Raw genomic sequence first — 72,089 nt, forward strand, 5'->3', positions numbered from 1 at the left:
GAAACGGGCCTCACCTATCATATAGAACTGCCTTATTAGACCCATACAAATAGGGGTGTCAATGGGTTGGGCTCGGGCATTTCAAAATAAGAATTTTGATTAGGCCCGGCTGGACAGCTTGGCTCGAAATAGTTCAAAATCTGGGCCGAAACCAACCCCAAGCCTGGCCCGTTGACAACCTTATATGCAACAACAGGCCCAACCTCGTCTTAAAGAGAGAGAGAGAGAGAGAGAGAGAGAGAGAGAGAGAGAGAGAGACTAAAAGAACTGAGAGAATCCAAGTTGCTTACAACAAAAGGGCCCATAGACCAATCTAGCAGAGGGAAATATGTTCGAGGAGGACACGAGTCATGCCACCATAGCTTGCTTAACGCCTAGATCTGAATACTAAATTCTTGTACAAAATAGGGCCACTCCAAAGCAATCCACCTCATTGATGTAACCTTGACAACCTTCAGCTAGTAGCACGCAGAACATAAACCAAACTCAATAGTATACGAGCCAAAACACAAACAACCACACAGTTGCCCCAGACCATGTCAGACAAATGGGTACCTCCACCTCAGACCTGTGTTAACCAAATCAGACACAAGCACAACCAAGAGGGCCGAAGCCTGGCATGGATCAGACCCCCACATCAACAAACCTTGCCCTTCTGGTAATCGTTGAAAAAAAAACCCACAGGAATGTTGAGAAACAATGCACGCTTTCGACCCCCAAAACTACCCCACATGCCCTTGATATAACAAATTCAGATTACCAGAAGGTCGGGCCACTCAAAGGTCATGAGCAATAAGACCAATGTCGTCTTAACCAGAGCAAAAATAATATGGTTGACACCCCCATTCTTAGCCAGACAACTTTGGAATTGAACCAAATTACCTCAACGTTAATATTATTGAAGGCCCTAATACCATTAGACTAAAAAGCAAATGGACAACAACTACTGTAACAGAGCTGTGGCACCTGCAAAAAAAATGGAAGGAGATTTCCACCTTTGAACATGATCGACACCCATTCAGCCCACTCAACAACCGGGAGATAACACAACCCATCCACCAAATCCCTAGCATAGGAATTTCATAAATTACTGATTAACCAAGACTTGTAGGAGATAAAAACCTCATCCTAGCATAGGCTTAAATCTGAATTCAATTGAAATCATTTGTCTTGTGCAAGTTTTAACATATTTGGGCAGTTTAAAGGCCAGGGAATGGGGGAAATGGGTTTGGGGTTGGAACATTAAGCTTGAAGTTTAAGGAGGTTTCTGGTTGGGATTTTGGGTTAAGGGTTTTAGGACTTGCAGCTTTGGGATTTTGAAAATTTTGGGTTTTTTTTTTTTTTTTGGTTATACGAAATTAGGGGATTTTGGTGGAAATTAGAACTAGGGTTTTAGAGATTTAGGGTTAGGCCTTTTAAAGATTTAAGGTTTTGAGAACTAGGGTTTGGATAACTAGGATTTTGAGAACTAGGTTTGGATGGATTAGGGGTCGTGGAAAGAAGAAGAAATAAGAAAAAGAAAGAAGGGTGGGTTGTAGAGATGGAGAAGAAGAAATACCTTGAAGAGAAGAAAAAAAGGTGATATTGTTGAGAAGAAAGAAGCGAAAAAAATAACTAGGGAATCACTCCCTATGGTTTCACATGACTAATCCAATTATAGGATGATTTTTATTTTTATTTTTGCCAATTTCAAAGTAAAAGGAGAGAAATCTCTTTCATTCATAATATGCATATTGACTAGGGTGGGGACGTTCAACCCTTTATAGTCTCAGAAAAGAAATATTGTTCATACATATATATAAAGTTTTCTATTTTTTACTTTAGCTTCTTTTTTCACTATGTTTTTTAAAAAAGTCTAAACCGTATTAAACCTGAACTTTTCATTCTCTAAAATTTTGGTGTATCATTGGCTGAATTTTCTACTGTATTTTTAACAATCAAGACCGGATTAAATATGAACAATTCTCGTTTTTTTTTTTTTTTTTTTTTTTTGTGTTCTATGCCATTTTGCTAAAATATGGTTGATCCAAATCGTTGCCACCCCCAGCTCCCACTAACCTTGATACAGATTGATTTCTATTTTGAGGGATTGAGAGAACAATTGCTGCCCCAATAACTGCTTCAATGTCTTTTCAATAGATATAACAAAGATAGAGCAAATGTCTAATTTTGGTTGGCAAGAATCAAATAAATTAGAAAATGTTGTGAGATTTATATTGAACACATTCAGTAGCCATGAACCCCACACCAAATTGTTGTGGCACAATTGGCACATCCTTGGATTTTGCATGTCCTAATATCATGTCGATTCTGACATTTAAGATGTTCAGAGTTACAGATATCGCAATTCCTACTGATTCCCTGTAGACTTAATTGCAAACTAATATATTGACTTTTAGCCAAATTTTTTGTTGTTGGCGGTGATGCCCTTATCCAGGAAGCATAGGATTCTTTTCTTTCTTTTTTTTTTTTTTTGAGTTTATACAGATTTCTGAGGGAACTTTCTTCATTATTTTTATAAAATACTATCCAGATGATTCAATTTTTTATTGAGGCATGTTATTTATGGAGAGCTTTGGATCTTTTTGCCGTCATTTCCTGTTACAATTTTTGTTTGTAATTCACAAAGCTTTTGATTTTTGTAGGAAAAGATATCCAAGAAGTTTGATAAATTTTTGTTGGATGCTCCTTGTTTTGGATTGGGTGTCCTCTCCAAGGTATTCCTTAAACAAGTTTATATTTCTTGAAAAGATAATTAAATTGGGATTGTTTTGGAATTTGGAAAAAATTAAAATAGCCAATTTTGGTTTGAATCATCAAACAGCTGCAATCACTGAAAGTATTGACTTATAATATTATTTCTTTTTGGGTCAGTAATTGGTCACGTGCTTGCTTCTAAGATGCTATGATTGGTAAGGTAGGTGTTTTACGAACATGATTATTTTCTGCAGTGCCTAAGTCTTAATGACTAAATCTTCCTTTCCTATTCAATTTGTTGTTTAAGAGAGCGGACTTACGTTGGAGCCAGAGATTAGAGGATTTGGAACAGTTGACAAATTTACAAGATGAGCTCCTTGATGCAGCTTCATTGTAAGAGTTCAAACCCTTTCTTCTCCTTCGTTTTCTCTTAGAGGCCTTGTGCTATGTAACATGTTTGGTTCTTTTTGAAAATAAAAATAAAAATTGTGATGCTAGGCAAATGTTCTTTATGCTCTTGCTTTTGTTTTTATTTTACATGGCCATTTAGTTTTAATGCATTTCTATGTATCTGGATTACAAAAGGAAATACGTTATGGTTTTCTCTAAAAAGCTATGTTTACACAACAGCTGTTTTTGTTTTTTCGAAGAACCACAAAGTACAATATTAGATCGCCAAAGACATTGTAACAAGCTAATGTATATCCCCATAATACTGCATTGTTTTAAGATTTCTGCAAAAGAATGGTGCCTTCTAGATTTTTACCTTGACGTTATTGCATTTATAGATTAGTGAAGCCTGGAGGGACACTAGTGTACAGTACTTGTTCTATTGATCCTGAAGAGAATGAGGAGAGAGTGGCTGCCTTTCTCCTCAAGCATCCGGTATGGACTCTTTTCTTTTTTGCATGGCTCACTGTTTTCCTCTTTTAAGAATTTGACGGTCGATATCTTGATAGTTCATAATACGTAACATTTCAGTAATGGTTTTCTTGGATTGGTTGGCCTGTCTTCTCCTTCTTGGGTTCTAGCCTCTTTTCTGGAATCATCATTATTCAAAGTCAACAACTTTTCTTTTATTAAGAGTATACACTCGTCTACACATGCCAACCTTGCTTGTGTGAGTACATCTGAGACATGCACAAGCAGGTCCTTGCCATTGGGATGGTGAGGTTTGTCCATTAATCAGACAGCTGTAACATATGTTGAATATTGGCTGCTTGAAATTTCTTCATTTCTTGAGCCACCCAATTATTATTATTTTTTAATTATATATGTGGTGACTTGATAGCTTGAGTGGTGTGGTTTTGAGGCCTGGTTATGTAAACCATGGAGCCAACCTTATGCACGAATCAGATGTCCTTTCAAGTGCCCATTTGGCATGTGAGTTTCCAAGTAGAGGTGGTTGTTGGGTTAGAGAAGCTCTGTAATATAGCTATTCTGTGTATATTCCCCAACTTGTCCAAATTTCTGTTCTCTCAATTTTTGAGATAGAGAAAATTAAGACTGTGCTACTCGTGGCCCCCCCTTTTTTTTTGCTGTTATTTCTCCATGAAATTTAAAAAAGGAAAAAAAAGAAAAAAAGAAAAAGAAAGAAAGAAAAAAAAATTGGCATATTGGCATGTTGCAGTCATGTGCTTTTGTTATGATTGGGGTGGGTGCTTTCTACCCAAATCTAATCAGCTTCATTTCATGTCCTACATTTCATGTCCTACCTGGAAGGAAATGGATGGTGATTTGGGGATCCAAAAAAAAACCCTCCGCATATATGCAATTCCAGTTAGGGAACACTTCAGTTAGCTTCTACCTAATGGGGCTTTTAACCAAGCACACTTTTAGTTTTTATAACTCTTCATACTTTCACACCTTAACGTTTTTACTATGAAATTGATTGCAGGAGTTCACTATAGATCTTGCGGATAGGTACGTCCCACCTGATTTTGTTACGGACAAAGGATTCTTCTTTTCCAACCCAGTCAAACATCATCTTGATGGATCATTTGTGGCCCGCCTGGTCCAATCTGTAGACCACAAGATGAACCCTGGGTAAGCAAACCAAGAATAGTGTAATTTCTATTTTCTTGAAAATTGCTTCAATTCTTGAGGGTAAATTTTTTTAGAGCAATTAAAAATCAAAGCATGTTGAGCCACCACTCTAATCATATTCATCGAAATCACTTTTTTGGAGTGCAGATAGCAAGCAAAACGTGAACCTCTCCTCTTTAATCAAGACAAGGTAGGGCTATGATGGGATAAATTATCCAACAAGGAACGTATCTCTTGTAACGAATGTTGTCAAAATCGTTATCATATTGCAAATCGTAATTGGGGTTGAATCGTATCGAGTCACAAATCGTAAATCGCAAGTTTTTTAAAAAAAAATAAAATTAAAAAAATATATAAATAAATCAGAAAAAAATTAAAGACTTAAACACTATCACGACATGGTATTACTTTAAAAAGTTAGATGATTCTTATCTTTCTTCTTTCTTTCTTTTTTTTCTTTTTTTGTTTATGGTCTTTCAAGAAGTTATCCTAGTAAAAAAAAAATATAAGGATCCTTTAATAATTTATGTTCTTATTACCTTTCTTGAAGGTAGAATTGGATTAGAAAAGCGGCATTTGATTCTGTAGACCAACGGAAAAAAGATATTTTGATTTCTAACCATTATTCCACAATACATATACATCAAGATGATCATAACCATCCATACAAACATACTAGATAAGTCGTAAATCAATTTGGTTTTTCGATTAGTTAAGAAGTAAGAAATCATACCAAAAAAAACTACCATTTAACATTGAAGAAAAAAATATATAATTTAATCTCTTATAAAGAACAAAATAACATAATTTACCTTTTCTAAATGATATATATATATATATATATATTAAAAGGGCTTTTTTTTTTTTTTTTTCTAAACAATTCTTATGAATCGTAATTCAGGATTTGATTTATAAATCATAGGGATTCAAATCATAAAATCGTTAGATTCGTATAAAAAGGGATTCAAAGGTGGGATTTAAATAATTTTACTAAAGATTAAACTCAAATCCTAAATCATAGGATTTTGACAATGTGGCTTATAACAATTTTCCTAGAGAATATCATGTCATCATTGCAAGTTAGGGAAGTGCAAATGGCTTCCCTTTTCTTCATCAAATAAATGCACTTTGCATTTATTAAATTTGTGCATTGTGATTTGTGGGGTCCACTTAAATTTTATTTTATTTTTGATGATCCAAACCGTTGATGACGTTGGACCCATAATGGATGCGCCATTGCCCAAAAGCCTCCCAAGTTCAATGTATACATAATGCCACCAAAAGATGGAGGTTTCTGGTGCATTGCCCATTCATAATAGGAGGCTAATATCAAAGAATAGGGATCACCCCACATTGGAATGTCTACATTTTCTGATGATCAGAATGCTACATAATTCATCGTTTGTAGTGGGGACAGGTGGCAACAGATTTCAAGCCGAAGTTGTACTATGACACTAAAAAAGGTGGAGATGATCCTCTCACACCAGACATCTCAAATAAAGGTATTCCTGATAGAATTAAAACAAAACAGCAAGCTTATTTTCAACCAATGCAATTGATATTGAATGAACCACACATGAAAATTCAATACTTTCTACAGTCGAGGAGATGCACTTGATCTGGACCATTGAATTACTTGGCCGCATTCTGTATGGACCATAAACAAAACCCAATATGATTAACTAATGTTAATAGTTGGATCGATGGACCTGTCGTGGACAATGTCAATAATCCAATTGGAAGCAACATCCAAGGGGTTAGCTTATCAATTTAACAATCCAAAGTCACACACAAGATTCCTTTCTGTGGTCCTTTTGAAGGCACAAATCAGATGTTAGGATTGTTGGATGAGTCTAATTTGAGCAATGACCTATTTAAAATGATGGTTATAATATTTTACACAAGACATGGTTACAAACACATGCTATATACAATAATCAAGCTTATGTGATCCAGCGTGTCCATACAACCCAAATACATAATAAGTTTAAGCCTAGTCCTCTTATAAAGAACAAAATAACATAATTTACCTTTTCTAAATGACATATATATATATATATATATATATATATATATATATATATATATATATATATATATATATATATTAAAAGGTTTTTTTTTTTTTCCTAAACAGTTCTTAACACCCTCACTTCTTAACACCCTCACGCATTTAAAAACATAAAATGAAAGAAAAAAGCTGAAAATAGAAGAAAACAAGTATAATTTGAATCGTAATTTAGGATTTGAATTATAAATCATAGGGATTCAAATCATAAAATTGTAAGATTCATATAAAAAAGGGATTCAAAGGTGGGATTCAAATAATTTTACTCAAGATTAAACTTAAATCCTAAATCATAGGATTTTGATAACACTGCTTGTAACAATTTTCTTAGAGAATATCATTTCATCATTACAAGTTAGGGTAGTGCAAATGGCTTCCCTTTTCTTCATCAAATAAATGTATTGTGCATTGTGATTTGTGGGGTCCACTTTAATTTTATTTTATTTTTGATGATCCAAACCGTTAATGACATGAGACCCATAATGGATGCGCCATTGCCCAGAAGCCTCCCATGTTGAATGTATACATAATGCCACCAAAAGCTAGGAGGTTTCTGGTGCGTTGCCCATTCATAATATGAGGCTAATAGCAAAGAATAGGGATAACCAAACAGTGGGTCCACATTGGAATGTCTACATTTTCTGATGATCGGAACCCTACATAATTCATCGTTTGTAGTGGGGACAGGTGGCAACAGATTTTTAGCTGAACTTGTACTATGACACTAAAAAAGGTAGAGATGATACTCTCACACTGGGCATCTCAAATAAAGGTGTTCCTGACAGAATTAAAACAAAACAGCAAGCTTATTTTCAACCAATGCAATTGGTAGTTAATGAACCATACATGAAAATTCAATACTTTCTACAGTTTAGGAGATGCACTTGATCTAGATCATCCAATTACTTGGCCACATTTTGTATGGACTATAACCAAAACCCAATTTGATTAACTAATGTTAATAGTTGGATTGATGGACCTATTGTGGACAATGTCAATTATCCAATTGGAAGCAACATCCAAGGGATTAGCATATCAATTGAACAATTCGAAGTCATGTACAAGATTCCTTTCAATGGTGCATTTGAAGGCACAAATCAAATGGTTAGGATGGTTGGATGAGTCTAATTTGAGCAATGACTTATCTAGGATGGTGTTTATAATATTTTACTCAAGACATGGTTACAAACACATGCTATATACAATAATCAAGCTTGATAGGCGATCCAGCATGCCTGCACAACTCAAATATATAATAAGTTTAAGCCTAGTCCTCTTTGCTGATGGGGAGCTAAGCTTCTACTTAGCAGCTAAGGGTAAGCGTGGATTAAAAATTCTAGCCCATGTTTTGCTTAATACATTTCACCGATTGTGCTTGGTACAATCTTTTTCTTTCCTGAAGGAGGTAATAATTTGAAGAGCTAATGGGGATTTATGATAGAAGCTGTGGAAGTTTGATTTGGCTGCCAACTCGACACAAGCCTCCTTATCTAGCCTTAGGACTGGTAATGTGAACACAAAACATATGGTACAACAAGAAAAAAGAGGAGCCCATAGCGTGATAGATGGATGTTAGATACCTTTTAATGGTCCTATCAAGTAACTTTCCTTAGGTCCTACCTAAATAGCATTCATACTACCATGACTGAGTTAAGGAGACTTGGGCTCATTGATGGAAATGACATCTTAGCTACTTGAAGACTTAGTGGTGGAGGGGAAGATAATGGGGTTTATGAGGTGGTGGATGGATCAATATGTTAATAATTTAAAATTCTTCCATAACCATCAGGCCAAAATAGTGACTTGAAAAGTTCATATAAAAGTGAGGCCCATAAAGTGGCTAATGAATGTAAGTACCTTTTCATGGCTAAAGAAAGTAGATGTCATGTTATAAAGCCTTCACGTCATGTGAGAATAGATATACCACTATGATAGCATCCACTTGGAACATGCACGTTAGTAATCTTGGTGAGATTGAGCCGCTGATCAGGCAATCTGACCGCGCAAATGCATTGCCTTAAAGAATCAGGCCCATCATCTAATAATAAGATGGGCTCACCTGCCTAAAAGTGTGGAGACTGACAATCAATTCTATCAGTCTTTCATTTTCTTGTCAATATCTGGTTAGACTGAACTTGTTGCTTGTGAGGCAAGTCATCTACAGGATGGTGACTACTTTGTTGACCTGACTTGTAATACAAGGCATCTGGAAAAATGGTGACTATGATCAGTGGCTCCCGTAATTTACATGACTTGTAAGGCAAAGCATCTGGAAAAATGGTGGCTACTTTGATTAGTGGCTCTTGTAATCTACATTTGTGACTCTTAAAGCTAACTGGGGCCATAATGTTATATATGTAACATCCACTTTGTCCATAGGTTATGTGCTGGATTTGGGTTCCCCGAAGGAAAAACCAACCAGATCCATAACTCAAGTGGACCACATCATAGGAAACAAGGGGAATTGGGTATCAATTATAAGTTTGTATGTGGAGACACTTTGATGTGTATCTTTCATCAAAGGTGTTAGTCAATTGTAAATCAGCTAGACCAATTACCTCATTAGAGTCTTCAGCTCATTAAATGAGTTGGTGAAAACTAGGGTTTAGAAACTAACCTAATCCAAAACCCAGGCATAACACATGGCTTGAACTCAAGAAGTTTCCAAAGCATTTTTACATCCAATTTTTTACATACAGTTCTGTGTTGTGTGTGTTAATTAACTATAATTTATGAACTCAGTAAGAAATGGAGAAATGAGGACAGTCAATAGTTAAAAAAGGGAAAAAAAAAAAAGAAAAAAGAAGTGCAAAGACACTTTTGCATGAATAAATGGTGTCACGTGCTTGACGTGCTTATGGTCATGGCTTGCTTGACCTTGTGAGATTGTTGGGTTAGGATTTCCAAGAGTAGTTGGAAATTAAAGCATGTTGGCCCCACATCTAATCACCATTGTCAAATTCATGCATGTATGTGTTGCATGTGGAAATGTTCATTTTAAGAAAAATGGACCCATTGTATTTATAAGATAGAACTCAATCCAAAGCATTTTTACAACCAGTTTCTTACATACATTTCTGTGTTGTATGTGTTAGTTAACTATAATTTATTAACTCAGCAAGAAATGGAGAAATGAGGACAGTCAATAGTTAAAAAAGTAAAAAAATAAAAAAATAAAAATGCACAGACACTTTTGCATGAATAAATGGTGTCACATGCTTGACATGCTTATGGTCATGGCTTGCTTGACCGGGTGAGATTGTTGGGTTAGGAATTCCAAGAGCAGTTGAAAATTAAAGCATGTTAGCCCCACATCTAATGGCCATTGTCAAATTCATGCATGTATGTGTTGCTTGTGGAATTGTTCATTTTAAGAAAAATGGACCAATGGTATTTATAAGATAGAACTCAAGAAGTTTCCAAAGCATTTTTACATCCAATTTTTTTACATACAGTTCTGTGTTGTGTGTGTTAGTTAACTATAATTTATGAACTCAGTAAGAAATGGAGAAATGAGGACAGTCAATTGTTAAAAAAGTAAATTTAAAAAAAAGAAAGTTGCACAGACACTTTTGCATGAACAAATGGTGTCAGGTGCTTGACGTGCTTATGGTCATGGCTTGCTTGACCTGGTGAGATTGTTGGGTTAAGAATTCCAAGGGCAGTTGGAAATTAAAGCATATTGGCCCCACATCTAATGGCCATTGTCAAATTCATGCATATATGTGTTGCGTGTGGAAGCATTAATTTTAAGAAAAATGGACCGATGGTATTTATAAGATAGAGATAGGAAATGGGACACTTGATGCCACCTTCCTTGAATGATCACGGCCAATGATACCCGTTCATGTAGTCAGTCGATTATCCTTGTGTAGATGCCTTGCCTAGGTAGGGTCGGCCGTGACGTTTGTGAGAAATCTACCCTGTCCATCCATTTTTCCAGACTGTTATAACATGAGCCAAAAAATGAAATAAATACAAAACTCAGGGCCATACAACAAGAAAATTAAAGTGGGTAGGAAAATGCTTACTGTTGAAACCTCCCTAGTTCAATCATGTTTGTATGTCATCCATACTGTTAATAAAGTCAATCTTATTGGGAGGAACTGAAAACACAAAAGTTGGGCGGGTTCAACCCGATCGACCCGTGACTGACCCGACATTGGGTTGGGCTCGGGCAGGATATATCAGGTCCGAACCCAAGCTTGGGCTATAAAAACACTAACTCGATAAAACTTGGGTTGGGCTCGGGTTGAGGTCTCAGGTTGCCCGACCCAACCCAAACCCAATCAACATATAAGTTACTTCTAAATTATAATTGAGTGTGGATCGTTTGTGTCGAAGGCACACTAGTGATGTTGGGTCTCATTTGTCCACATCATTTCCAGTGACTTAAGCTAACAAGATATGCCGGATTTCTCTCACCCAAGTAGATTGCGTGCTTTGCTACATGACTTTTAAATGAGAAGTTAGCTTGTTTCTTTTTTTTAAAAAAAATGAAGTTCTTTACGATGAATAATCACATATATAATTAATAAAATCATAGATACAAAAAATAAGTCCTATATTGAAATATAATAAACTAATGTAATAACGAAAATATTAGCACGTATACGCCCGACCAACCCGATCAACCTGACCGAGCTCGCTTCGGTTGGGCTTGGGTTGAGAATTCCCAACCTAAGATTGGGTTGGGTTTGGTTGGGTTAGGGTTGAGGTATAGGAACCTTGGGTTGGGTTAGGGTTGAGCACCAACCCAACCCAACCCAACCCGCCCGACTCTCAGCCCTACACAAAAGTATTAGCCTCATCTAAAACTTCTATAGCTCCACGAAGATTTCAACCGTTGATGTTCAATCCTCATCGTTTCTGTCATGCAGCTTATTTAAATTCTCTCAAAGAAATTTTACAAAATATTACTTTATTAACATAGCATTTACATCCTGATACCTTTATAAATTAAATTTTCATTAAGGTGCGTCATTAATGAAGTTATTATCAAGGGTACCTTATGTTAGTTTTCTCCCACTTCCCTTATGATTTTTTCTAAAATGACTAAAATATCCACATCAATTTTCTCTTAACGCAGTTTGCATAGCTAGGAGGATTTCCAGATTGAGTGTGGTCATAACCGTGGGCCCATGTTGATGTATTTATTGTATATCCATTTTCCAGCTTCTTCTAAGCCATGAACCCAAAAATTAAGAGGATCCAAATCTCAGGTGGACCATACCATAAGAAACGATGTTAATTGAATGCCCACCATTACAAACTCCTTAAGGCCCACCATAATGCTCATCATAATCCAAATCTCAAGTGGACCAATGGAATTAGCATGACCCGGCGATCAAATTCTTCTTAGTCCAAGAGGATCAAAGCACTGAGAAATGCTTTGATGAGCTTCGTCTATCGCCTTGCCTTGAGTTGGCAGACTTTAGACGCAAGACCGCTCAGGCTTCTCCTACTGGGAGGCCCTTTGCTCTGGTTCTTTACATTGGGCTGCGCACTCACTCCGTCTTAAGCTCACAACCCAGCCGGCAGCACAACCCCTAATCTGCGCGCACCTCTGTAATGAATCACTCTGACAGGTCTTGTCGATGGAACCAGGGGAACAGTAGTTGAACATCCACCACAAAAAATTTTTTGTGGGCTACAAATTTTTTTTTTTTGATCAAGCTGATATTTGTTTTTCCCTTCATCTAGGTCGTTGTGTCCTCATCAATAGGTTTGATGGCAAATAAACTCATGGTGGGTATTACAGTGGGCCCTAGGAAAATTTTAATGGTGGGAATTCAATCAGTACTGTGGTCCACTTGAGATTTGGACGTGCTCTCTCTCTCTCTCTCTCTCTCTCTCTCTCTCTCTCTCTCTCTCTCTCTCTCTCTCTCTCTCTCTTAATGGTGGGAATTCAATCAGTACTGTGGTCCACTTGAGATTTGGACGTGCTCTCTCTCTCTCTCTCTCTCTCTCTTTTTCTTTTTCTTTTTTCCTTTTTTGTTTATGCCCTCAAAAGGAGTAGAAATATGGATGGACTGCTTGGATATACAATACATGCATCAACGTGGGCTCCACAGTCAGGACCACACCGCGTTGGGTGAGACCCGGGCACATAATCCAGAAATGTTTTAACCTACCACAAAGTATGGTGGGCAGTCAATCACCATTGTTTCCTATGGAATGGTCCACCTAAGTGTATAAAAAATATACATTATGGTGGGCTTATAGAACATAGACCACTAACCAGTACCATCAATGCAATCCAAATCTACCTTGATGTTTATAGGACATCCAAACAGTTTATAAGGTCATTCCCCACTGTGATGAAGTGAAAACACTGAAAACTTTGCCTAATAAGAAACTTTTTTGCCTTACGAGTGTTTCAAACAGTGGTCACCGAATCCTCACTGCAGCTCACTTGAGTTTTGGATCCACCTCATTTTTAGCCTTATGTCCTAAAATGATCTCTTAAAACGGATGCACAGTGTAAATTTCTCATAAAGATCACGGTGGCCCCACTTAGCATCCCAGCGAAGGAACTTCCTGCTAGGCATGGGCAGGAAATCTGCATCCCGCTGACGTTTCCCGAGATCCAGAGTTGTATTAACGGTTCAAATGAGATCAAAGTTACATGGGCCTCACAATGATGTATTTATTATATCCACACCGTTTACCTATTTGGCGAAATCATTTTAATGAATGAGCCCAAAAATAAGTCATATCCAAAGTTCAAGTGGATCACACCACAAATAGCAATGGAATAATGATATTCACCTATAAAACATTCATAGGCACACCCCTAACGTATATTTTTAATCCAATATCCTTATAAGGTCACACATACCTGAATAAAAAGGAAAAACAAATATCATATTGATCCAAAACTTCTGCGATGCAGTGTAGTCCACTTAATCCTTGGATCTCTCATATTTTGCCTCTCAAGCCTTACTGGACGAACGGTTAACGCATACCTCAGGTGACCCACGTAACTTGGTGACGTCAGCATACCAGCCAGGTCGGTGGTGTGTGTTAACACCAGCCAATCCGCTGTGTATGTAAATACCCACGACGCTTTCTCTTCCTCTGATGACTAGCTACTCTTATGAGCGGCACTCGTCTGAAATTCATACGTACGAGTTTAACAGCCTGTAAAATCTCTGCACTTTATGACTATAAATAAAGCTGACGCTTTGTATTCCGACACATCCCAATCTCTATTAGCCAATGGCTCTCCCCTTTTCTTCTAAAAACCCATCATTTCTCATTGTCTTCTTTTTATCATCTCTTCTCTTTCTCAATACCCAACAATGCAACCATCACCACTTCTCTGCTTTGCTCGACTTAAAGAATGGCTTTTACTTCCCTCCTCTCCCCTCTTGGAATTCAAACAACTCCGATTGCTGCTCTTGGGAAGGCATCACGTGTGATGGACCCACTGGTCACGTGATCAGCCTCGACCTCAGTGGCCTTCGGATCAGGGGTCGGATTGATTTTGAAAGCCTCTTTCGTCTTCGGAGCCTGCGAAGGCTCAACCTCGCTTACAATGATTTTGATGGCTCTCCAATCCCATCTGGGTTTGAACAGCTCACCAGTTTGACCCATCTCAACCTCTCTCAGTTATCCTTTTATGGCCAAATCCCACTGGAAATCTCCCGCTTGATCACTTTGGTTTCTCTCGATCTTTCTTTCAATCTATATTACAATGGTTCATCCTTCAAATTCCTGAAACTCGAAAACCCAAGCATTGGAGCAGTCGTCCAAAACCTGTCCAATCTGAGGGAACTCTATCTGGACTGGGTACACATCTTACTGCAGGGCCAGACCTTAGATTTGCCACTCCCTAATCTCCGCAAGTTGAGCTTAATAGATTGTCTTCTTTCAGGCTCCATCTTTTCTTCCCTTTCACAGCTCCATTTCTTATCTGAACTTGACCTCACTCGAAACAACTTCTCCTCTGCAGTCCCCAATTTCATCGGGAACTTATCCTCCTTAACATCCCTGCTCCTTGCAGACTGTGGATTGCATGGAAGATTCCCTGAGAGTGTTTTCCAGCTGCCAAATCTACAAATCATCGACATATCATTCAATCCACTTGTAGCTATCAATTTGCCAGAGTTCCCTCAAAACAACACTCTACAGCAATTGATCCTACGGTACACTGGATTTTCAGGAAAGTTACCAGATTCTCTCAGTAATCTCAAATTCTTGACTCATTTACGCGTCACCTATTGCAACTTGTCAGGATCATTACCATCCTCACTTTGGAACCTTACCAAACTGCAATATCTGTCTCTTTCATCCAATAAATTGAGCAGCCCAATTCCTTCTTCATATGGAAACGGGCTTCTGAATCTCAAAGTGATCAACTTAGGGAATAATTTGCTTAATGGGACCATTCCATCATCATTGCTTTCACTCCCATCATTACAAAGGTTGGATCTCTCAGGTAACCAACTTAGTGGTCAACTTGGTGAGTTTCACAACGCCTCTTCTTCACAGCTGGAGATCCTCTATTTGGGTAACAATAAATTGCAATGGATGATACCCAGATTTATCTTTCAACTTACCAACCTTCAAGAACTTTACGTTCCTTCCAATAATTTCAGTGGTGTTGTAGAGCTAGGCTTATTTCAAAACCTCAAAAAACTTTCCTCTCTGGATCTTTCAGATAACAACTTGTCAGTCCAATATGGCAGTGATAATTCCACATTTGTTTCCATCCCCCAGTTTCAATCTTTGTTGTTACGTTCTTGCAACATCAGCACATTTCCAAATTTCTTGAGAAATCAAGAGTGGTTGAGGGAATTGGACCTTTCCAACAATAAAATTAGTGGTGAAATACCTAAATGGATATGGGAGGTTGGCAATGAGCCTTTAATCTCTTTAAATCTTTCTCACAATGTTCTACAGGGATTCCAGGGAATAGAACCATCTTCCCATCTTTTGTTGAGTCCCTTGCAATTCCTTGACCTTAGCTCCAACAAGCTAGAAGGCTTACTTCCTATCCCACTCCCTTCCATCTTTTTCTTTTCAGTTTCAAACAATAGCCTTGGTGGTGAAATCCCTTGATCATTTTGCAATCTAAAATCCCTAATAGTCCTTGATTTGTCTTACAATCACTTCGTCGGTCGAATTCCACCATGTTTGGGTGAGATTGGTGATGCCCTGTCTGTGTTGAATCTTCAAGGAAATGCTTTCAATGGCACCTTACTTCAGACATTTAAAGAGGGATGTAACATACAAACGCTTGATCTCAGTGGGAATCAAATAGAGGGCCAAGTGCCAAGTTCTTTGGCTAATTGCAAAATGTTGGAGTTATTAAACCTCGGAAACAATCAAATACATGACACCTTCCCTTTATGGTTGGGAGCTTTGTCCCAGTTGCGTGTTCTTGTCTTGAGATCCAACCAATTTCATGGCACCATTGGGCATCCTCTAACAAATCACCATTTCCTTCTGTTACAAATTTTCGACCTCTCTTTCAATAGCTTTGAGGGTAATTTGCCATCAAATATGTTCAAGAGCTGGAAGGCAATGATGGAAGAGGACAAATCCCAATCTTTGGTCCTTGGCAAAATGATAAACAGAAGTTCCATATACTATCAAAACAAAGTGTCCGTAGTCAGCAAAGGGCTAATGATGGAAGTGGTAAAGATCCTTACTGCCTTCACTGTAGTGGATCTCTCGGAGAACAAATTTCATGGGGATATCCCGGAATCAATTGGGGATCTAAAGTCACTCCTTGTGCTCACTATGTCCAACAATGATTTAACCGGCGGAATTCCAACATCACTTCAGAATCTAAGGGATTTAGAGTCATTAGATCTCTCGCAAAATAAATTGTCTGGAGAGATCCCTTGGCAGCTAACAGATCTAACATTCCTTGCAGTGTTGAATCTCTCACAAAATTTCCTCGTGGGAAAAATACCACAAAGCCGGCAATTTCTTACATTTAACAGCGAATCATTCAAAGAGAACTCAGGATTGTGTGGACCTCCACTATCAAAGAAATGCGAAGATGCAGAGAGTGCACCACCGTCCCCTCTGTCAACATTACAATCTGAAAGGAAATATGATTGGGAATTAATGTGGATAGGATTTGGAGTTGGACACGGAGTAGGCGTAGGGATGCTTTTCTGGACCCTAGCACTTTGGAGGAAGGGAAGGAGAGAATTCTATATATTTATTAATAGAATGCTTTCCTTAATTTTTCCTTCCATGGTGTTTCCTAAATGGCAATGATGGTGAGATGATTGGAGCTAGGGTAAATATGTTTGTACAGTTCGTGTCTACAAAAAAAAAAAAAAAAAGAAGCTTTAGTTGTTTTCTCCTTTTTGTAATTTTGTGTATTTTGCTTTTTGTGTGTGTGTGTGTGTGTGTGTGTATTTTGGTTGGTCAATATGATATGTGTGGCAGTTGCTTCCTGTATTTGCACCTACCTGAATGGCTGTACATAACTATTTTCAAATCAATAAAATTACAGGTGGTGTGCTCCCACCTTTATGCAAACAAATAAAAATAAAAATAATGTCTAAGTTATCTCTTTGTTTTTCAAATTTTGGCCCACCTCAGCAACAAGAAAACTTAATCTATGAGCTGAATGATCTAACTAATGTTGCCTACCTAGCCATTGGTCTTTTTTTTTTTCCAATGGTCTAGACAAATGTGGGCTAAGCAAACTGACGTTCAACAAAGAATAGTACAAATGTGGGCTAAGCAAACATTTAGACGAAGAAGAGTGGTGTTTCATGTATATTTTATATTTTATATTTTTCGATCATCACACACAGAGTTCTTTCACCTTCCCACATCCATGTACGTAGGGTGTAACCGTATAAGAGTAATCACTTGTTACTATGTGGTGATTTTCGAGTTGGACTTTTGTGATGCCAAAAAGAAGCGTGGAATCATCATCACATGCAGTTTTCTACTTGCAAGGGAACACTTGGCCAGTCTAACCAAGCGATATGGGCTGTGCATTATGTCCAGGACGTATTTCTTAGGCCACCATGTATTTCTTAGGCCTATTGAGCAGTGAGCCATCCATCTGTTAGGCCCATCGTCTATTGCTTACAGTTCTAAAGAATCAATTTTATCAGCAAATCATAACCATCCCAACCATGGTTTGGCAATAAATAAAGAAGTCCCATGCACATATGGATGGATTAGATCATTCAACTGATGTGATTTTCATATTGCAGCACAGGAAATGCTTGCTAGAACTAGTAAACATCTTGTGCAATTGACTGGACCGTGCAAGTGTCCTACTACGAGGAGTCATTGATGAGAATAGAAAACTTGTCTTTGATTGAAAATTGTGATTGTTGAATGTATCAAATGAGAATTGTAAATGTAGATTGAAAGAAAAAAAAATTGCACACGTGGAAAGTATGTAATTAGATACTGGATGAAACCTTGCAAAAATTTGTACACGTGGAAAGTATGTAATTAGATACTGGATGAAACTTGTTTAATAGCATATTTGGTTTGGCTCACTTAGTCTCACGGGTCCTTACTCTTGATCCAGTGGTAGACACTCAGGAGTTTCAACACCTGGTCAAGGGTTCGAGTACCCATGGGTGGTGAAATCTCACTATGGCGTGAGTGTGTGGGGGTGTGTGTGCTTATTAAAAAAATAATAATTTGTGCCCAGCATGCGCAGTCCAGAGCAGACATCTTCTCTATGGTTTAAAACCTATTTATGCATAAGAATATATAAAACAACAACAATAATAATAAGGACATCACGCCCTTGAAAGGCGGAATATAGCTAGGATATATTTGTACCAAAAAAAAAAGAAAAAGAGTAAGGATAGATTCCTGTGAAGAGGTGGAATAAACATGAGCAAGCTCATCCCAAGTTCAGTGCATCAATCTCAATTACATGCATGTGTGCCAGCATCAATCTCGATTACATGTGTTAGATGTGTCAATGTGCAAATTCAAGGTGCTTTACAAACAGCTTTGCTTGCATCCAAATAGCCCTTTATATATATATATTGTCGTGTTGCTTTGAGTAAGAATATAGAAAATAGGGAAGTTTCCTTGTTTCTTCCTCTCTTTTCTCTTCTTCACTTTCTAATTACAATAATAAAGATAAGACTTCATGGTATTTAAACAACCAATCATCAAAACCTAATCACTCCTTTGACATATAGCAATCATCTTGCAAGCCACACCACCCTCAAAGAATATCCTTTCTTCTTTTCTTCCCTAAAGTTTTGCTATAAAAGAATAAAAGATAGATCTACAATTTATATGTTCTTCTATTTCTCCAACTTTCTCAGATCTTTTACTTTCAATATCTTTAACTCTTTTTTTAAAGTCCATATTTTGAATTTCAAGATCATCTATTGCTTCAAAACCTAAGATTCTCTTTACTTTTCTTTTATCTTCTCACATTTTTCTTTACCTTCCCCTTTCCTTTTTTTATTTAGATAAAAGCCCATAAATTATGATTCCATCACTCTCTCCAAATTAATCCCCAACTTCACCTCACTCTCCAAAATCATCTACAACCCTGGTTCTCTTTTTTAAAACCATCTCCAAAGACCATCTCATTCACCAAAACTTATTCAAAATCATTCCATTGACTTCTATAATTCCTTCTCCCTTCAAAGGCTCTCCTTCTTCCTCAATGCATCCCTTCCATCCCAATGTCTTTAAGCATGCTTCTCTAATTGATGCAAACTAAATTAAAAAAATGATACCTTTCTTATTTGAAAAGGCCATACCGACAAGGCCGTTAGAGGCAGGGAATGATGGGCCATATGGATATAACATCCATCGCTACCTATGACTACTAAGCATTCAAATTAAAGAGAAATGGAAATCTCCAATCCTGAATATTCCAAATAGTTGGAAAATGATTACATGGCCTTTGCTCGTTGTCACAGGCTGCATTGTCAGACATGCCGATCCACAAATCACAACAATGCTAATTGCCTTCACTTTTCAACTCTTTTTATTTGGATAAATGTTCCACGAGGCCTTCACAACAATAACCACCTAGTCAATATGCCCTTATGCATTCCTTCAAACAAATTTCTCGAAATCATTACGGCTCCCAAATTATTATTGGTAACCCATCATATGTCTACTTTTTTTTTCCTTACGCTCTGCCCGTCTCCCATCAAACTTCTGCTAGTTCCTCTTCATCTTTCAACCCCTCTATGCCAAACTACTTCTAGTTCCTCTTCATCTTTCAACCCGTCTGTGCCAAACTTCAACAAACCCAAACCTCAATTTGAACCTAGATGGATAGTACAACCCATGCCTAGGGATTGGTGATGGCATTACATTACCTATTACTTGCATGGTCGTCGTCACCTCGACATATATTCAAAAGAAAATTTATTCAAGCTTGACAATTTTCCAATACTTTCAAAGAGTCATTTATTATTATTATTATTATTATTATTTTTTATAAACACTCATTGTAAAAGGCCCAAAAGGACATGCAGGAAGGCATTATGAAAATATTGATGACTTATGATCTTACTAAAGGTATAGCCCTTCATGGAGTCAAATAGGGAAACCAGATTCATATAGCCAACCCCAGGTAGTTGGAATAAAGCTTAGATAATGATAATGATGCTGACACTCCTCGTTTGTGAAGGATCTTTACAATCAGAAAATCCTCGCTAAAGGAGTGATGAGTGGCAACCTATATTTTCTAAGCAATGAAGTATGCCACATTGTCACAAGTAAAATCTCTGATCTTTTCTTCTTTTTTCCTTCTTTTTTATAGTAAATTAGGTCATATTAGTTATAGCACTTTGATGCAATCATCCAACAAGCAGCTCATCTCTTATAACAATGTTCCCAGAGAATGGCATGTCCTAATTTACAAGATAGGAAAGTGCATATGGCTTCCCATTCCTTTGTCAAATAAATGCACTTCTTATTTTCTAAAATTTATGGACAGTGATTTGTGGACCAGCTACCTTCTATTTCTAGTAGTCCAAGCTGTTGATGATGTGGGACACATAAGGGATGGGCCATCACCCTGAAGCCTCCCAAGTTCAAAGATGTTAATCCATTAAACATAGAAATCATGCCACATAATTCATCATTTGTACTAATGACAGGTCACAACAAATTTTAGGCCAAAGTTGTACTGTGACGCCAAAAGGTGGAGATGATCCTTTCACACCAGGCTCACTTCAGAAAGCGACAATTGTCACACATCTCAAATAAAGGTGTCCTCTTGAATATAAGAAAAATGCAACTGATAATGAATGAACTATACCTGGAAATTCAATACTTACTAGTCTAGCCATTGCACCTGATTCAGACCATCCGATTAATTAACCCCTTCTTGGATGGACCATAACCGAAACCCAAATTGATTAAATGATGTTAACAGTTGGATCAATGGACCTACTATTGACAGACAAAGTCAAAAAATCCGGGGGAAGCAACATCCAAGGGGTAAGCATACCAATTGAACAGTCGGAAGTCGCACACAAGATGATTCCTTTCAACGGTCCATTTGAAGGAACAAATCAGATGGTTAGGATTGTTGGATGTGTAATTTTTTGGCTATGACCTATCCAAGATGAGTGGTTAAACTTCTCTACACAAGACGGCTACAAACACATGCTACATACAATAACCATGGAAATTACATATACATGGCCCTTATCGCGGCATTTGTGTTACTATAGTTTATTGGCAACATCTATTGTAGGTACGAAAACGTCTGTCTTCCTTCAGCAACTCAGATCGACAGACCATGGTTGGGACAATGGCAACAAAGCCAAATCCAACATTTGAGTTTTCAAAGAGAAGGCCAGTCTCCAAGCTCTAGGCTACTTTTGCTCCTGGTACCTTCCACATACTCTGCATTGGAAGAAACATAACAAAATGAGGGAGAATAACTAGTAAGATGCTAAGCAATCTAGTCCAAAGATGAGACGGCAAAGAGAGATTACAAGAGGTTCATCATCCAAATCTCCTGCAGCTCCTCTGTCAGAAGAATCCATTTTCTCTTCTGTCTGATTCTTCTAGGTCTGATGAGGCCTCTCGTTCCTCCTCCTTCGCGGCTGCTAAAGGAGATGCTTGTTCATTTGCAAAATCATCTAATAAGAAAAAAAGTAGGACATGAGAAACCAAAAGAATAGAGAAGAGCTCTACCATGGTTAAAAGACTCGTTGATTCAGATCAACTCATTCAGTCCTCAGTCAAAGTCACGAATCACTAAACTCAAGGATGAATGGGGGGGATCACTCGAGGTGTCGAACCGGGTTGGATATCACCTAGTTCGAGTTGACTCATCCAAGTTACACCCATGACCTAAATAGTACGTATCTTAAGACCATAATTAAATCCTTCCACAAAATGATGTGTTAAGTGCCACTCATTAATTTTTTAAGAGGTAGCTAAATCAATATTTTAAGAAAATTTATCAGCTACACTGATTACAGCAGAGTACTATTCTCATTTCTCAGTGAGGGTGTGAAGAGCATGTAACAAACATCATAGCCACAACACGGAGCAGATGGCACTCAGTGAGGTTGCAAGGGTAAGGACAGAAGTGCATGTATTGAATTTGGCACCAACAACAGGTAACAGTAAGCCAATGGATGAAATTATCATCTTGTGGGCATTTTGCATTTCCCTAGGTGAACAAGAGACAAACCATTGATTTTGAAAGTGGCAGTAGCTTTACCTGAATTAACTTCATTGACTTCAGGACAAGTGTCGGGGTGAGAATCTGATAATTCAGGGGTAGCTCTTCCTTCAGCGTAATTGCTGGCATTAGCACCAATGTTGCTTTCTGACATTCCACTATGGCTATTCTTTACATTTTTCTTTATAGTCGTTTTCCTCCTGAATCTAGAAGGTGAAAGCATGTCACAAATTTTCAGAATTCACTAAGCAAGAAAGATAGTTAAATACCCACAACATACAAATTCCATACTTCTTATAAGGATTCTTATTTCGACTTGAGGCACCATGTGTCCTACTTTTTTCCTCCTTGGCTGACCTGTAGCAACAACAATGTACAAGATGTATAATGGAATTGCATTCTCGAAACCAAGTACCCTGCCTGGTATGGCTACTTGTAAGACTGGATTTTTTATTCCTAGTCCCCAACATATGCCAATTTGCCACCTGTACATCAGGCCATTCATCGGGTGGATCCCCACCTTGAAACTGGTGTGAACAGATAAAATGGCTCACCAGGCCATTAGGTGTGACACACATATGCCAGATAATGATCGTAAGTGTCAATTATTTAATCCGTTGGCCTACCAGATGAGCACTCTGACCTAGCCATTGGGCCATGACACATACATGGGGACCATGGGTCCCAGCAGATGAACAACCCAGAACAAGCACACACCAGTCAATTGGCATCTGCGAGTTGAGTAAGATTCATAATCCTACCATCACCGGTAGTCATCTCATTGCTCAGAAACCAAACTATTCACATAGGTCAGTTGGGGTATGAAATCACATCATTCCGCCCACTACAATGACAACGGACTTGGCACCAGTTAGTTGCATAAAGTGGAAGAGAAAGCAGTGGTGGATTTGGGTGCAGGAGCAGTGAAGCAGCATGTCCAAAATGTTGCGAGTATGAACTCCTAGGAAGTAAAGAGCAGGCAAATTAGTTTAAACCAGAAGAAAAGGTAGAAGAATTTCAGACGAGTTTAAAATCGGCAAAGCATCCCATACAGCGGATCCATTCAGGACCCTCATATCAGTTTTTACAATGTTGTGGTTCAAAATACCTAATCTGTGCATAATATCAACCATATACTGCCCAAACTGTATTTTAATTAACTAAAATGACACAAAACTGAATCATGGAAAGAAAAGCTTTTGACAGTGATACTTACATTCCTTTGGATGGGGAAACATTCGATGATTTAAGTCGCTGGAAAAAGGTTGAACACATTATATTCCGTGCTAAAAGTTTGAAATTTAGCCAAAGAAGAAAAGATTGCTCGATAATAGATAGATCAATACCTTGCTAGGCTCGGAACCTTCACTAATAACATCCCACTTCTCCTTATCTAACTGGAGAACTTCCACATCTCCATCGTCATATAGTATCTTTGAAGCAAATATCATTCAGCAAGTCTTCAAGGAAGGGGACAATTTGGACAGGGATAATTAAGAGAAGTACAGGGATAATTAAGAGAAGTACAGAAGTCTCATACTTTACCACGTGTTTCTTCTTTCCTGGGTTATAAGATTGCACAACACCTTCATAAATCCTGCAGGTAAAAATAGGGGAGTTTACAATAAATACGGTGTTAAACAAGTCCATCCTAACAACTCAGCTTCCTGTTATCTCAAAAATTTTTACTTCCATGCTAAGAAGCCATGAAGTTGAGCTATCCCTACACACACACACACACTCAAAAAAAAAAAAAACAAAAACAAAAAAAAACAAAAACAAAAACAAAAACAGAAACAGAAACCAAAAAAAATAAAAATAAAATAAAATCGAGTCATCCCAACTAAAAGAACTAGGAGTTCAAGATTATAATGATTTAGGGCATGTTCAAGTGTGCCCCCAAGTTGTGCTTTACAAGGCTACCCTAGCATATTTAACGCCCTCGGTTTAGGCAACAAGGAAGAAGGCCCCACACTGAGCAATCTTCTGCTTTACAGCCTTTTCCAACCCAACATGATTGAAGTGGTAACAAGGTCCTACTATTATTTCAACCATGATTTGGCAGTAGCGCAGTTTCTGTCTTGGGAATTGGGAGCAGTAATCTTTAACTAGTAACAGAATTTTGTCCAAGAATAAAAGGTGGAAAAGAAAGACATCTCCAACCAACACATAAAATGTGATTAATTAAATGTTGTTACCCAAGGTTCTCTAATACTGACAACTATCGTACGTAACAGCCAACGCACACTACATATCTTTCTTTCTTTTTTTTTCTCTCTTTCAGGAAATGCTTATATGTTGTAAGTTCCACAAAATCATAATGTCAAACAAAACAGTTACTGTTTATCTAGGAAATTATCTGGCTAGTCAATATTGTTTGAATGCTACCATCAACTGATGAGTAAGAAAACTTAAACAGGAAGTTAAGAATATAGTAACATGAAATGGCACATAATGTAGTACATAAAACCAAAACCTTGCATCAGATAAATAACTTATGACACAAACATGTGGATTTGCATCCCCAACCAAACATACCATCAGTACCTTTCCCATTATATTTTAGAAGATAGTATTGTAGAAAGACTTTCCTTTTCCCTTTTTGGGAAACTCCTGATTGCCCACCTTCACATCTGTGCATCAGCACAAAAAGAAAAAAAATGCAATTGCCTTAAAAAATATAAAGCTTACATTGGAACAGAGGTGGCTAGGTTGTCTCAAGGACACAAGTTAACCTTGCATTTTCAGGCAGGGTAAGGAAATTCTACTCTGAGCATGCATTTGCATTTCAAAATCAACGTGACCTTAGGTGCATATATTTTTTCTAGTGTCATGTATCAATGCAGCAAAATTCATGGGGGACAGAAGGCCAAATGACTAAGATGCATATAATTGTAAGTATTCACAATAGCAAATGCAAGTAGCTTGAATCTAATTGCAATTTTTTAATGAATAAAACCAATTAAAGTTTGTGATCCAAAACTTATACATAATATGTATTCCTCGAAGATATTTAACGCATCGATCAAATCCGAGAAAATAGAAGCCAAAGACTATCTCAATAATATGACATACCTTAAAATTGTTTACAAGCTATTATGTATAATTATTATAATAATTGAGGCAGTACCCTTGCATATAATTTATGACCTATTTATGTATATGCAAGCTACTTATATTTGATTTACACAAATCATGCGGGACACAAGGCAGCATTCCCAAAATGCATATATTTGTAAGTACTTCTCGTATCAAATGTAAGTAGCTTGCATCTAATTGCTAATGTTTCTATGACAATGCCACTAATGAACGTAATCTTGCACCATGTGCACTTTCAAGATATCCTTCCAAATCCTAGAAAACAAAAGCCAACAACAACCCGAATAATATAACAGACAATAGCACACTTAAGCTACCATGAAGTCGGATGCTCCAATTCCTATTGCTTTGTTCTGATCATGCAGCTGCAGTGTGCGGTCTATTTTGAGAGACAGCAGAGGATGTTGGATAAAGCAGAGGATGTTGAATTGGGTTCTATGCAATGTGGATGCTACTGTTCCAGTGCAGTTGAGCACAGGTGGTTTGCTGTGGACAGCTATGATTTGTTCTTGCCTTTTTTTAGTGGTTTTAGATTGTTTTATGTTTTGTCTTCTCTATAATGTTTTACTTCTGCTATGGAGTTATATGATAAATGAGGGACCAAAAAATTTTGTGGCACCCACCCAAAATTGTGTATAGCATTGTTCTCAATCAACTACAACGACAAGTTACAATGCACCTCACGTATAATGTATGACCTATTTATGTGTATGAGCATTAGTGTTAAGTAATTCTAGAATATTATATGAAAAAAAAATGTCTTTCATACCAAAAGCATAACTATATTGGCAAATCCGTAACTTTAAGATCATTTATTTTTTATGGGTAAAAAGTTTTGCTAAAAGAGCTAAGAAGCATTACAGATGTGGAAAGCATTCCAACACACATATGCTCACTCAACACTAAAATCCATTTCTTCTTCTCAAAAGAAACTTCTTTAAAATGCTGAAATTATTTTTGGCCCTTGTATTTTGGCATATATAATGGCCATTGAAAATTAGGATCAGACACTTCTATCAATATGTAGCACCTAGCACCTATGCCTGCACAATTTTCCCAAATTGCATACACAGAACAGGGAAATATAAACACAGATTTAAATGTAACTGGATATTGGCTTGTAGAATCCTCATTTAGAGCAATTAAAAGACAAGTAAATTGTACATAGCAACAAATGCAACAGAGTAAGGATACCAGTAAATTGATTCAAATGCTTGAACCTCCTTGCATTCATCAACATTAGGACATGAAGGATGATGTGAAAGTGCAAGGAGCAAATATGTGAGAATATTTTCTAGATAAGTGGAGGACGAGTTCACATCACGTTGCATAGAAAGTTGGAGTGCCTTTAGTCAGTGACACATTTGAACAACTTCCATTAGGTTATGCTTGTCCTGTGGAATCAATATGACAAAGATAGAAAGACATTAGCCAGTATAACTTCATCCCCATTCATACAGGCTAGAAAAGGCATAACATTCAGTGAAATGCAGCATAGAGAAAATTTAAGAAGTAATTGGTCTATAAAATAAATTATAACAAATACTTAAAGTCAAAAATAAAAAGTTTATGAGGAAAAGCTTCAATACATTTCTCTTCTACTTGATCGGCATAAATAGCCTCTGTACAGTTTTAGATCCTATAGTTTAGGACCGTAATTGATAAATATAAGGAAAGCTATAACTACCGAGATACAATCAAATATTTACAGAAATTCTAGTCTATCTGTACAGCTAGCAGTAGAGACAAATCAGGAGCTTGGATCATGGAGAACCAACTTGGAGATAATTACTCCCAATTGTCAACACTTCCCCTCAAGTTAGTGCATATATGTTGCTCATGCCTAGTTTGTTGAGACAGCCATTAAACGCCTGGTTCGACACTGCTTTGGTCAGCACATCAGCAAGCTGGTCTTGAGATCGAACATGAAGAACTTCAATCAACTTTGCTTCCAGTTTTTCCTTGATAAAATGCCTATCAACCTCAACATGCTTCATTCTATCATGTTGAACTGGGTTATGAGCAATGTCACATGCTGCCTTGTTGTCACAGTATAACTTCATAGGGCTGACTTGCTTAATGTGTAAGTCTTGCATCAGATTTCTGATCCACAACCCTTAGCCATTCCTCTGTATTCGGCCTCAGCACTGGATCTAGCAACTACCTCTTGTTTTTTACTTCGCCAAGTAACCAGATTTCCTCCTACAAACATGAAATAAACAGATGTAGAACGTCTATCCTCAATAGACCCGGCGCAATCAGCATCTGTATAGCCTTATGACCCAGATTGCCTTATGAGCAATGTCACATGTTGCCTTGTTGTCACAGTATAACCTCATAGGGCTGACTTGCTTAATGTGTAAGCCTTGCATCAGATTTTTGATCCACAACAATTCACATATTGCCTTAGCCATTCCTTTGTATTCGACATCAACAATGGATCGAGCAACTACCTCTTGTTTTTTACTTCTCCAAGTAACCAAATTTTCTCCTACAAACATGAAATAACCAGATGCAGAACGTCTATCCTAAATAGACCCAGCCCAATCAGCATCTGTATAGCCTTTAACATCTAAACTATCTCCCTTTGTGAATAAAATTCCCTTTCCTAGAGATGCCTTCAGGTAGCGTAAGATACGGTTGACAGCATTCATATGTTCTTCGCTTGGGAAGTGCATAAATTGACTGACAACACTTAACGCATAAACTAGATCAGGCCGAGTATGTGCAAGATACATTAATCTTCCAACCAGTCTCTGATAGAGTTCCTTGTTAGTAGGAACTTGATTCGGATGCACACCCAGTTTCAGATTTTCTTCCATAGGAGTGCTAGTTGGACTACATGCTGTCATACCAGTTTCTTTCAATAAGTCTAAGGCATATTTCCATTGTGACAGAAAAATACCTTTCTTTGATCTTAAAACTTCAATTCCAAGAAAATACTTCAATTCACCAAGGTCCTTCATTTCAAACTCACGGGCAAGATGCTCCTGCAGTGCTTTCCTTTCTTCAGGATCATTTCTAGTTACTATCATATCATCAACGTACACAATAAGGGCTGTGATTTGTTCTTCATTATGCTTCAAGAAGAGACTGTGATCCAAGTTACTTTGCTTGTAACCAATGGACCTCATAAAGCTTGTGAACCTTCCAAACTACACTCTAGGAGACTGCTTCAAACCATATAGGGATTTTCTCAACCTACAGACCTGTTTATTGCCTTTAGTCTGCAGATTACAGCCAGGAGGCAATTCCATATATACTTCTTCATGGAGATCTCCATGCAAAAATGCATTCTTTACATCAAACTGGTGCAAAGGCCAGTCAAGATTCACTGCTAGAGATAGTAGAATACGAACAGTATTAATTTTGGCCACTTGTGCGAATGTCTCCATATAATCAATTCCGTATGTTTGAGTATATCCATTGGCAAAAAGTCTTGCTCTGAACCGTTCGATAGTTCCATCAGCCTTGTATTTAATGGTGAAGACCGACCTACATCCAACAGGTATCTTCCCTTCAGGCAAGTCAACAACTTCCCACGTTGAGTTCTTTTGAAGGGACTTCATTTCTTCATTCATCGCCTCCCTCCATCTAGGATATTTTAAAGCTTCCTGCACACTATTAGGAATAGCTACAACAGATAATTGATTCACAAATGCCTTATTTTCCTCTGACAATTTATGGTAGGATACATAGTTGCTTGAGGGATACTTAGATTTGGAGTTGAGAATAGGTTCATAGCTAACTTTGGGTTTCCCTCTTGTGGCTCGATCAGGTAACGTTTTTAGGTGAGGTTTAGATTCAGAATTTACCTGAGACACGGGCATGGAATCGACTGAAGAAGACAATTGGTTAGCCGGTACATCATGAGAGGTAACGTTTTTAGGTGAGGTTCAGATTCAGAATTTACTTGAGACACGGGCATGGAATCAATGAAGAAGACAATTGGTTAGCCGGTACGTCATGAGAGGAAGAAGATGGCTGAGACAATGACAACACTTCCATTTGCTCTTGATTCTCACCCCTGTTATCTATGGTGTCATCGTCACTTGGACATTCACCACTAGTTTCCAAATTCCTATTATCCACGGCGTCACCATCACTCGGACATTCACCACTAGCTTCCAAATTGTCACAACTTATAAGATCTAAGTTGTCCAAAGGATGATGCAAAGTTTGCACTTCATAACTATTCTCCCCCTGAAGTGGAGGCTCAGAGGAAGAATAATACATATCATCTTCGGGAAAGACTACATCAAGTGTAACATAAAGCTTTTGAGAAGGGGGGTGATAACACCGATAGCCTTTTTGATGCAAGGCATAGCCAACAAATACACACCAAAGGGCACGAGGTTCCAACTTATTTCTCAAGGGTTTGTGAAGGTGCACAAAGGCTACACATCTAAAAACTTTAGGAGGCAGATTCGGTATAGTAGGAGCATGTACAATATTATGGAGGGCATAAAAGAGAGTCTGAAATTGTAGGGAACGAGAGGATACACGGTTGATGAGGTAGGCTGCAACGATGATGGCTTCTCCCCAATAATTGATAGACATGTGAGCCCCAAACAAGGAAGCACGGACAACTTCAAGAAGTTGACGGTTTTTTCGCTCTGCTACCCCGTTTTGTTGAGGAGAGTAAAGGCAAGTCGTCTGATGAACAATCCTATGGAAATTAAGGCACTGTTTCAGGTTTTGATTAATAAACTCTCCACCATTATCAGTACGAAGAACCTAAACATTAGATTGATATTGAGTGGCTATCATTTTGTGAAATTGCTGAAACATGAAACTAACTTCACTCTTTTATTTCATTAAACAAACCCAAGTCATGCGAGCGTAATCATCAATAAATGAAACAAACTAACGTGCTCCACTCAAAGAAGAAGTATTTGTAGGCCCCCATACATCAGAGTGAATAACCATAAAAGGTACATGACTCTCATTCATACTAATGAAAAATGGAACACGATGACTTTTAGCCAGTTCACAAATATCACATTTGAAGTCCGAAACAGTTAATTGAGAAAATAGCTTTGGAAACAATTTTTGTAAATATCCAAAATATGCATGACCTAAAAGTCTGTGCCACAACCAGATTTCTGAATTTTAAAGTTTGTCAGACGTTTCAACTGAGAAAACTAAAGCTAACTGGTTTGAACTTGCCGGCATTAAATCAAGATAGTAGAGCTTCCCTCTCCTAGTACCACAACCAATTGTCTTCCAAGACTAGATGTCCTTAAACACACAAAGGTTAGGACAAAAAATCACAATACAGTTCAAAGCAAGGGTTATTTGAGTGACAGACAATAAGTTATGATTAAGAGAAGGAACAACCAGAACAGAATCCAAATTCAAATTTTTGGTAAGGGAAACTGAACCTTCTCCAACCATGGGAGAGGAAGTACTGTTGGCTGTGGACACTATATGTTGGTCTGAGGGTTTCAAGGACTGAATATGATTACTGTCAAAGGTCATGTGATCTGTGGCACCCGAATCAATTATCAATTCACTATGACTAACAGGAGCAGAAGTATGAAAGGCCTTACCAACGTTCCCAGATGTAGCAATGAAAGAAGAGGCTTGCTCAGGAGTGCTGGTGCTGGTGGAAGGTTCGATCACAGCTACAGAAGCATGATGATTTGAATTTGAATTTCGTTTGAGGGGTGCCTTGGTAGGATCCCACTATTCTGGATACCTAATCAATTCATATCACCGTGACTTAGTATGTCCGGTTTCACCATAATGAGTACACACACGTTTTGATTTTTGCAGTTCCTATTTCATACCTACGATTAGATGACCGATTTTGATCAGTAGTATGATTTGGCAAACCAAATGTTCGATCTGATTTCGGATATGTTTGTGATTGTTGAGGCTTGACTCGGCGCGCCACCATGGCAGATGACTTTGAGTGTTCAGGTTCACCATTCAATGCAGCTCGGCGAACAGAATTACGATGAACATACGCATAAGTTTCTTCAAGATCGAGTGCAGGATCCTTCCTGAGAATCTCACCTCGAATTTGTTTAAAATTCAAGAAGATATGCACCCGCAGTCTCTTAACTGATTTTTTATAGGCGACAATATCTTCAGGATCCTTCATGACAATCTTATCATGATGATCTAGCTCTTCAAATATTTCTACCAGATCACCATAATAAGTGGAAAGAGGGTGATCAACCTGCTTGGTAGAGAATGCCCATTGATTCAGTTCAAAAAGTCGTGATTCATCTGACCCATCATAGAAAGCTTTGGCCAGTGCAGTCCAGATTTCATGAGCAGTAGACAGTCTAAGATAGCGCTTCATGATCTCTGGTGACATTGAAGTCAGCAACCATCCTTTGACCTTTTGATTTTCAGCATACCACTTTGCATAGGAAGCATCAGTAACCTGCGGAGGAGGTGTTTCACCCTTAAGGTATTCAAGCTTCTCACGTCCTGCCATCTGCATTTACATGATTTTGGACCAGACATCATAATTGACTTCGGTAAGAATGACACTGGTTGTGAAGCCGGGGTTTTCTGATTGCACAAGGATAACTGGTACAGAGGATGATTTGAGTTTGTCGTTAGTCATGGTGCGAGGAGTATATGAGAATTCAGGCTATGATGATATAGAACTAATAATAAGAGCCACTTTGATACCAAGTCAAAAATAAAAAGTTGATGAGGAAAAGCTTCAATACATTTCTCTTCTACTTGATCGGCATAAATAGCCTTTGTACAGTTTTAGATCCCATAGTTTAGGACCGTAATTGATAAATATAAGGAAAGCTATAACTACCAAGATACAATCAAATATTTACAGAAATTCTAGTCTATCTGTACAGCTAGCAGTAGAGACAAATCAGGAGCTTGAATCATGGAGAACCAACTTGAAGATAATTGCTCCCAATTGTCAACACTTACCTCTATAAACTCAAGTGGATGGGATCCAGTTATGTTGAATAAGAAGCCACATGCATACTTCGCATCCAGAAGCCTTTCCTTTATATATTGGAGTACTTTGCTGAGGAATAGCTTCCTAGCTTGTGGGTAGACATCCTGCATGCCAAGATAAAGTCAGTTGCAACTAGTGGGAAAGATGTTAAAATCTCTGTATAAGCAAACATCATCTGTTTTTAGATCTGTTTTTAGATGACAAAAGGCAATGGAACAATCAACACATTTTATTTTTATACTAAGAATGGGAATACAATGCTAAGTAAACAACCATTTGCAACAAACTTCCGCATGAAAAAAAGAAAAAGAAAAGCTCATGTGATGATCTTAAAGTCAAATTAAAGACATCAATTGGTATTTTTTTATCCGAGTACTTTGACAGGCACATGACAACTTTTACTTAAGCGAGCCTTTGATGGGTCTTTTCCACAGTACTGCAAGATGAGAAAGTCCCCTGGTATAATTCTACTTCCAACTACTTAAAACAAGAGATAATTCATATGCAAATTACAAATGTAAAATGAAGGCGAGGATGGCAATCGCCAAGAGGTGAAATTGTTATTCGTGATAGTAGACCTACAATGCCTTGATTTTCTATCCTTTGAAATCTCTCCAAAAGAAATTATGGTCTTTAGGATTTCCAATATGTTTTCTATCCATGGGTGCAGATGAGCATCTTTAAATGGTAAAAAGCTTTTCATGAAGGTTTTAATGCCAAATACCTGCAATGCAAAATCAGAGAGAAAAAAAAAATGAAGAGGAACAAAGTGGGGATATTAGCAGTGAAAGCAAACTTTATATGGTAACTGGATTGCAGAAAATCTTAACAATTTTAGAGAATTAGTTGTTAAATGTATTAATATTTCATAACATGAAATAACTAGAGAATAATAAACTAGTCATACCCTAACTGACCTTCAATAAACAAAGTTCACTTTGTTTTACCCAAGAGGATCTTCTACTTCAGGGAATAGAGATAAATATATCTAAATGAGAATATCTTATCTAAATGGGAGAAACATACAATAAGGTGCATAAGATGGCTCACTTTTGTAATGGCTAAAGATGGCATAAATTTCCGCACTCTAATATTTTGCTCATCATGATCCAGGAACTATGCTACAAAACAGGGAGGTAGATGATAACTTATGATAATGGAAGGAACCTGGGTAATGCAAAAAAAAAAAAAAACAAAACAAACACATGGTAACAGTGAGATGCAGCAAGTTACAATATGTTAAGATGTGAGTTTTTATTTATTTGTTTGTTTATCACTTCCCATTAAATCATCCATTTTAAAAGAAAACCAAATAGATCGAATGGATGCTGGAATGAATAAGATGAAACTTGAAATACGCTCAAGTTCAATTACGGTAATGATGCACATGCAGAGTAAAGTCCAAGGCCCAAATCACTATATACATAGACCTTAACTTTCTAAGAATATCAAGTCAAGTAAAGACTAGGTCTACTATTTCCCGACTAGGCAAGGAGCCAGGTCGAGTTCTTGAGTTTCTGAACTACGACGAATGTGACCTGCCCCAAAAATCATGCTCATCCACTCATAATGCAATGCGCATGGTACATTCAATGATAGCTAGAAACGGTTCCACAATTTTAAAAATAAATAATTTTAGAATTTTTAAGGAAATTTATTTATTTATTTTTTTTTATTTTTGAAAAAGAAGCTTATCATTAAATATTTAAAATGTTGTACCATTATGAAGGAGTATAACCTGAAATTGCACTAATCAGATAATACAAATATTTCCTTGAGTTACCATGAAATGTACGGTTAGAAAGAAAATGGCGAGTAGCTGAATTTGGCATGCCAAATCAAAATGTTAGTATCTTATGATCTGTGTGATTTCCAAGCTACACCTCATTCACAACAGCTCCTAATTTGTATGACATGGACTGTTTGTTCATTCATGTTATTCTTTTGACTGGCCACAATTTATATGGTATTGGAAAGAGGACATTCATGTATGCTTAGCTTTTGAGCAGTAGGTGGGCCAATGATTCAATGATACATGTCAGGACTTCAAAATATTGCAGTAAGGGTTGTGTCTTGCAAAAAAAAAAAAAAAACAGATGAACCAAGAAAAAATCAACAACAACACACATCCAACTAAAAAAAGTACCGCATTTGTTGATAATATGTTCCAACCTAAACGTCTTTTGGGAGTGGTCCATCCAATGTCAGTCCAACCAACAAATGGTTTAGATCCACGAACTATGATCCCCATTTATAAAAACAAAAAAAAAAAAAAACAAAAAAAACCCGACTTTCATTTAAAGTAGAGGATAGTCTAAACTTTTAATCTTGTCAGGTGGCGTTCAATGCTATTTCTATTCAATGAATGAACTAAGTCCCACCCACACATGATCAACCATCATACTTGTAATGTATAAATAAATAAAAAACGAAAATTTAATAAACATGAAATATCAAAACCTATTGAGCTCAGTTATAAAAAAAATATATGATCAACCATCATACTTGTAATGCCGCGTTCCTGTTTTTGTTTTGGAATGGCCTTATTTTTGTCGTGTCCATTCATCCGACTAGGATGTATCTTCCAAATGGATTGAATGGCTTATAATAGATATGTTTGGGCCTCATGCTCTGCCTAAAATGTTTTCATGGTTGGGTTTTCCTACACTCATGATCTTCAGGTGTAGGGTGAAGTTGAAGGGGTGCACCTTATGGATGGATTAGATATGGGTCCTACACCACACTGGACCTCACACACCGCATTCTAGAATAGTCCTATTATAGAAATGTGTTGGGTGAGAAATGTAGATGGGATAAAAATGAGGAGCTAAATACGTAGATGAGGGACAAAATCGTTTGCAATGCCTGTTTTACACAACGCATAAAACACTCAGGCTCTCTAGGCATATGTAATGTTGTCTATTTGAAATCCATTACCTCCACCAGGTGTAAATGGAAAAGATCACCCGAGATAGAATAATGTGAATTGCACCTAAAGCCTTGAAGTTTGAGCGTTGTGGCGTACCAGCTGATTTTCGTATGTAACCTTGATCCAAGTGAGTCCCACCTGATGAACAGATTTGATGCAAGATACATTCCATGCTGACTACACAAACACTAACCTATGGTTGGGGTCCTATTTTCATTGTTCCCTGTGGTGTGGGACACCTGAGTTGTGGGTTTAAATGATTTTTGGCCATAGGGCATAGAAAGGAGGAATACAACTGATGGACAGATTTTAACTTACATATACAACATGGTGGTATATGAAGGATGATGTGAGCAAGACACCATCCCATGGTAGAATCCTCATTTATAGCAATTAAGAGACCGGTAATTTGTACAGAGCAACGAATGAAACAGAGGAGCAAGGATACAAGTAAATTGATTCAAATGCTTGAACCTCTTTGCATTCATCAACATTAGGTTATGAAGGATGATGTGCAAGTGTATGAACCATATATGTGAGAATACTTTCACATCATGTTGCATAGAATAACACATTTGAATAACATCCATTATGTTTGTATGATGGAATCAATATGATAAAGATACAACAAAGACATTATCTAGTATAAGAAACTTCAACCCCATTCATACAGGCATGAAAAGGCAAAATATTCAGTGAAATGCAGCTTAGGGAAACTTTTCCAAGTGATTGTTCTATAGAATAAATTATAACAAATACTCACCTCTTTAAACTTGAGTGGATGGGATCCAGTTATGCTGAATAAGAAGCCATACCTCGCATCCCTTAGTGTTGTCTTCTATTTCTTGGAACAGAGATAATTATATCCAAAGGAGAAGATCTTATCAAAATGGGAGAAATATATAATGGCATGCATAAGATGCCTCAATTGTATAAAGACTAAAAAAGGCATACACTAATAACCACAATTTCGCCCTCTGGTTTCAAAACAGGCATTGTAGTTTGCGTTATGCACCCCAGAGATTGCAGTACAACAGGCAGATTTTCTCGTCTCCGGTATACCCACAAGCTTTTGTAATCAGTAGGAAACTACATTGTTATTAGAACTAGGTCAATCACCATATTGTGTTGTCCAGGTGTCTGACATTGTGGCCTCTGTTCTGATGTGAGTTCAGTCACAACCAGCTGCTACCCTTTTCCTACACTTCTGCTTTCTCTTCTCCTTGCTGTTGAGAAGCGCCAACTCCAGCATATCTCTGTAGTTTTCCCTCTCAAGTATGCAATGTTCTCTGTGTGGTGGAGTGGCCCAGCTGTGTGGTGTTGTGATTGTTGTGAGCAGAGGAATACGGATGAGGTAGAGCCACCTCTCCATGGTACTGACTTGAAAAGTCAATAGACAAGGAGATTTCACACCGCGGATAAATGAATGTTAGGTACCTTCTCAAGAGTCTCTACATAAACAGACCAGACTACTAAGAATCGACTTAAAAGTAGTGACTTGAAAAGCAAGAATGTGGGGAACATAATAATGACTTAAAGCTTAATTGCGGAAGATGAATAGTGGGTTTTAATAAAGCAGATGGATCACCGCCTTAATATCATTCCATGTTACCATGACCTCTCTCTTTCCTCAAAAGAGGGCAAAGTAGCAAGTCAAGGACGCGGATTAAGTATGATCCCGACTAACCTGGGCTTAGGGATGTGGTAATAAGTTCGATCCCTACCAGAACTTAGTTAGAGACGGACGGACCTAATAGGGTCTTTGTGGGACCTATCGTGATGTATATGTTTTATCTGCGCCGTCCATCTATTTTGATAGATCATTTTAGGGCATGAACCTAAAAGGTAAGCAGATCCAAGTTCAAGTGGGCCACAACACATGGAGTGGAGATTAAATTCTTACCACTGAAAACTTCCTAGGACTCATGGTGATGTTTATTTGCCATCCAAATTATTAATATGGTCAATGCAGGAAAAGATAAACATCAGCTTGATCCACAACTTTTTATGGCCCCGAAGAATTTTCAACGATAGGCTTTTAATCCCCACTACTTCCTTCCTATGGTGTGGTTCACTTGAGCCTTCAATTTGTCTCTTTTTTGGTTTCATATTCTAAAATGATCTGTCAAAACAGATGGATGGTGTGGATAAAACATACACATCACGGTGTGCCCCATAGAGCCCCTAAGAATGCCACTCGTCTCTAGCTAGGTCATTGTATTTGAAGTGTCAATAGAAATTTGGGTCTCATAGAGTGAGTAATGAATGTTACGTACCTTTCCATCGTCCCTCCCCAGATAGTTTTTGCACTATCATGATCAACTTTTTCCTCACAAGAGGATAAATTAGCGACTTTAAGAGTTAATAATTAAGGATGAGATGGTGGAGTTAATGAGATGATAGAAGTATCGTTATCTGAATAATTTTCCATACTATGGAATTAATAGGCAACTTCCAATAGTGTTTGAGTTCATCCAATCTAGTCATCTTCTATGGAGATCTTATCTCTTTAAATAATTGAGTAACTTTAGATATTGCCCTTTTAGTCATGTAAATGGATCGGTGTCCCAAGTGTCGACTAGACAACTTTGACTAATGACTTAATCCAATCTGACGCCCAAAGGCAAAGATCTAGTGTTTATGTCATCCAAGTAGATGGATTACATCCAGTTGCTCAAACATCCTTCGTGGAGTGTACGGACAATGGATATGTACTAACAAGTTAACCAAAAAAAAATAATAATCATCCTTTGTGGTTGTTGCTGAGTCTAAATCATTTGCTTGGGGTCCATGGTTATAGTGCTTAGATGGACAACCTAGATCTAACCATGTTGGTTGTCTCAATGGATGGCTAGTCCAATAACAATAGACAAGGATTCTGTTGTTAAGAATTCTAGGTGATGGGCAGTCCAGATTCAATAATTCCATGTGGCTTTAATTCACACCACTGCTTTCCACATTCATTCACAAAGCGGATTGCCGGGTGTGCCAAGCACCGCAAATCTCAACGCTGTGTTACGTCACCAAGTTCTACGAGTCCCAGTATGATTTGTGTTATATCTATACCGGCTATACAGTTTTCAAGTTCATTTTAGGGTATGGGCCAAAAAATGAGGCTGATCCAGAGCTCCAGTGGACCACACCACTAAAATCAGTTAGGATTGAACTCCTGCCCTTGAAAACTTCTTAGGGCCATGCGAGTTTTGGATCAAGCTGATTTTTGGGTTTTCCTTCATCTAGGTCTGTACATGTGTGACCTTATGAACAGGTTGGATGGCCAATAAAAATAATGGTAGGCCCTACGAAGGTTTCAATGGTGGGCTTCATTGTCCCCATTGCTTTCTTTCTGTAATATGGTCCACTTGAGCTTTGAATCTGCCTCAACCAGCTTCCATTCACAACCATGTGTACCACAACTATTTTACGGCAAGATTTGAAGCAAGTAGATATCATGGTTTAAAGTCTTTAGTCATGGTACGTAGAATAGAGACACCACTGTGATAGCATCCACTTGGAACATGCATGTTAGCTATCTCGTGAGATTGAGCTTTGATCAGACAATCCTGACCATGTAGATGCCTTGCCTTAAAGAATCAGGCCCATCATCTAATGGACGCGGATTTCCTGCCAAAGCGCGTTATGTAGGAAGTTCCTGCGCAAGGATGCTGGGTGGGGCCCACTGAGATGTTTGTGAGAAATCCACCCCGTTCATCTGCTTTGAGAGATCATTTTAGGATATGCTTAAAAAGGATGATGTGTATCCAAAACTTAAGTGGGTTACACGAGAGGAAACAGTGGGAATTCATTGTGAATCGTTGAAACATTCTTGGGGCGATAAATTTTTTATTTAAGGAAATTGTTTTTGCTATTTTCACTTCATCCCAGTGGTAATGACCTTATAAACGGTTTGGATTGCATATAAACATTAAGGCGGAGCCCAGAAAAGTTTCAACGGTAGGAAAAATTTCCTCCAATTTTCCTTCTCGTGTGACCCACTTGAGTTTTAGATCCACCTGTTTTTTGTCGAATTTCTTAAAATAAACACTCAAAACGGATGAACGTGGTGGATTTCTCACAAACATATCTGTGGGCCCCACCCAGCATCGTTGGTAACTTTCTGCGAAAGGCTTTCCAGGAAATCCGTGCACACCTGCTTAAAAGTCGGACATCGGCCATCAATTCCATCGTTGTTTCATTTTCATGGACGCTGGTTAGCGACGACTGGTTGAGTAGCAAGACTAGCTACTAAAGTGACGTTCCCAAGTTCTATGGGTCTCACCATGATGTATGTTTTGTATCCACACCGTCAATCCATTTGTAGAGACCATTTTAGTGCATAATCCAAAGAATGAGTCAGATCCAAAGCTTGAGTGGACCTCACTAAAGAAAACAGTGGAGAGAGTGATGCCTACCATTAAAAAACTTCGAAGGGCCACAAAAGTTTTTAATCAAGCTGATATTTGTTTTTTCCCTTCTTTAATGTCAGTTTTAAGTTACGAACAGGTTAGATCTCAAATAAACATCACCGTGGACCTTAGGAAGGTTTCAACGGTGGGTGTCAGTCTCTCTACCATTTTCTTTGGTTCCATTTTCACGTGAACGACAAGTTAGACCAGACTTGTCCTTGCGAGGCAAGGCATATGCAAGACGGTGACTATTCTGTTTACCTAACTTGTAATGGAAGGCATTTGCAAACCGTTATCATATTGCAAATCTTAATTAGGGTTGAATCGTAACGAGTCACAAATCGTAAATCATAAGTTTTTTAAAAATAAAAATTTTAAAAATATATAAAAAAATCAGAAAAAATAAAAGACTTTAACACTATCATAACATAGCATTACTTAAAAAAGTTAGATGATGCTTATCTTTCCTCTTCTTTTTTTTTTTGATTAAAATTTATTTATTTAAATCTTTCGTCTTTTAAGAAATTATCCTAGTAAAAAAAATAATACAAGGATCCTTTAATAATTTATGTTCTTAACACCTTTCTTGAATATAGAATTGGATTAGAAAATCAGATTTTGATTCCGTAGACCAATGGAAAAAGATATTTTGATTTCTAACCATCATTCCACAATACATATACATCAAGATGATCACAACCATCCATACAAACATTCTAGATAAGTCGTAAATCAATTAAGTTTTTCGTTCAGTTAAGAAGTAAGAAATGATACAAAAAACACTACTATTTAATATTGAAGAAAAAATATATAATTTAATCTCTTATAAAGAACAAAATAACATAATTTACCTTTTCTAAATGATATATATATATTAAAAGGTTTTTTTTTTCCCCTAAACAATTCTGAACGGCCTCACCAATTTAAAAACATAAAATGAAACCGAAAAGTTGAAAATAGAAGAAAACAAGTATAATTTGAATCCTAATTCAGGATTTGAATTATAAATCATAGGGATTCAAATCATAAGATTCATATAAAAAAGGGATTCAAAGGTGGGATTCAAATAATTTTATTCAAGATTAAATTTAAATCCTAAATCATAGGATTTTGACAATAGGCTTATAATAATTTTCCTAGAGAATAGCATGTCATCATTGCAAGTTAGGGAAGTGCAAATGGCTTCCCTTTTCTTCATCAAATAAATGCGTTTTGCATTTTCTAAAATTTGTGCATTGTGATTTGTGGGGTCCACTTAAATTTTATTTTATTTTTGATGATCCAAACCGTTGATGACGTGGGACCCATAATGGATGCGCCATTGCCCAGAAGCCTCCCAAGTTGAATGTATACATAATGCCACTAGAAGCTAAGAGGTTTGTGGTGCATCGCTCATTTATAATAGGAGGCTAATAGCAAAGAATAGGGATCACCAAACAGTGGGTCCACATTGGAACGTCCACATTTTCTGATGATCAGAATGCTACATAATTCATCGTTTGTTGTGGGGACAGTTGGCAACAGATTTCAGGCTGAAGTTGTACTGTGACACTAAAAAAGGTGGAGATGATCCTCTCACACCAGGCATCTCAAATACAAGTGCTCCTGACAGAATTAAAACGAAACAACAAGCTTATTTTCAACCAATGCAATTGATAGTTAATGAACCACACATGAAACTTCAATCCTTTCCACAGTTTAGGAGATGCACTTGTTCCGGACCATCCAATTACTTGGCCGCATTTTGTATGGACCATAACCAAAATCCAATTTGATTAACTATTGGTAATAGTTGGATTGATGGACTTGTTGTGGACAATGTCAGTAATCCAATTGGAAGCAACATCCAAGGGGTTAGCATATCAATTTAACAATCCAAAGTCACACACAAGATTCCTCTATGTGGTCCTTTTGAAAGCACAAATCAGATGTTAGGATTGTTGGATGAGTCTAATTTGAGCAATGACCTATTTAAGATGGTGTTTATAATATTTTATACAAGACATGGTTACAAGCACATGTTATATACAATATTCAAGCTTGATATGTGATCCAGCATGCCCACACAACCCCAATACACAATAAGTTTAAGCCTAGTCCTCTTTGTTCACGGGGAGCTAAGCTTCCGCTTAGCAGCTGAGGTTAGGCGTGGATTAAAAATTCTATCCCATGTTTTGTTTAATACATTTCACTGATTGACCTTGGTGCAATCTTTTTCTTCCCCAAAGGAGGTAATAATTTGAAGAGCTAACAGAGATTTATGATAAATGTTGTGGAAGTTTGATTTGGCTGCCAACTCGACACAAACCTCCTTATCTAGCCTTAGGACGGGTAATGTGAACACAAAACACATGGTACAACAAGAAAAAAGAGGAGCCCATAACGTAACAGATGGATGTTAGATACTTTTTAATGGTCCTTGCCTTAATAACTTTTGCACTATTATGACCAATTTTTTTTCTCATAAGCGGACAAAATAGTGACTCGGAGAGTCAATAGAAAAGCTAGGCCACATAATGTGATGGATGAATGTCAAATAATTTTCCTTAGGTCCTACCTAAATAGCATTTACACTACCATGACCGAGTTAAAGCAGACTTGAAGACTCAATAGTAGTGGGGGAAGATAATGGGGTTTATGAGGTGGTGGATGGATCAATATGTTAATAATTTAAAATTCTTCCATAACCATCAGGCCAAAATAGTGACTTGAAAAGTCCATATAAAAGTGGGGCCCATAAAGTGGCTAATGAATGTAACTACCTTTCCATGGCTAAAGAAAGTAGATGTAATGTCCTAAAGCCTTCAGGTCATGGGGGAATAGATACATCACTATAATAGCATCCACTTGGAACATGCACGATTAGTAATCTTGGTGAGATTGAGCTGCTGATCAAGCAATCCTTACAGTGCAAATGCATTACCTTAAAGAATCGGGCGCGGATTAGGTACTACCCCCGCCTGTTCTGAGCTCAGGACAGGCGGAGGCCCCGTGGGCCACTGAGGGGCCACTGTGATGTATTACTTTTATCCAAACTGTCCATTCATTTTTCCATATCATTCTAAAATAATAGACTAAAAATAAGATAGATCAAAGCCTCAAGTGGACCACACCACAACAAGTAGTAGTACTAAGGATGCCTACCATTGAAACCTTCATAAGGTCCACTGTGTCATTTATTTTCCATCCAACCTGTTGATATGGTCATATACACCTGGATGAAGTGAAAAAATAAATATCATCCTTGATCTATAACTTCTGCGGTCCCTGGGAATTTTTCAACGATAGGAATTTAATCCGCACTGTGTGGTCCATTTAATCCTTTAATCTGCCTTATTTTTTGGTCCATTATTCTAAAATAATATGGAAAAATAGATTAACAGTGTGGATAGAAGTCATACATCACAGTGGCCCATGGGGCCTCCGCCTGTCCCGAGCTCGGAATAGGCGGGGGTAGTACCTAATCCATGCCCTAAAGAATCAGGCCCATCATCTAATAATAAGATGGGCGCACCTGCCTAAAAGTGTGGGGACTAGCAATCAATTCTATCAGTCTTTCATTTTCAAGTCAATATCTGGTTAGACCTGACTTGTTCCTTGGGGGGCAAGGCATCTGCAAGATAGTGACTACTCTATCGACCTGACTTGTAATACGAGGCATCTGGAAAAATGGTGACTATGATGAGTGGCTCCCGTAATTTACACAACTGGTAAGGCAAAACATAAAAAAAAATAGTGGCTACTTTGATAAGTGGCTCTTGTAATTTACACGTGTGACTCTTAAATTTATATGGGCCATAATATTTTATATATATATATATATATATATATATAACATCCATTCTGTCCATTAGGTTATGTGCTGGATTTGGATCCCCCGAAGGAAAAACCAACCAGAACCAACCAAATCCATAACTCAAGTAGACCACATCACAGGAAACAAGGGGAATTGGATACCAGCTATAGGTTTGAGTGTGGAGATACTTTGATGTGTATCTTTCATCAAAGGTGTTAGTCAATTGTAAATCACCCAGGCCAATTACCTCCTTAGAGTCTTCTCTCATTAAATGAGCGGGTGAAAACCAGGGTTCAAAACAACCTAATCCAAAACCCAGGCATAACACATGGCTTGAATTCATAGAAGTTTCAAAAGTATTTTTACATTGTTTACATTGATGAAGCTTATGGGAGTTCACCATCCAGTTTTGTACATACAATTCTATTGGTAAGTCCAAGCGAGAGAAAATCATTCGAGCGGAAAGAGAAGGTGCTGCCAAGAAGGTCAAAAGGTAGGAACAGTTGTGCGAGAATATAGAAGGCTGGAAGGATTTGAAAGACCCACTATGGCAATACTTCAGCTACCATAACTGTTGAATTGATAAGGAGAAACGCCTTATTTTTGAGTTAATAATCTAAAATAATATGAGAAAATGGATGGACGACGTGGATAAAATCCATACATAATGGTGGTCCCTCGATAGCTGCATGGAACTTTCACCTATCCCAAGCTCAGAATAGCTTAGGGTAGTACTTAATCCGGCCCCAAAGTTATAGCATCCACTCTTGTCCACCAGGTTATTTCTTGGATTCGGGGCCTCTGGACAAAAAACCAACCAAATGTACAATTCAAAGTGGGTTACATTACTTGGAACAGTGGGGATGGGATGCAAACCATTGGTTTGTTTGTAAGAACACTATGATGTGTATCTTTCAAAGCTATGAGTTGATCAATTGCCCACTCATCTTATAATCCATTGCCACACGATGATAAGGTAATTAATCGTGACACTTTGTCATCCTATTTTGTAGCTTGTAATGTTTGCTAAATATAATTTATGAACTTAGTAAGTAATGGAGAAATGAGGGCAGTCAATAGTCAAAAAAGAAAAAGAAAGAGAAAGAAGAATAAGTGCACAGGACTCTTTCGCATAAATAAATAAATGGTGCCATATGCTTGACCTACTATGGTCATGGCTTGCTTGACCCGGTGAGATTGTTGTGTTAGGAATTCCAAAGAGCAGTTGGAAATTAAAGCATGTTGGCCCCACGTCCAATGGTGACTGTCAAAGTCATGCATGTATATGTGCCGTGTTGCGTCTGGAAGTATTCCATTTAAAGAAAAAAGGACCGATGGTATTTATAAGATAGAGATGGGTAGTTGGATACTCGATGCCACCTCCCTTGAATAATCACAGCCAATGATACCCGTTCATGTAGTTAGTTGATTATCAGTGTTTGGAAATAGGGCAAAGTTCATCCCATCCATCTAAAAGGCCTAAGCCTAACTTCGACATTGCATCATGGATAAAAGGTGAAGTGGACCCCACTTCTGCACGGTACATGCCTCCGCACATGATAATAACATGGAATTTACAGACCGTAGGCTCACTGCGTAGATGCCTTGGCTGGAAAAACAAAAAAATGCGGAGTAGGAAAAAGTGGGCAGAGAAATGGCTATAGTTGAGACCTCCCTAGGTCTATTGTGTTTATTTGTCATCCATACATACTGATTCTGTTCATAGAGTCACTCTTATTAGGAGGAATTGAAAACACAAAAGTATTACCCTGATCTAAAACTTCTATAGCCCCACAAATGCTCAACGGTTGATGTTCAATCCTCAATGTTTCTGTCATACAGCCCATTTAAATCTATCAAATAAATTTTACAAAATAGTACCTTATTAACATGGCATTTTCATCCTGATACCTTTATAAATTAAATTTCCGTTAAGGCACTTCATTAATGAAGTTATTGTCAAGGGTACTTCTGTTAGTTTTCTTCCACTTTCCTTATATTTTTTGTAAAATGAATAAAATATCCACCAATTAATAAAGTTGCTTAAAAAATTAAATAGATATCTAAAAATAAAATTATTAATTAATGTTTTTATAAAAAAAATCACAAAAAAGAAAAAAAAAAAATCAACAATTTTCTCTGGACGCCGATTGCATAGTTAGGATGAGGATTTCCGGATTCGGTGTGGCCCTGACCGTGGGGCCCATCTTGATGTATGTAATTTATATCTAGGCCATCCATCCATGTTCCAGTTTCTTCTAGGCCATGAACCCTAAAATTAAGAGGATCCAAATCTCAGGTGGACCATACCATAAGAAACTATGCTAATTGAATGGCCACCATTACAAACTCTCTAATTCCCACCATAATGCTTATCACTGATGTTTATTTGTCATACAACTTGTTGATAAGGACACATAACTAAATGAAGGGAAATCCGCCTCCCATCTCTCTTTCCCTTCTGTAATGTATTGTATTGTTAGGTTTCTTCATGGGGAAATCGAATACCGGATAAACCTTCTTAATGAAGATATGATGGAATTATCTTCCTGTCATGGTGCTGTATTCGGGACCCAACCCTGTTAAATACTAGCAGAGAGCAAAAGAGTTTGAAACCAATTAGAACTCCACGCAAGCAAATCCTAGTTAGCTGAAATAGCTGTGTGCGTATCACAGTTATAGCATTCCACCCCTTACACATATTTTATGGAAGTATTACAATGAAGTGGGGCCCACTAGTTTACCTGATCACATTTTCCAACCTTCAGGACAATCCAGACCGTTAATCAATAAGGCCCACTTTATAGAAATCTTACATATATTGTATATCAACATCTTCCAACAGTTTTTCCTGATCATTTTATAGCATGAGCTAAAAAATGAAGCAGATCCAAATCTAGGTGGACCATACCGGAGGAACAATAGTTGTTGAACATCCACTGCTAAAAACATTTTGTGGGCTACAAAAGTTTTGAATGAAGCTGATATTTGTTTTTCCCTTCATCCAGTCATTGTGTCCTTATCAATCGGTTTGATGGCAAATAAACTCAGGGTGGGTATTACAGTGGGCCATTGGAAATTTTTAATGGTGGGAATTCAATCAACACTGTAGTCCATTTGAGATTTGGTCGTGCTTATTTATTATTATTATTATTATTTGTGTTAATGCTCTCAAAAGAAGCAGAAATATGGATGGACGGCCTGGATATACAATACATCCATCAACGTGGGCTCCACAGTGAGGACCACACCGCGTTGGGTGAGACCAGGGCGCACCTAATCCAGATAGATTTTAACCTATCACAAAGTATGGGTGTCAGTGTGCCGGGTTCTGGCCTGAAAAAACAGAATTTTGAATAGCAGTCGGCCGGAAAGAGTTCAAAATCTGGGCAGAGACTAATCCCTGATCCGGCCCGTTGACAGCTCTGCTAGAAAGACACCCACTTATGGTGTTTTATGGGCTCCATATATGATTTATCCACGCCATCTACTCATTTTTCCATATCATCTTATGGCATGAGTATAAGAATAAGGAATATCCAAATGTCAAGTGGGCTCTAGAAAGTTTTTAATAGTAGGCACTCAATCACCGTCGTTTCCACCCAAAGTGTATAAAAAATATACATTACGCTAGGGCTCATAGAACATCGACCAGTAACCAGCACCAGCAATGCAATCCGCGGCCGGTTGATATATATATATATATATATATATATATATATATATATATATATATATATATATAACACTTATTTACGTAACCTTATTAATTAGTGGGCATTTTAGTTATTTTAGAAAAAAAAACAGTGATATCATTTTAAAAAGGTAGCAGGATGTAAATAACATAATAATAATAATAAAGAAGTATAATCTCGTAAAATTCTGCCACGCAGAAGCGGAAAGGCTGCTGTACCACACGCGACCAACTTGACTGGTGCGGGAATGCTAGGTGGGGCCATCATGATGTATGTGAGAAATCCACACCATCCATCTGTTTTAAGAGCTCATTTTAGTTCATGCTACAAAAATTTAGGTGGATCCAAAATTAAATTGGGCCATACCAGAAGGGAAACCGTGGAAAGAGTTTACCATCGTTGAAACTTCTACGGCATCTACCTTGATGTTTATATGCCACCCAAACTGTTTATAAGTTCATTCTCACTGGGATGAAGTGAAAACACCAAAAACTATGCATGAAGCTTTTTGAACATACGAATGTTTCAAAAGGTGGTCATTGAATTCTTACTGTTTCCTCCCACCGCAACCCACTTCAATTTTGGATCTAACTCATTTTTAGCCTCATTTCCTAAAATGATCTCTCAAAACGGATGCATGGTGTAGATTTCTTATAAACATCACGCTGGTCCCCACTTAGCATCCCAGCACAGGAACTTCCTCCCAAAGGCTTTGGCAGGAAATCCGCGCCCCTATTAATGCTCCCCCACGCGCGTGATTTCCTTAATTCCTTACCATAAGTTCCTGAAACCTAGGTGAGGACTACCATAATGTTCGTGCGAAACCCACTCCGTTCATCTGTTTTTTTTTAGATCATTTTAGGAAATGAGACAAAAAAAAAAAAGAGTAAGATCCAATACTAAAGTGGGCAGAAAATGTGAGGATTAAACATTCACAGTTGAAATAAAATATTCGTGTGGCAACCTAAGTTTTCAATCAACCTAATATTTGTGTTTTCAGTTCATCTCGGTAGGAATGATGCTACGAGAGGTTTCAACGTTTAAAAATCTCCCTTCGCACCTTTTCCTTTAATGCAGACCACTTGAGTACAGGATACTTCTCATTTTTAGTTTAAAGTCCCTGAATGATCTCACAAGACTGATGTAGATTCCGCACAAACATCATGGTAGCCCCCACTAGGTTTTTTTTTTTTGCTGGAAATCTGCGTCCACGCTCGTGAGCTTGGAGTTGTATTAACGGTTCAAATGAGATCAAAGTTACATGTGCCGCACAATGATGTATTTATTATATCTACATCGTTCACCTATTTGGCAAGATTATTTTAATGAATGACCCTAAAAATAAGTCATATCCAAAGCTCAAGTGGATCACACCACAAATAACAATGGAAAAATGATTCTCACATATACATTGGTGAGGCTTATGGGAGTTTTCCATCCAGTTTTGTACGTACAGTTATGCATGTGTATATATATATGTGTGTGTGCGCGCGCGCTAACTATAATTTACCAACTTAGTAAGAAATGTAGAAATGAGGATAGTCAATAACAAAAAAAAGAAAAAAAGAAAAAGAAAAAAGAAGCGCACGGACACTTTTGCATGAATAAATGGTGTCCATGCTTGACCTGCTTACAGTCATAGCTTGCTTGACCTGGCGAGATTGTTGGGTTAGGAATTCCAAGAGCATTTGGAAAATAAAGCACATTGGGCCCCATGTCTAATGGGCAATGTCAAATTCATGCATGTATATATGTTTGCATGTGGAAGTGTTCCATTTGAAGAAAAATGGACTGATGGCATTTATAAGATAGAGATGGTAAATGCTTGACGTTGCCTTCCTTGAATGATAACGGCCAATGATACCAGTTCATGTAGTCAGTTGATTATCAATGTGTGGATGCCTTGCCTAAAAGGATCTGGTCCATCTAAATATCTAAATGTGGGATGCAAATTACCTAGGACAACTTATCACAGGAAGTTTCTATGCTCAGAAGTTGAGTGGGCCAATTTGAAATTTGTAAGAAATCCACCTTATCTATTTATGTTGCCTAAAAGGATCAGGACCGTCTGAATATCTAAACCCAGTACATGGATTGCTTGGACAGACTATGGCTGGGAGTTCATGTACTTAGAAGCTAAGTGGGGCCAAACTGTGATGTTTGTGAGAAATCCACTCCCTCCAACCATTTTTCTAGGTTTTGTTAGGGCATGAGCCCAAAAATGAGGCAGATCCAAAACTTTAAGTGGCAGCACAATAGGAAATAGCGGCCCAAAGTTCCCTACTCAGAAGCTAGCTAGGTGGGGTTGGCTATGATGTTTGTTAGAAATCCACCCTATCCATCCATTTTAACCGACTCTGTTATGAGATTAACCAAAATATGAAGTAGATCCAAAACTCAAGTGGGCCATACAGTAAGAAAAAGCGAGTAGGAAAATGCCTACAGTTGAAATCTCCCTGATTCTATCATGTTTATATATCATTTACTGTTCATAAAGTCACTTTTACTGGGAGGAACTGAAAATACAAAAGTATTAGCTTGATCTAAAACTTCTATACCCCAAGATCATTTCAACCGTTGATGTTCAATCCTCACTGTTTCTGTCATGCGCCTTATTTAAATTCTATCAAAGGAATTTTACAAAATGGTACCTTATTAAGGTGGCATTAACATCCTAATACCTTTATAAATTAAATTTTTGTTAAGGTACTTCCTCATTGAAGTTATTGTAAGGCTGTACATCGAGGCGAGTCGAGTCGAGGTAGGCCAAGCTTGGCTTGACTCGTCCGTGCTCTCTTCGAGCTCGATCTTGGCCTCGAGCTTACCAATGGAGCTTGGATTATTTGTTAAACCTTTTGAGTTGAGCTCGATGTGAGCTAGTGGATTAAGTCGAGGCGAGCTTACATCAAGTCGAGTCGAGCCTGCTCCCAACCCGACCCAACCCAGCACTCGACTCAACCCAGCAACCTGACCCAATCGACACCTGACTCAACCTAGCCACCCGACCTAACTAACCCAACCCACACTCGACCCAACTCGTAAATCAAATATTTAATTAATAATATATATACAATATTAAATAAAGCTATAGAGGTACCTTATTGTTGGTGCTGAGAGAGAGAGCTCGAGTGAGTGGCTGAGTGCAGGCGTGACGGCTAAGGAGAGAGAGAGAGAGAGAGAGAGAGAGAGAGAGAGAGAGAGAGAGAGATGGGGGGACTGTGGAGCTCGAGCACAAGAGAGGGAAAGAGCGGAGCTCAGGCGCGCGCGAGTTAAGTAAGGAAGGGAAAATAGGAAGAATGTGACAGATGAATAGAGTAGGGTTCAAGTTTTAATTTTTGTATTTTTAAATATAATATATTATATATATAATATATATTTGAGTCGAGCTCGAGCTCAAGCTTCAAGTTGAGTTGAGTCGAGTTCCATTATGATCGAACTGGGCTCATTTTTAAAACGAGTTAGGTCATATGAAGCTTGACTCACTTCGAGTCATCGTTTGAGTTGAGTCAAGCCGAGCCGAGCGAGCTTTTTGAGCTAGCTTGGCTCATGTACAGCCCTAAGTTATTGTCAAGGTACCTTCTGTTAGTTTTCTCCCACTTTTCTTATAATTTTTTCTAAAATAATTAAAATATCCACCAATTAATAAAATTGCTTAAAAAGAATTAAATAGACATCTAAAAGTAAAATTAGTAATTAATATTATTATAAAAAATTAAAAAAATAAAAAAATAAAAAAACAACAAATTTCTTTGGATGCGGATTGCATATATAGTTAGGATGAGGTTTCCGGATTGGGTGCGGCCATGACCGTGGGCCCACCTTGATGTATGTATTGTATATCCAGGCCATCCATCCATTTTCCAGCTTCTTCTAGGTCATGAACCCAAAAATTAAGAGGATCCAAATCTCAGGTGGACCATACCATAAGAAAGGATGCTAATTGAATGGCCACCATAATGCTCATCATGATGTTCATTTGTCATCCACTGTTGATAAGAACACAGTCCTGGATGAAGGATAAAAACTGAAACCAGCTTGATCCAAAACTTTTATAACCCATAAGAAGTTTTTCATGCTGGCCCTTTAATCACCACTGTTTCCTCTAAAATGGTCCACATGAGAATTGAATCTCCTTCATTTCGGGCTCATGCCCTAAAATTATCTTAGTAAAATGGATGGACAGTGTGGATTAAATAAGTACATCATGATAGGCCCTATATAGCAGTCAATCACCATAGGAAACAATGGTATTGTTCACCTCAGTGTATAAAAAAACTATACATTACGGTAGGCTTCGAGAACATCAACCACTAACCAGTACCAACAATGCAATCCAAATCTATGTTGATGTTTATATGCCATCCAAACCGTTTATAAGGTCATTACCACCACTGTGATGAAGTAGTGAAAACACCCAAAAGTTTGCCTGAGATGAAACTTTCTGGCCATACTAATGTTTCAAACCGTGGTCACTGTATTCCTACTGTTTCCTCCCGTGCGGCCCACGTGATTTTTGGATCCACCTCATTTTTGGTCTTAATACTATAATAATCTCTCAAAACGGATGCACGGTGTGGATTTCTCATAGACATCACGGTGGGCCCCATTAGCATCACAATGCAGGAACTTCATGCGAAAGACTTTGGCTGGAAATCCCCGTACCGCTGACGCTTGCCGAGCTCGTCAAATGAGATCAAAGTTGCATGGGCATCACAATGTTGTATTTATTATATCCACACCGTTCATCTATTTGAAGAGATCATTTTAGTAAGTGACTTCCAAAATAATTCATATCCACAGCTCAATGGACCACACCAAAGGAAATAGTGGCCCCATGAAGTTTTTAACGGTCGGTGTTAAATTCCCTTTTCCATGTGGTGTGGTCCACTTGAGATTTGGATCTTCCTCAATTGTTTTCTAATGAACTAAATTCAGCTGACATAATGAATGGACGGTGTGGATAAGCCACATACTTCATGGTGGGCCCCACATATATTACCCATTTACAGGGAATTTGGAAAATCAAACGGGCACCACGAGCGGCTCTCGTATTTCACACGTATGAGTCTTAACAGTAGTAACCTCTTCACTTTCTGTCTATAAATAAACCTCACGCTTTCTATTCCTACACATCCTAAATTCCCACACCCTTCCATTATTAACTAATGGATCTCCTCTTTTCTTCTAAAAACAACCCTTCATTTCTCATTCTCATCTTTCTATCATCTCTCCTATTTTTCACTACCCAACAATGCAACCATCATCACTTCTCTGCTTTGCTCGACTTAAAGAATGGCTTTGATGACTTCCCTGCTTATTACACCCTCTCTCCTGTTCCTTCCCTCTCTACTCTCCCCTCTTGGAATTCAAACAATCCCGATTGCTGCTCTTGGGAAGGCATCACCTGCGATGGACCCACTGGTCACGTGATCAGCCTCGACCTTGGTAGCTTCCGTATCTCTGGTCGGATTGATCTTGAAAGCCTCTTTCGGCTTCGGAGTCTGCAGAAGCTCAACCTCGCTGACAATGGGTTTGATCCCTCTCCATTCCCATATGGGTTTGACCAGCTCACCAGTTTGACCCATCTCAACCTCTCTCGGTTGCATTTTTATGGCCAAATCCCACTGTCAATCTCCCGCTTGACCACTTTGGTTTCTCTCGATCTTTCTGAGAATTATTATTACAATGGTTCTGGATTTCAATACCTGAAACTCGAAAACCCAAGCATTGGAGCAGTCGTCCAAAACCTGTCCAATCTGAGTGAACTCTATCTGGACTGGGTACACATCTTACTGCAGGGCCAGACCTTAGATTTGCCACTCCCTACTCTCCGCAAGTTGAGCTTACGAGATTGTCTTCTTTCAGGCTCCATCTATTCTTTCCTCTCACAGCTCCATTTCCTATCTGAACTCGACCTCACCTATACCAATCTCTCCTCTGCAGTGCCCAGCTTCCCAGGGAGTCTCCGGAAGTTGATCTTACATGATTGTAGTCTTTCAAGCTCCATCTTTTCTTCCCTTTCACAGCTCCATTTCTTATCTGAACTCGACCTCAGCTATAACAATCTCTCCTCTGCAGTGCCCAGCTTCCCAGGGAGTCTCCGGAAGTTGATCTTACAAGAATGTGATCTTTCAAGCTCCATCTTTTCTTCCCTTTCACAGCTCCATTTCTTATCTGAACTCGACCTCAGCTATAACAATCTCTCCTCTGCAGTGCCCAGCTTCCCAGGGAGTCTCCGCAAGTTGATCTTAATAGATTGTGGTCTTTCAGGCTCCATCTTTTCTTCCCTTTCACAGCTCCATTTCTTATCTGAACTCGACCTCAGCTATACCAATCTCTCCTCTGCAGTGCCCAGCTTCCCAGGGAGTCTCCGGAAGTTGATCTTACATGATTGTAGTCTTTCAAGCTCCATCTTTTCTTCCCTTTCACAGCTCCATTTCTTATCTGAACTCGACCTCAGTCGAAGCAATCTCTCCTCTGCAGTTCCCAATTTCATAGGGAACTTATCCTCCTTGATGTCACTGCTCCTTCCAGATTGTGGATTGCATGGAAAATTCCCTGAGAGTGTTTTCCAGCTGCCAAATCTACAAATCATTGACATATCAGACAATCCACTTGTAGCTATCAATTTGCCGGAGTTCCCTCAAAACAATACTCTACAGCAATTGATCCTTTCATACACTGGATTATCAGGAAAGTTACCAGATTCTCTCGGTAATCTCAAATTCTTGAGTAAATTAGACCTCAGAAATTGCAACTTGTCAGGATCATTACCATCCTCACTTTTGAACCTTACCAAACTGCAATATCTGTCTCTTTCATCCAATAAATTGAGCGGCCCAATTCCTTCTTCATATGGAAACGAGCTTCCGAATCTCAAAGAGATAGGCTTATGGGATAATTCACTTAATGGGACCATTCCATCATCATTGCTTTCACTCCCATCATTACAAGTGTTGGTTCTCGGAGGTAACCAACTTAGCAGTCAACTTGGGGAGTTTCACAATGCCTCTTCTTCACAGCTGGTGTACATCCATTTGGGTAACAATATATTGCAGGGGATGATACCTAGATTCATATTTCAACTTACCAAGCTTGAACACCTGGACGTTTCTTCCAATAATTTCAGTGGTGTTGTGGAGCTAGGCTTATTTCAAAACCTCAAAAAACTTTCCTCTCTGGATCTCTCAGATAACAACTTGTCAGTCCAATATGGCAGTGGTAATTCCACATTTGTTTCCATCACCCAGTTTGAATATTTGTTTTTACGTTCTTGCAACATCAGCACATTTCCAAATTTCTTGAGAAATCAAGTGCAGTTGAGGGTATTGGACCTTTCCAACAATAAAATTAGTGGTGAAATACCCAAATGGATATGGGAGGTTGGCAATGGGTCTTTAAACTCTTTAAATCTTTCTCACAATGTTCTGCAGGGAATGGAACCATCTCCCCATCTTTTGTTGAGTGCCTTGCAATACCTTGATCTTAGCTCCAACATGCTTGTAGGCTCACTTCCAATCCCATCACCCTCCATCCTTTTCTTTTCAGTTTCAAACAACAGCTTCCGTGGAGAAATCCCTCTATCAGTTTGCAATGCAAAATCCCTAATATTCCTTGATTTATCTTACAATCACTTCATTGGTCAGATTCCACCATGTTTCCGTGAGATTGGTGATGCTCTGTCTATGTTGAATCTTCATAGTGGATTTATGTCACTTTGTGCCATAGTTTTTTTCCCGCAAGGGTTTTCCATGTTAAATCTTTGTGTTCTCTTCTGATTGCTAGGCGCTATTGGATTGCTATCCTAGATCCATATCTGTGTGATTTCGCAAGTCAAATCCTAACAAAGCATCCCACACAGCAGATCCATTTAGGACCCTTATCAGTTTCTATAATGTTGTGGTTCAAAACTCCTAATCTGTGCATAATATCAACCATATACTGCCCAAACTGTATTTTAATTAACTAAAATGACACAAAACCGAATTATAGAAAGAAAAGCTTTTGACAGTGATACTTACATTCCTTTGGATGGGGAAACATTCGATGATTTAAGTCGCTGGAAAAAGGTTGAACACATTATATTCCGTGCTAAAAAAGAAATTCATTCAAATTTGAAGATGAAACTACACATTCAGGCAGGTCCCAACAAAAAAATAAGGACCACGCCTATCATATACACCCCAACAAAACAGGCACCCTGTGCCAGAAAAAAGAAAGAATAAAAAAAAAACCCCAAGACCGCCTATCGTGATGCTCCTAACGGAATTTCTGAGCGCCCCTAAGCCGATTTTATCTAACCTGTACAGGCCCCTGATGTAGTTTGGGATGGCGTTCACGTTATCATACACCGTGTCAATCTGGCTCAAAGCCCCAGCCTTTGCTAACCCATCAGCTGGAACGTTCCCTTCTCTCGAGATAAGGGATAAGGAAAAGGTGCACCCATTCTTCAAACAGGAGATCCGAGTCCACCAATATCTCCACCGCCAGGTTGGGGAGGACCTCCCATTGAAAACATCAGCTACACATTTCGAATCCGATTCAAGCCGAATCTGATTATATCCAAATTTCACACATAGGGTCATTGCATCATACAGAGCTCGGAGTTCCGCTCTGTTATTTGTACCTATCCCGTACCCATAAGAGAACGCAAAAAGAAAAGACCCGGAGGAGTCTCTACATATTCCGCCTCCTCCTGAAGGCCCAAGATTACCAAGGGCTGACCTGTCCACGTTTACCTTTATCCATCCCGCGGTTGGTCTGGACTATTTAACAATCTGAGCCATCATAGTATCGCTAGGCCTGACCGGAATGCCTAGACTGTGGAGGAGGGAGTTCAAAGAGATGGAGGTGGGCCTGGTGGCGGGGGGGTTGATCTTCAAATTTGCCAACCACCATTTAACTCGAGCCACTACTTTTTCTGCCATAGGGCTGATCCCATCGAACCTGGCCGCATTCCTAGCTTTCCAAAGTTCCCAAAAAACCAAGCACGGTGTGAGGCGACGTAATCTGGAAGACGAAACGTGCGGGAGCTGAACATTCCACCAGGAGCCAAGCCTTTCACTGACTGAAGTTTGGAGGGGTATGTGGAGATTGAAAAAAGTGTTGAACACTGCCCAAACCTTTTCAGCTAGTGCTCCAGATAAGAAGAGATGTGAGAGCGATTCAGGTTGAGGGGTGAATTCGTGATGACCTTCGCAACATATGCATTTTGATGCCAAATTAACTCCCTTTTTTTGGATTCTAACATCGACTGGGATGGCTCCCAGGATCAGCCGCCAGATGAACACATAGATTTTCGGTGGGATGTCGACACTCCAAATCTTCTTACCCCATGATTTTTCCTGCTCTCTGGACCTGCAGATACCCCAAGCAGACTTAACCGAAAAACAGCCTGTGCGGTCGAGTGGCTAGAATAATTGATCAGGCTCTTCGGAGATGCAGAAGCCCCTTGCGTTGATATGCCCAGCTACCTCAACCGGAAGGAGGCTGACAGCGGGAGAGCACATGTGAAGCCCGTCATGGTGGAGCACCTCCCGAATTTTGAGCTGATCGAGCTGCTGGGGAATAGCGTGGGGGACGCAGTCAGCGAGTGGTCCAAGACCCGTCCAGTTACAGTACTAGAAACTGAGATCACCCCACCCCACATGCCATTAAGCGGAAGAGGCGATCAAAGGAGAAAGTCTCACAATCTGTCTCCAAAGTGGCGAAGCGAACGCAGGAAGGTCGAAATCAGTTATGCCAGAACCATATTTGGAGCGAACAAAATCTACCCAAAGACTTGAGCCATTTCTGTTAGCCACCGCCCAGGCCATCTTTAGCCGGAAAGCTTTCAAGATCTCCTGATCCCTAACCCACCTTCCAGCTTTGGTTGGGCCACTTTATCCCAGCTCAGCCAATGGAACTTCCTCTTACCTTCATGCCATCCCCAGAAAAAGTTTGCGATTTTTGCTTCTATCGTTGCCAACACTTGGGAGGGGATCGTAGTGGCCACCATTGTGTGGATCGGGATGCTGCAGAGCACGTGATTAATGAGAGTATAACGACCTGCCTGTGAAAGGAACCTAGCAGACCAACCCTGAATTTTTGCCTCAATTTTTTCCACAAGAGGCCAGTACAAGGAGCACCTGATTCTGCCAGCTACAAGCGGAACTCCGAGGTACGTAAACGAGGCCGTAGAAGTAGGAATCCCCAGAATTCTCTCAATGGTCCTAGATCTGCTCAACAGGAGGGATGAGGAATGGTAAACGCAACTCTTCATATAGTTGATCTTTTGACCCGAGAGGGACTGGTAGGAGGCTAGGAATTCAGCCACCGCTTTAACCGCTGCACTACCACCATTGAGAAAGAGAATTGTGTCGTCCGCATAGAGCTGATGGGTCACGAGCTTACATCCTTGCTTAAGCTTGAAAGGAGAGCAGCGCCCGGTAGACACGAGGTTGGAGAAACCTCTGCTAAGCACTTTAGAAGCGAGGATGAATAGACTGGGGGAAAGCGGGTCACCTTGGCGCAGACCTCGGGATGACTTGAAGAAGCCAACCCCTTCGCCACTAATGAGGACCGAGAACCAACTATTGTTCCAACATTTCTCAATCATATTAATCCAGCAAGCGCTGAAGCCGAATCGGAGGAAGACCTGCTTAAGAAAGTCTCATTCAATCCTGTCATAAGCCTTTTCCATATCTAATTTCAGAATGATATTCCCTCCACACACCTTTCGATTGATATCTCTAAAAATTTCTTGGCCCAGTGCAATACTTTCTGGAATTGATCGGCCTTTCACGAAAGCCTCTTGTTCTAACGAAATTAATTTCGGGAGGAGTTTGGCAAGCCTAGAGGCAATGACTTTGGCAAAAACCTTGTAAATGCAGTTGCAGAGACTGATGGGTCTGAAATTGGAAAATCTTCTTGGGGCTGACATTTTTGGGATCAGACAAATCAGCGTGGTGGTGAACGCTCTTGGCAAAGCGCCCCCCTGGAATAGGTAAATGACTGCCTTGAGAATATCAGGACCAATCACCTCCCAGCTCCCTGCGAAGAATGCCGCAGAAAATCCGTCCGGACCGGGAGCCCCGCCTTTTGGGATGGACAACACCGCCTCCCTGACTTCATCCAAAGTAGGAAGCGTCGCTGGAAAAAGGTTGAACACATTATATTCCGTGCTAAAAAATTGCAATTTAGCCAAAGAAGAAAAGATTGCTCGATAATAGATAGACCAATACCTTGCTAGGCTCGGAACCTTCACTAATAACCTCCCACTGCTCCTCATCTAACTAGAGAACCTCCACATCTCCATCGTCATATAGTATCTTTGAAGCAAATATCATTCAGCAAGTAAGTCTTCAAGAAAGGGGACAGTTTGGACAGGGATAATTAAGAGAAGTACTCAAGTCTCATAATTTACCACATGTTTCTTCTTTCCTGGGTTATAAGATTGCACAACACCTTCATAAAACCTGCAGGTAAGAATGGTAGAGTTTACAATAAATAGGGTGTTAAACAAGTCCATCCTAACAACTCAGCTTCCTGTTATCTCAAAATTTTTTACTTCCATGCTATGAAGCCATGAAGTTGAGCTATCCCTACACACACACACACACAAAACAACAACAAAAATAAATAATTAAAAAAAAATTGAGTCATCCCAACTAAAAGAACCAGGAGTTCAAGATTATAATGATTCAGGGCATGTTCAAGTGTGCCCCCAAGTTGTGCTTTACAAGGCTACCCAAGCATATTTAATGCCCTCGGTTTAGGCAACAAGGAAGATGGCTCCACATTGAGCAATCTTCTGCTTTACAGCCTTTACCGGCCCAACATGATTGAAGTGGTAACAAGGTCCTACTATTATTTCGACCATGATTTGGCAGTAGCGCAGTTTCTGTCTTGGGAACTGGGAGCAGTAATCTTTAACTAGTAACAGAATTTTGTCCAAGAATAAAAGGTGGAAAAGAAAGACATCGCCAACCAACACATAAAATGTGATTAATTAAATGTTGTTACTCAAGGTTCTCTGATACTGACAACTATTGTACGTAACAGCCAACGCACATTACAAATCTTTTTTTTCTCTTTCAGGAAATGCTTATATGTTGTAAGTTCCACAAAATCATAATGTCAAACAAAACAGTTACTGTTTATCTAGGAAATTATCTGGCCAGTCAATATTGTTTGATTGCTACCATCAACTGATGAGTCAGAAAAACAGGAAGTTAAGAATATAGTAACATGAAATGGCACATAATGTAGTACATAAAACCAAAACCTTGCATCAGATAAATAACTTATGACCAGAACATGTGGATTTGCATACCCAACCAAACATACCATCAGTACCTTTCCCATTATATTTTGGAAGATAGTATTGTAGAAAGACTTTCCTTTTCCCTTTTTGGGAAACTCCTGATTGCCCACCTTCACATCTGTGCATCAGTACAAAAAGAAAAAAGTGCAATTGCCTTAAAAAATATAGAGCTTACATTGGAATAGAGGTGGCTAGGTTGTCTCAAGGACACAAGTTAACCTTGCATTTTCAGGCAGAGTACGGGAAGTCTACTCTGAGCATGCATTTGCATTTCAAAATCAACGTGACCTTAGGTGCATATATTTTTTCTAGTGACATGTATCAATGCAGCAAAATTCATGGGGGATAGAAGGCCAAATGACTTAGATGCATATAATTGTAAGTATTCACAATACCAAATGCAAGTAGCTTGAATCTAATTGCAATTTTTTAATGAATAAAACCAATTAAAGTTTGTGATCCAAAACTGATACATAATATGTATTCCTGGAAGATATTTAACGCATCAAATCCTAGAAAATAGAAGCCAAAGACTATCTCAATAATATGACATACCTTAAAATTGTTTACAAGCTATTATGTATAATTATAATAATAATTGAGGCAGTACCCTTGCATATAATTTATGACCTATTTATGTATATGCAAGCTACTTATATTTGATTTACACAAATCATGCGGGACACAAGGCAGCATTCCCAAAATGCATATATTTGTAAGTACTTCTCGCATCAAATGTAAGTAGCTTGCACCTAATTGCTAATGTTTCTATGACAATGCCACTAATGAACATAATCTTACACCATGTACACTTTAAAGATATCCTTCCAAATCCTAGAAAACAAAAGCCAACAACAACCTGAATAATATAACAGACAATAGCACACTTAAGCTACCATGAAGTCAGATGCTCCAATTCCTATTGCTTTGTTATGATCATGCAGCTGCACTGTGGGGTCTATTTTGAGAGACAGCAGAGGATGTTGGATAAAGCAGAGGATCTTGGATTGGGTTCTATGCAATGTGGATGCTACTGTTCCAGTGCAGTTGAGCACAGGTGGTTTGCTGTGGACAGCTATGATTTGTTCTTGCCTTTTTTTAGTGGTTTTAGATTGTTTTATGTTTTGTCTTCTCTATAATGTTTTAGTTCTGCTGTGGAGTTATATGATAGATGAGGGACAAAAAAATTTGTGGCCCCCACCCAAAATTATGTATAGCATTGTTCTCAATCAACAACAACAACAAGTTACAATGCACCTCACGTATAATGTATGACCTATTTATGCGTATGAGCATTAGTTCTAGAATATTATATGAAAAAAAATGTCTTTTATACCAAAAGCATAACTATATTGGCAAATCTGTAACTTTAAGTTCATTTATTTTTTATGGGTAAAAAGTTTTGCTAAAAGAGCTAAGAAGCATTACAGATGTGGAAAGCATTCCAACACACATATGCTCACTCAACACTAAAATCCATTTCTTGTTCTCAAAAGAAACTTCTTTAAAATGCTGAAATTATTTTTGGCCCTTGTATTTTGGCATATATAATGGCCATTGAAAATTAGGCTCAGACACTTCTATCAATATGTAACACCTAGCACCTTTGTCTGCACAATTTTCCCAAATTGCATACACAGAACAGGGAAATATAAATACAGATTTAAATGTAACTGGATATTGGCTTGTAGAATCCTCATTTAGAGCAATTAAAAGACAAGTAAATTGTACAGAGCAACGAGTGAAACAGAGGAGCAAGGATACAAGTAAATTGATTCAAATGCTTGAACCTCTTTGCATTCATCAACATTAGGTTACAAAGGATGATGTGCAAGTGTATGGACCAAATATGTGAGAATACTTTCACATCGTGTTGCATGGAATAACACATTTGAATAACATCCATTAAGTTATGTTTGTCTGATGAAATCAATATTATAAAGATACAACAAAGACATAATCTAGTATAAGAAACTTCAACCCCATTCGTCAGGCATGAAAAGGCACAACATTCAGTGAAATGCAGCTTAGAGAAACTTTTCCAAGTGATTGATCTATAGAATAAATTATAACAAATACTTACTATAAGACCCGTATCCAAGCCCGTACCATCCCGTAGGCTTCCGCGGTCATTCCGGTAGAAGTCCGGCGACCCGCGATCTTTTATCGGCAGTTGCGCGCGACCCCGAGTCGTATCCCGTATTCCAGAGTCGACTCGATCCGAAACTTGTAACCTAGCGATTGCGCCATTGCTGCGGTTCCGATGCCGCGTCTCGCGTGCCAAGGCGATACCTAGGCCAAGAGATGTGGGCCCGCGTTCAGTTCGAGAAAACGCCGCGCATTTGTAAAATCCCAAGAGAATCTCTACAACCTTTCAAATCAATCCCATCAATCATGTCAAATGTCAAGTACTCCCATCACCTCACACCCCATCCCCAAGTACAACCACCCCTCCCCTAAAGTCAACACTCTCTTACAACCAAGTACACCTACCCATCACTCACCATCCCTCTCTCCCATCACTCATCTCCCATCATCTCTCTCATTCTCTCTCATTCTCCCAAGCAACCCTAAAGAGAAAATCGTCCATGGTTTCCGTGGAGAAGTCATGTGTGGCCCACCTTCCTATCTCCCATCCCCACCTTCCAAAACCAATCTCAACCGTTGAAGTCCGTCCTTTGGAGCTCTAGATCATGTTGGTGGAAGAAGGAATAGGCGATCAAAGGTGAGTGCTTTGATAGAGTAGTTTTAATATTTTTAAGATGGGCCAAGTGAGGCCAATCGACCAATGGTTTGGATCTCTTGGGATCCTAAGATGTGGCCGATGGCCCACTTTGATCATCATGATCATTCCATGATGGGGCCATTCTCCATGGACCCCATTATAATGTTTATTTTTCTTGTATACCTAGGGTCATCTAGACCGTATATTTTAGTGGAGAGGGGATCTCCACCATTGGATTTTGATTTAATGGGCCCATGTGTAATGGGACCCACTTGATGTATGATTGGTTGCAAGGGAGGGCCCATAGTGTCGGGGTCCCTCCATCACGCGTGTCCCACTTTCTATCTCTCTCTCTCCTTCTTTATTTCATTTTCTTTTATGAGATCATGATATGGTTGTGTGGCCCACTTGAATGGACCCCACCATGAGACATGTATTCTATCCAAACCATCTACAAGTGGGGCCCACCTTGTGTGTGTTGTATCCACACTATCCTCCATGAGGTGGCCCACCTAAGCAGGGCCCACCTCTAATGTATTTGTTACGAGCAACGTCAAGCGTCCAGGGACGCTGGATGTGGTTTGGAAAACGCAAATATCAGCTTGTTTCCAAGCTTATGGGTGGCCCACTCATGCAGGCCCCACCTTGATGCATGTGTTCAATCCATGTCGTCTATCCTATATACCAACTCATTTTAGGCATTGAGCCAAAAAATGAGGTTGATCGGAGCATCTGGTGGGCCATACCTTAGCAAACAGTGATCTCAACCATTTAAAGTCCCTCAGATTTTTCTGTACACTGAAAAATGCCTAATATTGAACTTGATGGATGTATTATGGGCTGTAGAAATCAGTGGGCATGGTGGATTCTTCCGATGTGGGCCCCATGTACAAAAAACCTCGGAAAAACAAGATTTTAAAAAAAACAAAAAAAAACAAAAAATATGGCAGCGCAGGCATCGCCTGCTACGTGGAGGCGGGCGACCGTGTAGGCAGGACCCATGGCTCTAGTTGTGGGTCCCACCATGATGTATGTTTGTCATCAAACCCGTTCATATGGTGGGCCCCTTTCTGAAGTGGGCTCCCTCCAAAGATCAGCCGCATCCAAAGCTCAGGTGTCCCACATTAGAGGAAACAGTGGGATTAAACGTCTGCCCTTGAAACCCTTTTCCGGGCCACAGAAGTCTTGGATCAAGATGAAATTTGTTTTTCCTCCTCATCCAGGTCCATACGACCTTATCAATGGCTTGGATAAAAAATAAATGTTATGGTGGGCCCCACGTGGGACCCACAATGATATATGTGTTTTATTCCCACCGTCCAGGCGGGCGGTGGAGCCCACAGTAATGTATGTCTTGCTCACACCGTCCACTGCTGTGGACGGTGGAACCCACCGTGATGTACGTGTCCTATTCATGCCGTCCAGCCATTTATCTGGTGGGCCCACATCAAGGAAACAGTGTTGATTAAACGTCTACCATCGTGACCCTTTTGTGGTCTAGAAAATTTGGGCCAGTATGAATTTTTTTTTTCCTTTCATCCCAGCCTGTATGACCGAATGAACAGATTGGATGACATATAAACATTATGGTGGGCCCAACATAGTACCACATGGTGTATGTGTTCTAGCCACACCGTCCATACCAGGACGGTGGGACCCATGGTGTATGTGTTCTAGCCACACCGTCCACACCTGGACGGTGGGACCCACCATGATGCATGTGTTGCATCCAATCTGTCCATCCATTTTAAAAGCTCATCTTATGACATGAGCTAAAGAATGAGTTAGGTCCATAGTTCATGTGGACCCCCACCATGATGCATGGGTTGTATCCTAACCTTCTAACCATATTCAGAGATCATTTTATGCGTGGAGACTAAGAATGAGTTAGATCTAATTCTCAAGTGGACCCCACCATTGAAAATAGTGGGGACAGTGACATCCACCGTTCAAACTTCTTAGGAGCCACATTAGCTTCCAATTAAGCATATATTTTGCTTTCACTTCATTTACCTCTATGTTAACTTATGAATAGTTTGGATCTTTAAAAAAAAATACATAAGGGTGGGCCCGATTGCTATACATGAAGTCATTTGATTCGGCCCATTGATATGACTCATTGTGATATTTGGGGCCCGTGGGTTGAGGCCCATTGTGATATTTGGGGCCCATGGGTTGAGGCCCATTATGATGTATAAAGGCCCGCGGGTTGAGGCCTATTGTGATGTATTCAAGGAGGTTATTGAGGCCCACCTTGATGTGTATGAGGACCATATGATGAGGCCCATTTGATGTATTTGAGGCCCATGGGTCGAGGCTCAATGGGATGTATACAAGGTCTATTGCATTGTAAGATTCCACCATGATGTATGTGATGATATTTTTGACGGTCATGCCTTGGGAGGAATGATGGTTTGACATCCATATTGATGGGCAATGATGGTTAGATGTCCTCATTGTGACCTTCCCTTAGGCCTTGTTAGGCCCATTTTCTTCGTAGGTTAATCCAAATAAGTGGGCCCCATTCGCCGTAGACGGATGGCTCCGTGCTTTTGGATTTGATATAACCATGGCCGAGTACCGATCTTTATACTATAGTTGATCGGCTGATCATTTATGGATCCCGCTTTGTTTATTTGTTGATTATCAGTGCGATTGTCGTGACCGATGTGTCGATTCTGATTATGGATCGATCTGATTGTCGTGACCGATTTGCTGACTCTGATTTTCGATCGATTCCAATTGACCAATTGCCGATCTCAATTGACAAGATCGATTTACCGATTCTGATTATAGATCAATTCCGATTGTCGTGACCGATTGCTGATTCTGATTGACAAGACCTATTTGTCGATTCTGACTATCGATCGATTCCGATTGTCATGGCTGATTACTGATTCCGATTGACTTGGCCGATTCCGATTGTCGAGGCCGATTATCGATGTCGATTCTGATTATGATTATCAAGGCTGATTCTGATTTGTCGAGGCCGATTGTGTAGGTCGATTCTGATTGTCGAGGCCGAGTATCGAGGCCGATTCTGAGTGTCGATTCTGATTGTTAAGGCCGACCTCAATCGTCCACTATTGCATCTTGTCAGGTCCAGTTTCTCAATATAGAGGGTTTGGATTATGATCGGGTTGGAAAGGGAAAGAGACTTAAATTCAGGTGGGCCACACAACATAAAATAGCTAGTGGGAATGGAAAGGTCCACCACCATGATGTTTATATGCCATTCAAACCATTCATAAGGTTAATACTGCTGAGATAAACTGTAGGCACAAAAATATCATCCCAATATAAACACTTTTATGGCCTCAATAAAGTTTCCAATTAATGGTGGGGATTCAGTCCCTGCTATTACATGTGGCATGATCCACCTTAGTTTTGGATTTGCCTGATTCTAGGACTCCCGCCCTATTGTTTTGATGGATGGAGCTAGTTGGATTTTTCACGGTCATCTCCATGGGCCTCATATAGCTTCCAACAACAGGAACTTCCCATGAGAGGGGACACAGGCATTTTTCAGGTAGTCTTGTAACAAAAAACTTTGTAAGGCCCACTGTGAAGTTTGTGTTATATTCACTCGGTTCATCACTTGCTTGAGCTCATGTTAATACATTTGCTTAAAAATTAGATGAATTCATAACTTATGTAAGTCTACAAATGTTTTGGACAGCACATATAATCATTAAGTGGGCTCAAAATGGTTTCAATGATGAGCATTTCTATTCATGTCGTTTCCGATGGTGTGGCCCATTTAGGGTTTAGATTCACCTCATTTTTTGGATTCATTGCATATAACATAGGCTGGAGAAATTGATGGCCAGAGTGGATTCCACATAGACCTAATGGTGAGTCTCATAGAGCTTTTGTTTACACAGCTCCTTCTAAAACACGATGTAAACCTTAAAAGGGTTAGGCATAAGAAAACTCGCCCAGAATTGCTCATAAAACCTTTTAAGTAGAATGTAAAACCCTCAACCTCTGTGGGCGACACCATATTCTATTTTTAAATCCATTTCTATGATTTACTAGCCACACCATTTTCTATATGTAAATCCTCTCAGTTCATATGTTGAGAGATTCATATGTACGAATTGCTTAAGTTGATAGGGAATTGAAGCCACAACGATATGAGAAGAATGTAAAATTGCTCCTGATACGTTCAAACAGTACGCCGTACTTGAGTTTTGGCTCAGGTCTTTTTTTTTTTTTTTTCCTATCATCAACTCATCTCAGTGATTTACGCTTGACCAACGGGCTGATGAAAGATACACGTCATGGTGTCTCCACGCTATAGCTTATGGTTGGCTTCCCATCCTTATGGTTCTCTGTGGTGTGACCTACCTGACTTGTGGATCTAGCTGGTATTTTGTCCCAAGACCCTGAATCCAGAACATAACCAGATGGATAGAGTGGATGTTACATATCCAACATTGTGGATTTCATAGAGCTTGGTTATTTTGCCCATTAGGTAAAGGAGGTGATGGAGAAGATTCTGAGACTAGAAAACTCGTATTCTGTCACTATTTAGATAGTGTGGCAGAGTACAATGCTTAATACATAAGCAGCAGAGCTGGCAAAATGTAGGTGCTCACGCAATTTAAACTGACTGGACTATGGGACCCGCTGTCTTTATTCCACCGTCCCAAAAATCAAGGTGCTTGAGAAATTCTTACCTCTGATTTATGGGCGCTTGTACATTTTTTATTTTTTTTTGTAATTATATTAGGATTTAATGTTTGTTAAAATTAAATACGACCATTGTACATTTTTTATTTTAATTATATTAGCATTCAATGTTTGTTAATATTTCAAAATATTAAACTACAAAAATACCCTAAGATATTTGGGTAAGCAAATACAGCTACGGTGATTTCCATATCCAACCCACTTAGAAGTGGGGTGATTGGTTAGAAAACACATGTACATATGAATCCAAACTTACTATTTATAGACAATCGTGATTCCTACCAGACTATGGTTTTTGGCCAAAAACTAATAAATGTCCAATTTGGCCTAACCACGTTGTTCTCCTAATTTTCTAAGACATTTTCATGTTGGGCATGGCACCTAAAGCACGGAGGATCAAGAGTTATGATTAGGGGTGTACATCGAGTTGAGCTAGCCTCAGCTCGACTCGGCTCAAACAGTGGCTGACCTCAACTCGAACTTGGCTTGGCTTGGTCCTTGAACCTGACTGGCCAACTTGGGCCGAGTTCGAGCCGAGTTTGCCATTGAGGCATTTCCACAAACACCTAAACTGCAACTTCGAAATCTCACTGTTTAACAAACAGAAACAATAGTTTTACAGGCATTTCCACAAACTATCTCAAGTCAGACATGCATACTCTGAACGAGTGCATTTGGCTCTGTCCATAAGAAAAAAAATAACCACAATTTTGGAACTTCAAAACGAAAAAAAAAAAAAAAAGAAGAAGAAGAAGAAGAAGAAAAAGAAGGGCCCAGTTAAAGATTTCTTGAAATTATTTTAAAAGTAGAAATTTCAAAATTCCAAAGACTTCACTTTTTTTTCTTTTTTTTTTTGAACACTAATAATATAAGGGAACAAGAGTCAGGATAGAGTATCACCTGCCGGGTTTCACAAACCCACTGATATGATTCAAGATTAACAGTGAGTGCCTCTTTGTACGCAATATCCCCAAACTAGTTAACAACCCTTGCATTGCCTCCCCCAAGAAACAAAAATCTCAAGTGAGAGAAATTGGAAAAAAAAAAAAACATAAAAATCACTTTCATTTTGAAGAAATTGTATTGTAAAGAGAAAGTCGACCTTCCTTGCCACCAGCCATATTTCGTTGAATCATTTTATCAAACAGTTAGTGAGCAACATCAATGGCAAAGTAACCGAGTCACCGAACTGGTTTGATTCGAGCTGGATTCGATCTGAGTTGAGTCGAGTTGGGGACTGCTCGAACTCAATTTCGAGCTCAAAAAATCAGCTCTACTCGGCTCGAACTCAGCTTCGAACCGAGTCGAATCGAGGTTTTTCAAGTCAAGTCGAGCGAGCTAACCGAGCTAGCTCGGTTCATGTACACCCATAGTTATGATTGAATTAAAACTTACCATAAATAGTAAAAACCAAATTAGAAGGGACTTTTGACCATCGATCCGATGGAATCTCGCAAATTTGGCATGGGTAACCTAGCGTAGCAGGGGTTGGGTGGCTAAAGTAGCTTCTCATTCCCCAAAATCATATACTGTACATTGAATAACTCATTTTGATTTGCGAGATATGCCTGTTTTAAGGTTTTGACGGTCATGTTCCACCTCAAATCAGGCCTTCTCTAGTCCATCTTGGACATGAGTCTGCAACCTGCTCTACATCACCTTCCTAGCATAAGAAGTTCATGGAACAGGGTGTGGCAGGCAATCCGCGTCCCATGTTCAGATGGACCTAGTCTTTTTAGGCAAAGCGTGTTCGTTCATTCACCCCACGATTTTGAATCACTGAATTAGGTGAGACCCCAGATCCACCAAGGTGGGTGGGATCCCTACCGAGGGGCGCGCAGTGACATATGTACCTTTAATCCACATAGTCCAACCATTTTGAAACGCATTTTAGGGCATGATCCCAAAAATGAAGCTGACTCAAATCTTAGGTAAACCACACCACAGGAAACAGTTGTGATTGAATCCTCACTATTAAACCCTTCATGACCTCCATTGGAATGTTTATTTACCATCCAACCCGTTGGTAAGGTCACAAACACCTAGATGAAGAGACAACATAAATATCATTTTGATCCAAAGCTTTTTTGCCCCACAAGAAGCTTTTAATGGTCAATTGCCACTATTTCTTGTACTATGGTCCATCTTGAATTTACAATTGCTTCATTTTTTTGGATCATGATCTAAAATGAGCTTTCAATACACATGGACCGCATGATGTAGTCACATACATCACAGTGGGTCCCACAGTCTTCAGGTCCCACCCACCTCCATGGATCCGGGGTCTCACCTAATCCACTCCCGGAATCAGTCATCTTACCATGTCAAGCAAGCCACAACCATCAGTGGATCATGCACGGGACAACATTTATTCATGCAAAAGGTCCCATGCATTTTTTTTTCTCAGCTGTCGATTGCCCACGTCTCTCTTTTTGGCACCAGGTTCATGAATTGTGGTTAACAAACCGTACAAGCTACAATATATAATGGTAAAGTTTCAGTGGCAATAAACCGTAAAACGGGTGGGCCTCATCCTATCTGGAAGAATTAGCAAAAGTTAGAGGCCGATTTTATTTTTTTTTGTTTTTTGTGTTCAGTGTACATAAAATTAAAGGACAATTAATGGTTATAATTAAAAGTCAATTCAATGATTGTTGATCATCAATCCAAATTACAACTATAGGGATAGTTGTAGAATAATAATTGAGGCTAGTGTTTGTAATTTGGTTACAAGCTAACTGCTCAAAAACCACAACATTAGGTGAGTTTGAATGTATACAATTAACTTAAGTTCCATGTGACTTTTAGACAGCCTCACATCACATGTGCCGCACTTCAATAAGTTTAGTGATTCAGTATGCATTCTCAGTTCATTGTCCCACGGTGGATGTCAAGCTCCCTAAAATGAACGATTTTTCTTAGTTTCAAATTTACTGACCCATTAACGAGTGGTTCAAAGCTTGTCTGTTGATTTCGGCTCTCTTTGAAATGAAGTAGAATGTGAGATTTTGTATGTATTATGTGTGGGGTCAGATCAACTAATGTTTAAGGTTTGGCCGTTAGAAAATTAGCAATAGTAGTGTTTTAACCTAATTAATCCTCAACCATTGATTTCTAAGTTATACAACCATTTAGTTAATTCGGGTCATGCACATAATCAAAATTTTCTGTTGTGTTGGTCTTACCTAGATCTTCATTATGCTTCGGTTATGTAGCTTTATTGACAGTGGGTTTCTCTAGACCTTGCCCCTAGATTCGTGGTTCACATGATTCGGCTCAAGCTTTTAATGATCGGGCGCATGCTTTAGCTTTCGCAGGATGTCTAACTGAATTCGCATGGTTAATTTTGAAACCAGATGGTCTAGTGCGGTGTTTTGATGATAAACCGTCAAACTGGCATTACTTACCCAATGGAAGGTGCATCTGGTGATCCATGGCCTGAGTTTAATCGTGAATGGTTTGATTCACCTGTTAAAGTAATCCACAAAGTATTATTGAGTTTGAACTTTCAGAAACGAGGTTCCACACATACTAAGCGTTTTGAGTTTTAATTTGAGTGCGCGCACATACTAAGCGTTTTGAGTTTTAATTTGAGTGCGCGCACATACATTTACCTAATTAATCAGAAAAAATTCCTAGTGACACTCTAGTTCATCTAATCGTTGAGTATAGAAAAATCCAAGATGTTATAGAAATCTATCTTATAACACCATCAAGCCAATTTTCATAAACAAGAGCGCCTCGAAGTCAAACACTTGTTACAACACATATGCATGATTTTTACAGCAGCCATTAAATGTGGGTCCCAACATACTTTAATTTCCAAATGCTCTCTAAATTTTGAGTATAAGAATCTTGACAATGTACTAAGAATTAAGATATTTTAGACAAAATGAAAGGGATTTTTTTCCTAATATACACCAGCAGTGTACTTAGGACCCCTAAAACATTTTGAAGGCCTATCATCATTTCACGTATTCAAAGTTGTTATTCATTTTACATGATCTTCGGTGATCTTTTAAACTTTTCAACTATTCTCTAGCAATCTTTTATACTTTTCAACCATTCTCTAGTAATCTTTTATACTTTTCGACTACTCTTTATGGCAATTTTATTGTGCATTCACTTATGAAAGGGACTCTTTAAAGAGCTCCATTCACTGTTGATGTTTCAAAAGGTACATATGATAGACCAAAAGGCTTCCAATTGAGGCAGTTCATGGCTTATTGGAAAGTGTATTGAATTACATTTCTAATGAACCTAAGATCACTTAGATTTAATGTGCAATGAAGCATATTCACTATGTTTACTGAAGTCATGAGGTGCTAACTATGCAAGTAATATAAGTTACACCATCATGGACTTTGGCAGGTTTTGAAATGTTAAATGCTCAAAATGAGATGATTCTAGTCATATAATTTAAAAACTTGTTATATTATCTTTCCAACAAGCCCAAAATTGCCCTGATTTGACCAATAACAAGGGAGTTATAACTATTTTCATGAAGATTGTGCGGTACTGGCAATGAGCTTGTGAATTTATATTGGTTGTAATAACTATTTTTTTTCCATTGCACGTTGAATCTGAGCAGTATTGCCCTTGTTGGAAGGATAATTTGATAAGCTTTTTAAAAACTAATAAATGGCCTCGATTGGGATCCGTTTGGTTGGTAATCTTTTGACTCGAAGTGTACCTTTTGTATGATTAATTACCACCAAACAAAGATCTTCTGAAAGTGGATCTTTTACAGGTTAAATTATGAAAGATTGCCATATCTCTCAATGATTGATTGCTAGAGCATAACTAGAAAGAATGAAAGATCGCTAGAGAGTATAGAAGATGAATAGCAACTTTTAATGCATAAAATGACAATTAGCTCTGGAATGTTTTCTTTTCTTAATGGCAAAGGCATTTTCGTCCCAAAAACATTATGCCTTAGTAATGCAGGTGAAAGTATAAAAGAGTTTTGTTTTAATGGGGTGTATTTTGGAGGTCCCTTGATGCCCCCATGTGTACGCAGGGAGAAAACCAAAATAGAAATTATGGGTTCTA

General features: G+C 38.8%; 4 protein-coding genes and 1 long non-coding RNA gene across 6 annotated transcripts in view; 3 read left to right on the plus strand and 2 right to left on the minus strand.

Moving 5' to 3' along the window:
* Positions 1-4,958, plus strand: part of LOC131255173 (uncharacterized) — an 18,975-nt gene extending 14,017 nt beyond the window's left edge. The window contains exons 8-11 of the mRNA XM_058255872.1: positions 2,646-2,717; positions 3,005-3,090; positions 3,486-3,582; positions 4,595-4,958. Of these exons, the coding sequence (XP_058111855.1) occupies positions 2,646-2,717; positions 3,005-3,090; positions 3,486-3,582; positions 4,595-4,747 (408 nt within the window). The 3' untranslated portion in view covers positions 4,748-4,958. The remainder of the gene's footprint in view (positions 1-2,645; positions 2,718-3,004; positions 3,091-3,485; positions 3,583-4,594) is intronic.
* Positions 4,959-14,032: 9,074 nt separating this feature from the next.
* Positions 14,033-15,877, plus strand: LOC131255174 (receptor-like protein 7). Its single transcript, XM_058255873.1, has one exon. It carries the CDS (start codon positions 14,033-14,035, stop codon positions 15,875-15,877), a length of 1,845 nt encoding a protein of 614 aa, XP_058111856.1.
* Positions 15,878-16,114: 237 nt separating this feature from the next.
* On the plus strand, positions 16,115-21,620 carry LOC131255175 (receptor-like protein 35). Its single transcript, XM_058255874.1, has 2 exons — positions 16,115-16,924; positions 21,501-21,620. Exons 1-2 carry the CDS (start codon positions 16,115-16,117, stop codon positions 21,618-21,620), a joined length of 930 nt encoding a protein of 309 aa, XP_058111857.1.
* LOC131255745 (sister chromatid cohesion protein PDS5 homolog A-like) lies at positions 21,177-58,851 on the minus strand. Of its 2 annotated transcripts, none has more exons than XM_058256553.1 (7): positions 58,718-58,851; positions 23,789-23,875; positions 23,659-23,696; positions 22,734-22,799; positions 22,482-22,648; positions 21,745-21,891; positions 21,177-21,640 (listed from the first exon to the last, which is right to left on the minus strand). In XM_058256553.1, the coding sequence occupies exons 1-6, from the start codon at positions 58,820-58,822 to the stop codon at positions 21,782-21,784; spliced, it is 573 nt and encodes a 190-aa protein (XP_058112536.1). In that variant the 5' UTR covers positions 58,823-58,851; the 3' UTR covers positions 21,177-21,640; positions 21,745-21,781. The 2 variants fall into 2 exon arrangements, with proteins under 2 accessions (XP_058112536.1, XP_058112535.1); XM_058256552.1 differs by having other exon boundaries at positions 21,179-21,652.
* On the minus strand, positions 26,582-36,228 carry LOC131255747 (uncharacterized). The gene is made up of 4 exons (XR_009176367.1): positions 36,180-36,228; positions 33,538-33,654; positions 32,457-32,575; positions 26,582-26,935 (listed from the first exon to the last, which is right to left on the minus strand). It is a non-coding gene; the product is annotated as an uncharacterized LOC131255747 (long non-coding RNA).
* Positions 58,852-72,089: the final 13,238 nt, after the last annotated feature.

Source organism: Magnolia sinica, chromosome 9 (genome assembly GCF_029962835.1).
Source record: "Magnolia sinica isolate HGM2019 chromosome 9, MsV1, whole genome shotgun sequence".
Lineage (NCBI taxonomy): Eukaryota > Viridiplantae > Streptophyta > Magnoliopsida > Magnoliales > Magnoliaceae > Magnolia > Magnolia sinica.

What these genes read in the sequence shown, in the direction of transcription:
- LOC131255745 (XM_058256553.1), bottom strand. Translation starts at nt 58,822, where the DNA reads ATGGACTTGTTTAACACCCTATTTATTGTAAACTCTACCATTCTTACC. An exon ending in CAGGAAAGAAGAAACATGTG is followed by an intron (nt 23,876 to 58,717) that starts GTAAATTATGAG and finishes TTTGCTTCAAAG; the next exon opens with ATACTATATGACGATGGAGA. An exon ending in AAGGTTCCGAGCCTAGCAAG is followed by an intron (nt 23,697 to 23,788) that starts GTATTGATCTAT and finishes ACCTTTTTCCAG; the next exon opens with CGACTTAAATCATCGAATGT.
- LOC131255174 (XM_058255873.1), top strand. Translation starts at nt 14,033, where the DNA reads ATGGCTCTCCCCTTTTCTTCTAAAAACCCATCATTTCTCATTGTCTTC.
- LOC131255175 (XM_058255874.1), top strand. Translation starts at nt 16,115, where the DNA reads ATGTTGGAGTTATTAAACCTCGGAAACAATCAAATACATGACACCTTC. An exon ending in GATTTGGAGTTGGACACGGA is followed by an intron (nt 16,925 to 21,500) that starts GTAGGCGTAGGG and finishes CATCTATTGTAG; the next exon opens with GTACGAAAACGTCTGTCTTC.